Raw genomic sequence first — 72,089 nt, 5'->3', positions numbered from 1 at the left:
AAAGGGAATGAACAGATGCACAAGTATCAGTTGCTTCGTCCTTTACGCCTTAAACATAGGACTGAAGATACAACAATGCGCTTTGAACCTTACCGTTGTATTTAAAGTGGAAGACGTAGTAGGTCGCCATTAATCTATTAACAGCATTTGCATTTGTGTGGAATCTCACAAATGGATTACTCTCCAAAATGAGGTGGATTGTCAATCCAATGTATAGGATGAACAGTGATCCTCTTGTTTCTTGCTCGATGCAGCTTGCTAGGTTAGCGGATTCCTAATAATTAAACAATAGTCAGATAAAATTTTATCGGTCTCTTTTGTTGCTTCCATAGCAGTCTGAAAATCTACGTGATTAAATTTTCTTTCATCAGACAGACAGAGGAGATATAAAGTAAAGTCACTATAAACAAAATTAATATTTTTTAAGTTCATGGATATGGAAAACAAAATAAATTCTACTTACTAGCTATAGGCTTCTGAAGCACTTGTTCTTTTGTTGAAAAGATAGACGCTGCAGCTTCAATATTTCGTTCAAAGAATGTTGGGTGGTGAGACTGGAAATGTTTTCCTAGTCCATCTTCGTTTGGATATCTTCTTTCACAACCTGCCAACCAATGTGCATCAAATGTACGTGTAACTGTCCTATAATGTGACAGCATTTCTATTTTTGTCCGTGTACGAACAGTGCAATTCACGACTACACATTGGATTCCTAACGCCGAAGAGCAGCGAATATACATACTGTAATACTAATCGGAGGCAAACAGTGCTACACATTTAAATTCACGTATTAATATAGCATACCTGTATTTTCTACTTGAATTTTAATGAGGCAGCAAATCTGGAACTCACAAGAGTTAAAAGTCAGAGCACAACAGACGAACTACCCAGACAACACGCCTGGTTTTTTCCGGGATTAAAAGCGTCTTTTTGAAAACTTAATATCGGTCCGGAAAAAGACAGCTTTTATCTGGCCCAAACTGGTTTTTCTTTGCAAAAACGTGCGGTCCGAAACGCAAGAAACAAAAACGGTTTATGTTGGGCCCAAACTAGGCATATTTGACGATCTTGCGCGGTTCGAAATGCTGTAAAAAAGACGGCTTTTATTGGGCCGAAATGAATCTTTTTAAGCAAAATTCACATGGTATGAAACTGGTCTTTAAATGGTTTTCCCCCCTTTTTTTGCATGTTCGAACTCGACTCCACTTTATGGAAAAATAGTTTACTAATACACTAATAGTCGAAACCAGTAAATGCAACGTTGTTACCAATATTCTAACAGTCATTGCACGGCAGTTGCTTGATAAAGGCTGCTTTTTTGCGTTAGTGTTAGTGACATTTTGTTAGTGTGAGTGTAGAAACATTTTGTTTAGTGCTTTCAAGTGAAGTGAAATGGCGTCTAATAGTGCAAGTGACGTCGGCCCTAGGCAAAAAAGAAGAAGAGTGCAAGCCGTTCTTCATAATATAGCGTTAGCTATGTCATCGCATTCTGAAACAAGTGAATTTGCGACATCCGAAAAAGAAATGCGCGTGAATCGGGACACAACCGCAGCAGTGCATCCATGTGTTAGTGAAACTCATAATTATTCAGTATCCGAAGACATCGAACCCCAAACGGAAAGTGTACAGGTAATAGCAAATGATTACGAAAGCGACGCGATGCCGCTTGACAGTTCCTGTGATGAGTACGAAATGTCAAGTGATGATAATTCTACGCCTGAAGAACATGACTTGTTTTCTGGGGTTACGTTTGACAACGAGTGCGCGGCCGATGCAGCGACTCCGCATAAGTTTATGGAAAAACTCGCATCTTGGGCAGTGAGGTTTCGTGTTAAGCAGAATGCCATTGATAACCTTTTGACGGAAGTGCTACCTGCCATTACTGCATATGAGGAACTAAAACTACCAAAAACATGTAGGACTCTTCTTAGAACTCCAAAAAAAAACCAATGTTAAAGTAGTAGAACCCGGCAATTATTTTCATTTCGGGGTTGCTCTTGGCATAACATTTATGTTAAAAAATACGGTTCGCGTTCAAAAATCACCCTGAAAGTGTTCCGCTTTATTGTGAATGTAGACGGGCTTCCGGTGGCCAAGGCTTCCGGCAGCCAAGTTTGGCTCATTCAGTGTAGATTTTTTTATGGTGAAATGAAGAACTGGCCTCCGTTCGTACTTGGACTTTATCATGGTAACAATAAGCCAAAAACCGCAAACGATTACCTTGAAGATTTTGTGAATGAAGTCAATCAACTTCAGCGTACCGGCTTTGTTCATAATGACGAAATAATAAACATCTTGGTCTTTGAATTCTCCTGTGATGCTCCAGCAAATGCCCTGATAAAATTCATACAGCCTATGAAAGTTGCCCTAAGTGTGAAGTATACGGAAAGTGGGCGGGACGCGTTGTACTATTAGAAACATCGGCCCCACTTCGAACCCATGAAAATTTCATAAACAAGACTCAAGATGGACACCATAATGGCACGTCTATCCTAGAAAATTTAGGCACCAACATGATCACTTCGTTTGCCGTTGATTATATGCACTGTGTGTGCCTTGGTGTTGTGCGAAAGCTTTTGTGGGTTTGGATTCGTGGGCCTCTTTGTACTAGGATCGGCCGTCAAAACATTGATCGAATATCAGCCCTATTGATAGAGATTGCAAATTTTATTCCTTGTGATTTCGCGAGAAAGCCAAGATCCTTAAACGAATTACCTAGATGGAAAGCAACCGAGCTGCGTCAATTTCTGTTGTACACTGGGCCAGCCGTACTGAAAGAAATTTTTAAAGGGAAGCTTCTTAAAGGATTCTATGATAATTTTATGTTACTTCACGCTGGGGAAAAAATCCTGTCTTTGCCGCATTTGTGTCATGATCCAGCGTTTAACAACTACGCCAAGGAGTTGTTAATTGTGTTCGTTAAACAGTGCAAAATTATTTACGGCGAGTGGTTTATTTCATACAACGTACATTGCCTCATTCATTTGGCTGATGACGTTCTAAAATTTGGGCATTTAGACAATTTCAGCTCATTTCCATTCGAAAATAACATGAAAACAATAAAAGGCACGATTCGAAAAAATGAACAAGTTTTATCTCAGATCGTCCGACGCATCTCCGAAGAAGAAGCAAACGTCATTTCTTCCAGCGAAACAAGAAAAGGAAAAACAGTTTTAATAAACAAACACACAAATGGACAAATTCTGAGTGCAGGAACTGGAAGGCAATTTAAAGTTGTGCACTACAATTCAATGATTTTGAAATGTGATGATGTTGACTGCTATGTTATTCTTCAAGATGAAACGGTTTGAAAAATTTCGAATATCATTGAACGCAACAATGATATTACAATCATTGGTCAAAAATTTGACAATCGAAGAAAAAATGACTTATTTTCGAATCCACTGCAATCTTCAAAGCTTGGAATTTATTCAGTCAAATTCAACTTTATCCTGCCAAAATGCCTGGCCGATATCAGCAATTAAATGGAAAGCGGTTTGCTTTCCATATTCAACAAAAAAAGAAAAAGCAATATTTCCGCTAATGCGCGCAGAAAACTAATTGTTTTAATCTGGCAAGTGGTAAGAAAAATAAGAAGAGAAGTGGTTAAGAAATATTCACAAAATGTATCAGAAAAAAATGTAAATAGTTCATGTTCTCAAAGTTTACTTTTGTCCCATATTTGTGCATTGTTCCCAATATCAGTTGGTAAAAATTGTTTACCCATCGTATTCGGCATCTAATGTGCTTACTATACTGAAGCAATTTTGGTAAGGTATCGGGTTGAAACTTAATATCGGGTAATTTTTCCCATTTACATTAATTCCTTTTTATGACAGGTACACCGGGTTTCGAGTAATAATCTTCCTTGTTTAAGAAATATTAAAAACAGACTTAAATCGGTTCCATTACCCGGTTCCATAAACCGTAAAAATCCTGAAACCAGCGTTGCTCGCAAGAAAGGAGTATGTTTTTATAAATCTGGCAGCAGGCGAAAATTATATGAAAAAGGCAGACGAATAGGAAGAAACAGAAGTGACCACGCCGGAGTGTTGGTGAGTCTTTTTCAAAATTGTTTTGCATTGTGGCAATTTAATGTTTTTTAATTTGCAGGTGTTTGTGTTTGATAGTGAAGCTTTTCACCCTTATTCACGTTGCACATCACCAGACATTAGTATACTCTGCGACAATATGACTGGGAGAAAACGAAGCATACCAAATCACCCTGCACAGCATGTAAGTAGCTTTTTGTCTGTTTTTTTTTTCATTTTCTTAAGCTATTCCTTTATTACTTTTTAGTCATTTGCCATTGTCAAATTTCATTTACCTGGCAATGCGCATCAATATGATATTGCCCCTATTTACTGGATAAGAAAGTCAGGTAATAGGATGTTATTGGCCTGGTGAGGATGATGCCCGTAATGGAAAACAGTTGGTAAATCTAATCACCAAGAATGCCGTGATTGATAAAGAGACATGGTCGGTCTTCACCATTACCATCATTGCCATATTTGGTGATACTTCACAGCTCTTATATGTTAAAGGTAATGTGACTTAAACTGTTATGTTTTGATTTCGCAGACACATACTGTCACCGATTTGATCGGTAAAGGCAAAACCCCCTAGAGGGCTCCTGAACGTGTTCGACTTTCTTTTGTTTCCCCTTTTGTGTCTTCTTGGAGGCACATGTGGTTTGATCTCGTCAGTGTCTTTTTACAGTCTTTTGCAGTCTGTTCAGTCTGTTTTGAGGCTTCTTTTAGTCCCTTTTAGTCCCACGACTGTATCCGTCAACATCGTCAAGGCATTCGTCTCAGCAAAGGCCAATTGAGCATCTGGCGCACCGAACTCGTACGCCTGTTCGATAGTACCATGGAATTTCACTAGAAATACGTGGAGACAGTTACCAATCTACCAGGTAAACGCCGAGCCGAATGTGAACGCTGGGAAGTACAGTTCACGACAGACCACCAGAGTGTACTGTCAGAAATCGACCAACATCTAGCATCGCGGTCGACTGTATCATCACTTGCATCGTCAGTCACTATCAACTCAACAGTGACAAAAGCAAGTGTAAAAGAGAATTCGACTGTATCCGTAAAGATCCAACAGCTCGAAACCCAAGCTCGCCACACTCAAAACGTCCTAAACCGACATGGGGAGCTTTTGTCAGACATTGCAAATGACATCAAGAAGTCATCTGTGCAAGCCAGACGGCAGAGTGAATCGTTAAACGCGATCGAGAAAATTTTACAATCGATCCACGAGGTTAACGAAAAATCTTTAGCAACTGTCGATAAGAAGATGGATATTCGACTCAAGTCTGCGATGGAACAAATGGTGGAAGAGAACGAGTCCAGTTCAAAGAAAGTCGAAGAGAAACTAGAAGCTATTCCGAAAAATAGTGAGTCGCAGTCCAAAGAACTTGATAGGTTAAAATGCCTTGTACAACAGACGTGCACAAAAATGTCTAGACAGTGCCCCGAGGGCGAAAACGTATCATCCCAAGGTCGGCTGGACACGTCGATACAAGGCATGTTGTCTCAGCGCCGCGAAGCTTTAGGATGGCCGCAAGGCATTACCCCATCCTCACCACCACGGGCAGTCAACCTGTTGTAGCAATGCAGAAGATTCGGGACAACGGGCGAGCAAATAGCCAGCATAGGGGCAACTATCGATATGTCCAACGATCCATCGTTTAGCACCCAGCAACAGTCAAAGATCGACCCAAAATCTGATTCTAGTCTCATCTGCCAACTTGTCGATTCTTTGAAAATGTCAGCACTTCCACCTCTCACCATCACAAAGTTCGACGGGAACTCGTTGAACTACCAAATATTCAAGTCGAAGTTTATGACGCTGTACCACAACCGGTGCAGCGACAATGGAATTCCACTAGCGCATCTGCAGGAGTTGCTTGCTACGCATGTTCTCAACTCGGTAGCTGATTGTGTGCACGACCCAAGCAAGTACGAAGTGGTCTGTCATCGACTCGATCAAGAATATGGCCACACCACTATCATGGCTCAAACACATCTGAATAATCTCCTTCGACTTCCGTCTGTGCAGCCGAACGACAGCGCCAGATTGAAGACATTCTCCAACAAGCTTCATGGAGCAGTCTCCGCCCTGTCAAACACTGGACTTGCGAGCGAGCTGGAATCGCTGGGCAACCTCATGCATATCGTCACCAAACTGCCGAAGACCTTGAGGGAAAGATGGGGAGGAAAGGTGATGAAGATGCATCCCGCTGTACCTTCAATTGTCGATCTGGACGACTGGTTAACCCTCCAGTCGAAGGGTTCAGATTTCGCAAAATTAATGGCGGGGCCGTCAACATTTCCAACGATTCCACCAGTCGTGCCCAAGAAGAATGGGAAAGGGTATCCAACTCCCTATGTTTCGACCATCAATCACGTCACCACCTCAACGTCTGAAACAAACTTGCTGCAAACAAAAGGGGGAGGTTTGCGGGTAAACCCACCTAATACAACCTCGTTTAGCCAAACAAGAGGCAGCCCAACATGCTTTGTTTGCAAAGAGTCAATCCACAGAATTGGAGAGTGTAACACTTCACAGCAGGCAGGTTTCTCCGATGCCTTACGGGAAGACACATAAGTCGACTCTGCAGATTGAAATCGATTCGATTTACGGTCGAAGGATGCAAGTATCCGGGGCACTCGAAGTTACTTCATGGTTCCGAGTTTTCGACAAGAACCAATGCAAGCATCTCCAGTGACTACAAGACTACATCAGAATCGAAACCACCGCGTCGAGTAACTTTCGACAACAAAGTCGACGAAGCCTTCCTTGGAGCCGTATCACGCACTGGGTTAAACACACCACGCCAAGTGCTTTTGAAAATTGTTCCTGTTCGTCTACAATAGGGAGAGAAGGTCTTCGATACCTTTGGATTTTTAGACAGCGGAAGCGACTCCACCTTAATCCGAAGTGATGTGGCCAGAACTCAACTAGGTTTATCAGGGCCAACAACGAAGATCAACGTGACCTCTTACGACGGAGGGGTTACTCCAGTCAATGCTCACATCGTGAACTTCGTTGTTACCGAGTTGCTATGGCAACCCGGATCGGGCTTCGCGCGTCCGCAATTTTCCCGTCCTGTTCTCGAGTTGCCATGGCAACCAAGATCGGGCTTCGCGCGCCAACCCTTTACCCTTCCCTTTCTTTAATTTAGCGGCCTATTCTGTCGCAATTCATAATTCATTTGTTTTTCGGATACACGCTATAATTAATGACGTGTAAGGACGCTCAGTTCTTTTTCAACCGTGCTACTTGTCGGGTCGCCATTTTTCCCACGCTGTCTCATTTTTTGCTAAGTTTAATACAGTCATTTTTGTGACTAGTTCGCCATTCGTTTTCGTTTTCACTTTCGTCACTTCGTTTATACGATACAGACTTGTTTAGTTTGTAACAAAGTGGTGCCGAAACCCGGGAATAATCGACCCTGGTAACCTTTAGTAGCATTCGTTTCGTCGCTTTTTCGTTTTGTGCTCGCGTGTGCTTTTGTCTCTAGACATCCCGACTCTGAATCAACCGCCAGCCCAGGAGGGGTAACGGTCGGAGTTCCCGGATTTGAGAAAAGGTTTCATTGCGTGCAATCGTGTCCCCCGTTTTTCTTTTTTTGAAATCTTCGTCGAGTTTCTCGAAGCTTCCCACCACGTGTTGGAGACAACATGGCGACTAGAAAGGGCATTGATGGGGAAGCTGACCTCATTGCCGGCGTCCCAGAAGAGGCTGTTCGTGCTACCTCGCCGACTCGTTCGTGTGCCTCTAATTCTACCGGTCGTTTGGATCCCTCCGCTTTGGTCAACAAACGTTCCCATCATCGAAGAAACTTCACTCGCAACTTGAATCTGGTGAAGAAGGTGATTGGGGAGACTGGAGCCAGCAGTTACACCGCTGATCTCATCAAGAAGGCTGACACCCACTACGAACAGTCCATGTATTATCATCATCGCTACTGCGCCAAATTGGGTATCACTGACGATGCCTGGCTGGAAAATCTACGCCATGATTTTCTAGCTGCACATGAGGAGTTCGAAGTACTACGTCGTACTGGGCAACCTGATGGACCGTCATCGCATGCAGCAAAAACACGCTCGAGAGTCCATGTCCGCCGTGATATGACTGATCCGACACGTCCACCTCAATCTACTCCGATGGATGTCCCTTCCGGATCCTTGCTGAAGCCTCGTGAAGAAACTATTTCCCGGCCCGGGGAACTTTTCGTCCAAGAACATCCTACTCGCCGTCAAGTCGAGGGTAATCGATCGCCCTCGGTAAACTCAAGACCTTCCCTTGCTGGTAGCATTTCATCTTATTTGTCAGGGAATTCCCCTCTTTCGACCCTGACGCGAGAACGGCGTGCCGCCGAACTCGAGCTCGAGTTGATCCGGAAGAGGAGAGAAGAGGAGAAGGGCGAAGATCGACGCCTCAGCGAGCTGGCTCGCAAACTTCAGGAGGAGAAAGAGCTCGTCTCAGCCAGACGACAGGAACGAAAAATCGAGGAAGAAATTGCCCGGCTTCGTATGAGTGAGGAGTTGTCGAAAAGATCCATTCGTTCGTCTTCGCCGATCTGTTTGAGCTCCCTCAGCGAATCCGACGAGGAATTTTGCCCTATGCCGTCGTCGAAGCTAAAGACTCGCTCCAAGAACGTCCCTGAATCGCGGTCGGCCGTTTTAAAAGTGGACAGCTGGATCGATAACCTGGAGAAGGAACCAGCGGCTGTACCAGCAAACACCATTGTTCCATGGATGTTTGGAGGATCGGCTCCGTTTATGTGTAAAACCCCTTTCGACGGAGATCCGCGTGACTGGCTTCTCTTTTCCTCGCGCTTCCAGGCTCTCGTCCATGATGTCATTCCAAATGACGCCCAGCGCTTAGCCATTCTAACCGAGTGGGTAGGCCCTAATGTTCTGCGCCGCATCTCCCCGCTTTTGAGAGCGCCTCGAGGTTACCCGGCTGTTCTTTCCTACCTGAAGAAACACTACGGTTTGAGTGAGCAGATCTCCCGCTGCCAAATTCACGATCTTTTGAGCCTCCCTATCGTCAAACCAGGTGATCGTCAGGCGCTGGAGCTGTTTTCCGATCAGCTACATGGAGCAGTCGTAATATTGGAGCAGGGAGGGCTGAAGCATGATTTAAAGAGTGCTGCCAACTTAGAACAAGCAGTTCAAAAGCTGCCACCTCTTTTTCGCCATCGCTGGGCCCGCTATGTGCGAAAACGTTTGCCAAGAGTTGTAGATCTTGGCGATCTCGATCGGTTTCTGGAGGAGGTTGTCGAAGAAGAGAGGATCGCCTTTGCGTCTGTCGAACTAGCGCCCAGGATCGAGATCCGTGGAAAGCGTGCCAACTTTGACCATCCTAACCTCGAGAGATACCCTTCTCCCAAGCCTTCATTTCCAAAGCCACCACCAGTCCGTCCATCTCCGACCGTTTTGTCTACCCAGGCAACTAGAGAAACTGACATCGAGTGTCCGAGCTGCGGTGAGGCTCATCGCTTAAGCAGCTGTGCGGAATTTCGACGGAAGTCGCCGAACGATCGAGCGTTGTTGGCGAAGGAAAAAGGTGTATGTTTCAACTGCCTCGGAGGGAAACATCGAAGTACCGACTGTCGTTCGAAGCCGGCCTGTGAATCGTCCGGATGCCGTGCTCGCCATCACTCGTTGCTGCATGGTGCGGAAAGAGTTTTCCCTGAGAGGAGTGGACACCACCGTTTTCCACCTCCGAACGAAGATTCGAGCGTCGTTCCAGGTCCGCAGACTTTTGCCATTGCCCCCCGTTCAGCTTCAAACGTCCGTTTGGCCGTTGTTCCAGTCCGTCTTCGTGCTGGTGATAGAACCCTCGACGTCTTCGCTCTACTGGACACCGGTAGCCAAGCTACTTTATTGCGTGAAGACGCGGCTCAGGCACTCGGTCTAACGGGCCGGCCGCGCAAAATTCGTTTTGGGACTTTCCACGGGAAAGATCCAATCGTCGACACTCGTTTAGTGGATTTTACAGTCTCATCGCTGGATGGAGAAGAAAGCTGTCCGGTTTCCGACGCCTTCGTGGTACCCCATCTTAACGTTGGGCATCGAAGAATGGAAAACGCGGCTGCTTCGTTCGAGTATCTCCAAGGCCTTGCTTTTCCCGCTCATGATGCCACAGAAGTTAAAGTCCTGATTGGCATGGACGTCCAGGACGCCCACCGGAATATCGAAGTCCGTCGCCCGCCAGCTGGAGTCCAAGGACCTAATGCAGTTCGCACCCCGTTCGGTTGGTGCATCGTAGGTAAAACCTTTTCGGCGCCCGCTGCTGAAGCAGCGAGCGTAAATTACGTCAAATTGGATTCGATCGAGCTGTTGGAGGAGTCCGTTGAGCGATTTAGAAGGACCCAATCGCTGCCCGTTCGTGAGGACCCCGAAACCTTTATGTCCGCGCTTGACCACTGCGCCATAGACCAACTGGAATCGACCACTCGCCATACTGGAGTTCGTTACGAAGTCGGTTTACCCGTTCGCCCCGACTGCCCTAAGCTGCCAGACAACAAGGAGTTTGCCCGACGGAAGTTTTTCGCTTCGGAGAGAAGACTGCGTTCGAACAGCGATCTGCGCCAGGCAGTCTTAGAACAAATACAGGAAGTCTTCCGCAACGGCCACGCTACAAAAGTTATCTCCACCGGTCCCGATTCCAAGATTTGGTACCTCCCGTTTCCCCCGGTTCAGCATCCCAGTAAGCCCAACAAGGTCCGACTTATCGACGACGCCGCTGCCCGCCTTAAAGGAATGATTATACTTCGCTGGATCCACGCCAATCATCGCCGCTACAACATTTTTGTCGCCTGGATTGGGAGATTTATCGCCAACAGGTGTATCCTCGTTAATCGAAGACAGGCCGAGCGAGAGATAAATCCAGACGGCAGCCGTGCAGACCCTCCATCCAAACCGATCGGGCAGCTGAAAACGGGCCGGCAGCAAAGTCCGGACGAATTTAAGTCCGATCGTCTCTTGTTGAGCCGCATCTCGCAACGCGTTCCCTTTTCCGAAGGCTTACATCGGCTGAAGAAGGGGAAAACGACCCATCTTGAATCCCGATTACCGAAGCTTGCCGTTTACCAGGACAGTGGCGGAATTATTCGTGTCAGTGGCCGCCTCAAACATGTCCCGATCAGCGCTGAAGTTATTCCTTATCATCTTATTACTTATTTTCTTATCATCTGAAGTTCGGCAAAACCTACATTCGCCCGGTCACGATGCTGTGCCGCGTCGAAGCCTTCAATGCTGCTTAAGATTTGCCGCAGCAGGGCCGGCTGTGTTACCGAGTTGCTATGGCAACCCGGATCGGGCTTCGCGCGTCCGCAATTTTCCCGTCCTGTTCTCGAGTTGCCATGGCAACCAAGATCGGGCTTCGCGCGCCAACCCTTTACCCTTCCCTTTCTTTAATTTAGCGGCCTATTGTGTCGCAATTCATAATTCATTTGTTTTTCGGATGCACGCTATAATTAATGACGTGTAAGGACGCTCAGTTCTTTTTCGACCGTGCTACTTGTCGGGTCGCCATTTTTCCCACGCTGTCTCATTTTTTGCTAAGTTTAATACAGTCATTTTTGTGACTAGTTCGCCATTCGTTTTCGTTTTCACTTTCGTCACTTCGTTTATACGATACAGACTTGTTTAGTTTGTAACATTCGTCATCAGTTCGCGAGACGGGTCGACGTCGTTCCAAGCAAGAAGGGCGTATGCAGTAGATAATCTACAAGTTGCTCAAAATCCAATCTTCTCGAGCGTACAAGCTAAGGCGTTCCCACACCTGCACGGCCTGAAGCTCCCGGAAGTTCAATCCGACCAAGTAACGGTTCTAATTGGTTTCGATGTAGCAGACGCTCAAGACCATAGTGAATCGCGTAAACCAATGGATGGGTCGACTGGACCGGTGGCTTTCAACACGCCGTTTGGATGGTGCCTGGGAGGCAAAGTGGGTCCGCAAAGCGAACATGAGCGAACAAGCCATTATGTAGCTCACATCGCATCGAGGGAAGAGGAAAGGAGCCTTTCCGAACTTGTCGAGCGTTTTTGGAGGCTGGAGGCGAAGGATGCTGTACAGCCTACCCCACTCATGTCAGCAGACGACCGCCGGGGAGAGGAGATTCTGAAGAGGACCACCAGATACATCAGGAATCATCATCAAGTCGGTCTGATGTGGAAGGTCGAAAATCCAGAGTTACCAGACAACCGCAGTATGGCGCTAAGCCGCCTGTTTCAAATCGAACGGTTTCAGGAGAGACCCCAGTTACGCCAAACAATACGACGGCGTCATTCAAGAATACATCAACCTTGGTCATGCTCGTCTCTTGTTCACTGAAGAAGCCAAAAGGAGAACATCAAAGACAAACTACATGCCTCATTATGGTGTTCGAAGTTCGACGAGTTCGACGACAAAGACAAGAGTGGTCTTCGACTGTTCAGCAGAATGTGAAGGTACTTCCCTGAACAAAAATCTTCGCGGTCCGAACTACCTCCTAAATCTACTTGGAATAATCTTGCGCTTCCGCAAGCACCAAAGTCCCATCAGTAGCGACATCGAGAAGATGTATCATCAGGTTTTGGTTCCAGAGGAGGATCAAGATGCCTTTCGTTTTTTTTACCGGTCGCCGAACAGCACGACATCCCCGCTCACCTACAGGATGACAGTCCATGTCTTTGGAGCCGTCTCGTCGCCATCAACTTGTTTGTTTGCCTTAAACAAAACAGCCGAAGACAACAGCACGAAATTTCCAGACGCAGCAGCCAGCGTAAGAACAAGCTTCTACGTCGACAACTATCTGGATTCGTTCAGGTCGGAAGAAGAGGCAATCAAACGGGCCCGCCAGCTAAAGGAACTGTTGCAGCTGGGGGGTTTTAACCTCACCAAGTGTTCGTCATCGTCAAGAAGGGTCCTAGCTGCGCTCAAACCACTAGGCTTGGCCAATCCAAAACTGGATCTTGACCTAGACAAATTGCCTATGGATCGCGCCCTAGGTATTCTTTGGGACAGTGAAATCGACGCGTTCACTTTCACGGTGGGAGAAAAAGTTCAGTCACACGCCACACCTACCAAAAGGAATCTCGTGAGTGTGGTGGCCACTGTATACGATCCGCTTGGATTTGTTGCTCCAGTTGTGTTCGCCATGAAGATGTTGACCCAAGAAGAATGGCGAGCCAAGGTGGATTGGGACGAAGAGCTACCCGAACCTTTGAACTGTCGATTCCAAAAGTGGTGTCAAAGTTTGTCAAACCTAGCACGCATCACAGTTCCGCGATGCTTAGTAAAAGAAGAACGCCCAACAACCGAGCAAGTGCACATCTTTGCTGACGCCAGTCAACTAGGGTTTGGAGCAGTCGCATACGTACGAACAACTTACGCTAGTGAAAGGGTCGACGTATCTTTCATCATGGCCAAAACGCACGTCGCGCCGTTAAAACAGTTTTCGATCCCTCGGCTCGAACTTCAAGGAGCTGTCGAAGCTTTACACCTGGCCATACTAATTTGTCGTGAGATGAACCTGGATCTGAGCCAAATCACGTTTCACGTCGATTCCCAGACAGTTCTTAGATTGATCCATTCCGCCAACGTCAAATACGAAGTGTTTGTGGGCAATAGAATTGGAAAGATTCTAATGAACACCAACTGTCGACAATGGCGTCACGTTCCAGGAGTCATGAATCCAGCAGACGTCTGCAGTAGAGGATGGGATCCCGACAACCTCAAGGAATTGCAGCAGTTCCATCAAACACCAGTCTTTCTGTTGTTGGAACCTCCATTATGGCCAAAGTGGGATCAGATTGAACAAAACGACCATCAGGATCCCGAAGCCATTCATGACTACGCAACGAAAACGGAGCCCAATGATAACGTGATTGACCAGTGCGTAGAATATTATTCAAACAAAGTGCGCCTGGAGCGAGTGCTTGCGTGGTGTTTGCGTTTCGTTGCAAACTGTTGTGCCAAAGTGAAGAACGTGAAGGTAACTCCAGGAGAACTGATGCCAGTCGAAACTGAAGCAGCTCTGGCAATGTGCATTCAACGTGCACAAGAAGTGGCATACCCCGAAGATGCGTTATTCTTAAAAAGGGGAAAGGAACTGCCAAACCGGTTGAAACTCAAGCAGTTTCGACCATTCATCGGTGAACAACATTTAATTCGAGTGGGCGGTCGAATTGGTCAAGCACCTGTCGACTATGTGACAAGACATCCAGTGATTTTACCTCCAGAGGAACGTATCACAAATCTAATAGTCTGGGATGCTCACATTCGAAATTACCACAATAAAGCCGACCGCTTATTGTGCGAACTTCGAACAATGTACTGGATAACCTCTGGACGAAGGATAATCAAATCTATACTCAACAAGTGCATTCCCTGCTAGCGAAGAAACGTACAACAAGTCGCGCCGCTTATGGCACAGCTCCCAGTTCATCGTATAACGCCTTTCTTGCCTCCATTCGCCCATACAGGAGTCGACTACTTTGGACCTCTAACTGTCAAAGTAGGAGGAAGAGGGCGAAGGCACGAGAAAAGATGGATTTGTCTTTTTACGTGTCTCACAACTCGAGCAGTCCATCTAGAAGTGACTGCCAGCCACATTGCCGAGGCATTTTTATTGGCCTTTTCTCGATTCTCCAGCATAAGGGGAAAGCCAGTCGTTGTGTATAGTGACAACGGCACAAATTTTGTAGCTGGAGAAAAGGAGCTGAACGAGGCAGTCGAAGAATTACACAATAGCAAAGACTACCTGGAAGCACAATTCACTTGCCGACACATCGAGTGGCGTTTTTCTCCGCCAAGTGGACCTCACTTCGGGGGAGTTTGGGAGAGGCTCGTGCAATCGTGCAAAAGAGCCATGAAAGTGACCCTCGGAAACAGTGTCGTAAGTGACCAAGTCTTAAATACTGTTGTGGCTGAGATCGGGGCATTACTTAATGCTCGACCGGTAACTTATCTCAGCGTAAACTCTGAAGATCCCGACCTTCTCACTCCAAACCATTTTTTACACGCAAGACCAATGCCGTACATCCCGCTGGCATTCGTCGATCTTGGTAACATGAGCATCTCAAAAAACCAGTTCATGCAAAGTCAGCTCATTGTCAATCACTATTGGAAAAGATGGATCACCGAATGTCTGCCGTACCTCATCGAAAGGAAAAAATGGGCCAAGAGCCACAAAAACATCGAAGTGAACGACATTGTACTCGTTGTCGTGTCCATTAACTCCTCGGGGGCAGTGGCCATTGGGAAAGGTAGTCGAAATTTTACCTAGCATGTCTGATAATGTCGTACGCGTAGCTAAAGTGAAAATTTCAGTCAGCAGTGCTAGTCGCCCTCTCAAGTGTCTCAACTCTTCTTAGTGTTTCAAACTGTGTCAACTTGTGTCGAACTAAGTGCCAGTGACCATCATCCATCAAAAACAACAATGAAAATAGTGGGCATTACAGAGATCGACGATCGCCAAAGGAAGCTATTGTCCCAGCTTAAAGACGTGATTCAAAGCTTCGAATGCGAAGAAAAAAGGGCCATAACATTGTTGACTTATAATCCCTTAGACGCCAGTGCTGTGCAGCAAACTATATGTACAATAATTTCCAGTCGAAATTCCAGGATCAAGCTGCTCTGCGAAGAACTTATGACGATCGTCCCACCACGCTATTCCCCGAGGCAAGATTGTCCACACTCCACTCCCACGCTTCCACTACCCGCTGTAGCCGCTCCACGTTTTACCCCGTCGGTACCGTGCTTCGTGGACCACGTAGAATTGGTGCCTCCACACAACGTCGACCAGTGCGAGGTCTTCATCGGGAAAATGACGGCCACTGAACGGACACAATTGATCGCCCGGCGCTCTTTATGTTTCCGCTGCTGGGAGAGGGGAGATTTCATCGGGGAAAAGAAGCATGTCGGAGCCAGCTGCAATCACGTCCGACATTGCTTCTGCTGCAACAGCTTCCCTCATCATCAATTGCCTTGTCGAGCAAACTTTGTCACTCGTCAGAGCGAGCAATAACGCGATTTGTGGTCGACCCCCCGCATTTAGAATCTAGAAGTTCTTCTTTGTTCTCCATGCTATGTTTTGTTTCCGCAACTAAATGTTGTTTGTCGAAGTGACAAACAAGGGCCCGCTGTCACCGATTTGATTGGAAAAGGGAAAACCCCCTAGAGGGCTCCTGTACTTGTTCGACTTTCTTTTGTTTCCCCTTTTGTGTCTTCTTGGAGGCACATGTGGTTCGATCTCGTCAGTGTCTTTTGCAGTCTATTCAGTCTGTTTTGAGGCTTCTTTTAGTCCCTTTTGATCGACACAGAGCTGTCGGAAAACCCCCTCTTGTCCAACGAAGTGTCCCTTATTTCTGTTTAATGAAGCATTTAAACCTTCGTCAGTTTTTTCATTTGACAAGACAGGGAACTAGGGGCTTTAAGACTGCCAGTCTTTAAGCTATTGCCATTCTCTCTCGAGATACGCAACACATACAAAGGGGCACAGGATAAACTTAAAAACGTACTTGCTGGTGAGACAGTTGTCAGCACCGACTTAGAGAGAAAAAGGAAAAGAGGAAAGGGTGGCAGAAGCGAAGCCAAAAAACGCAAATCGGCTGCTGCAACATCCAGCTGAATTTCTGTTGGTGCTAATGCATCATCGACCCCTGTTCCCGGTCCTTCCACCGGTGCTATTGTATCTGTGACCGGTGATGGTACTGCTGCTACTGTTACCGCATTTACCACTGAACGTATTTTACCGCCGTCCCCGAGCCCTGCCGCAGAAGAAGCTATGAATGACGACTGGCTCAATGGCGCATCGTCAGATGCCAGTTTTACGGGGCTCCCAGAATTACTTTCGTCTGAAGACGATCATGGTGGAACCAAAGAAAATGAGAATTCTGCGGACGCTCTCCCAAGTATTCCGCCAGCTCCTCCATTCCCACCTCTTCAGAGGGCCATTACTCATGACTTGCCGTACGCAAGAAATACTGCGCCACCAGGTAATAATTTAATACATTGCCATTTCTATAGTTAATTTAGTAGTTTCATTAAAATTCCAGCTGTGCCTGCGAACCCGATGGAGCTGTCTCAAACGGTTCCTTATCATTCAACAAAAATCGACGAGTTACTGCAAACCAATTTCCGAATACTCCGCAGCCAGGAGCAAATTAAGGCTGCTCAAGCGGACATGCAAAATACGCTTTCCGTTATTATGAATAATATAGTACCCCCTGATTCTGAACAACTAGGAATAAAAAATGACCTTAATTTGCCAGTGAAGTCCTTGATCGTCTGAATCTCACCATTCGAGAGAATAAAACTAAAAGATTGAAATTGGTAAGTAGTAAATAATTTATATTGATTTATTTAAATGTGTAGCATTGTAGCATTAAATGATTCATTGGAATTCATTTGTAGAAGTCGTACGTAATTGGGGTGGGAGGCACGGAGCACCGCATTGTTGGAAAAGTGCTCCACAAGCTTATGAATTATAGCGTGGCATCGCAGTTTTGTTTTAAAGGACAAAATGGAGAGAAAAGGGGTTTTTCCGCCACAGCCGTTGCAGCATTAGCTATTGGTATTAGCTCTAATATACATATGTTTTCATTTGAGTTACATAATACATTTATATTCTATTGTCATTTTTAGAAAGTATACGCGCAACTCGTAATATACGACTGACTGAACAACAAATTGCAGTTAAAATTGGGAGATGGCTCAAGACAGCTCCTCAAAAAATCGGCACCGACGACGACACTGATGGCGAAGATGATAATTCGTCTTTGGAAAACTAGATCCATCCCATATGTGATCATGTTGCTACATCGCGTTTATAGTTATTTATCGTAAATTCCACTGTCACTCTATCTATGCATGTTCTGTTATTGCCGTATTGTTATGTTGGTAACGTAAGCAACAATCCAGTAATTGTATCCAAATAAACAAGAATTTCGTTTTGTATTTCGATTGCTCATCTATTTTTTTATTGTGAAATCCGTCAAAAAATCAATCAAATAAGAAAAGGCCTATTTTTGTTCCATAAATAAACCCTGTTTGGGACCAGAAATACCGAAAAAAGACGTTTATTGCCCCAACCAAAAGACGTCTTTAGGACTACGTCACCGTATAAGAACACTACAAAAGCCCGTTTATAACCCAGGTTTGGCGGTCATAAATACCAGAATTGGTCGACTTTCGGCTCATTCTGGGACGTTTTCAATACGGTAGGCACCGTCCCGTTCACTAGGAAAAAAGACGTCTTAAAGACGGAACGGTGCTGTCTGGGATATTTTTATGATGTCTGGCCTTTTCAAGTTTCATGAAAACATAAACAATTAACAGCGCCACCTTTCGGGGTAACAACTTCGTTTTTTAGTTATTTAACACCATTTTCTGGTGCGTCAACCCCGTTATCTGGTGTGCAAAACCCACAATGTATTTTTCGGGTGAAAATTCACCATATTTTTTACGTTTTTAAATAAAATTACCGATTTTAGAGGAGGTAAATTTCCGAAAAAAGTACGTATTTTTAACAGTGTTCAGATGGAGAAAGTAAGTTTGACGAGATTGTCCACTGCAGTACTATAAGAGGGCGTTCCGTTTTCATAAATCTCTAACATCTTGGTTACTTTTTTAACCGTAAGATATGTCATCGCTGTTATCTAAAACCAATTCGCACAAATTTTCCTATTGTCATGTGAGGGTATTTGGTAGGACCGGAATTATTTCATTTAACATAATGGCCCACATCATGTTTAGCTTATACCTCACTGATGCGAGTTTCTGTCCGCCTTCTTTCCACGATCCTTTTCAATTTATAAATCGAGTTTCTCTACATAAAAAAAAAGATGCTTAATGAGACAATACAATTATACACTGGAATACTTACGTGTTTTGCTTCAACAGTTGAAAGTGTAGATGAATGTAGACAGTTCACCAAGCTTTGTGCCACGATGTTATTCATTTCAAACCCTGACGGCTTGGGACTGTAAAGTTGAATAGAATTGGCCGCTTCACGAAGTAAAGCTAATGTTCTTTGGCCATTAACACTGCTTTTAGATCACCCAACTTCTGTTGGATGTCTAGACTAAAGCGCTCTAGTAATGTTTAGGGAGGCAGGCAGGCAGTGGCACGGAAGATGGTATTCCTTTTTTTTTTAACACAGGTTTTACACATTTTTTCTTTGCTGGTGGCTGATATGATTGCGAAAACCGCTTTATCTTAAGGTTGTTCGCACACATGAGTTTTCCTTCAGACAGGTTGAACATTCGTCTGCTAAATTCACTGAAACTAAACTAGCTATTGGTTGACGCGATACAAGTAAAGTCAGTAACTAAACGAAACAAAAAGTCAAGGGTTCAAAAGTAAAGTGCAGTTTTCTATTGAGAATATTACTTGAAAATTATCTAGCTTGAAATTCGATTTCTACTTTCACTGGCTTGACTAAGGTCGATTTAAGTCAAGTTTTGTACTTGACTTATGGTTTTTCGTACTTTTCTTTAAAAGTACAATTCTGAAAATACAATTTGGAAGTCAAGTTCATTCTACAGCTGACTTTTGAGTTTTTTGTACTTGAATTTTGCCATTTGTCAAGCCAACAAATTGTTGGATTTAAGACCCAAAGTCGTATTTAAATAATGCTAATTTTGCGTGATTGCACCGTTAAGCAAAAAAATTGCAGACGAATTTACAATAAACATGCAAAGTAGTACATATAGTGAATCACCATTAGGCTATGATCCGGACTGGTTGGATGAATTGATGATTGATTTGAGAAATATTGACAATAGTGAAACAACAAGTGAGGATAGTGATTACCGATGACAAATTAATAATAATAAATAAATAAACAAATAAATAATAAGCTTATTCTATTTTAGGCGAAAAACTGCGTTAAATTTTCCGATTTCACCGTGATTCAATTAACTTCATAACAAGTGTATATATTTTTTGCATAGTATACCTTGTTGCAAATGTTTAATGGTTTGACCTAAGGTAAGTAATACCTTTTGAAGAAAAAAAACAAAAAAAGGCGTATTTGACATTAATCGATCAAGTTTTAATAGCTCCTACCAATTATAATTAATTTATTATTTATTAATTTAATTATATCCGATCAGTTGTAATCTCCGACCAAAGTTCCCTTGGGCTTTTGATCTCATTTTGTCGCGCCATATTACCAAATTAAAGGGAATTTCACAAATACGAAGAAAAGGAAACCAATGATTTGATTTTTTTATAATGGAACACATGAGTTTCCTTCAGACAGCCAGAACATTCATCTGCTAAATTCACAGAAACGAAATTAGTTATTGGTTGACGCGAGGCACGCCCATGGTATGAGTAAAAACAATATCTAAACAAAACACAAAATCAAGCGTTCAAAAGCCAAATGCAGTTTTCTATTTAGAAAATAACTTGAAAATTATCTAACTAGAAATCTGATTTCTACTTTTACTGGCTTTCTTGAAAATGTTTTCATGAAACTTGAAACGGTCAGACATCATAAAAATAGTTCGTCTATTGTGCTCTGACTTTTAACTCTTGTGAGTTCCAGATTTGCTACATCATAGAAATTCAAGTAGAAAATACAGGTATGCCATATTAATACGTGAATTTAAATGTGTAGCACTGTTTGCCTCCGATTAGTACAGTAGGGGAGGGTGGGCGTGGTTGGAACACAAAACTTATTTTTGTTCCGTACGATTACAAAAATCGTCCAAGTAAAGTAAAAAATATATAAATTTGTAGCCAGTTATCTCAGCTACATAACAGTATTTTTTTTGGGTGGGTTCGGCAAAGTTTAATATGTGCTATGAGTAAAAAACCGGAGGTACCCCAAGTTGTTTCAATTGCCAATTCTACTCGGCAATTGAAACAGGGCGTCTGGGCAATTGAAACGTGGGTTTTCCATAAGAGAGCTCCCGCGTTTTACGAAAAAACTAAAATGACGATATCTCAGAATCAGGGATACTCATTCATTGGAACAAGGTGTTCCAATTGCTCCGACCATGGGTCTTCTCGGAGTTTTAATTTTTATAGGTGATAAAGTTAAGCTAGAAAAAAATTAATGTGATCAACTTATAGCTTAATGAATGACGAATGATTGGAGACCTTTTTTAATGATTTTTTCCATCGTTTTCAGTGTGAAAACGAAAAAATTGTCTGCAAAAAAACAACAAATGGACAGTCAAAAAACAATTTTCTGGGATAATTCGAAAACTTTTAAATTCTAAAGCCTCAAATTTTTTCTAAAAATGTAGAACCCTAATTCCCGTTAGTTCAAATTTTTTAAACAAAATCTCTTACATACTTTAAGTGGTAGAATTTTTGTTTCAATTGCCGCGTGTTCCAATTGCGCCCACCCTCCCCTATGTATATTCGCTGCCCTTCGCCGTTAGTAATCCAATGTGTAGTCGTGAATTGCACTGTTCGTACACGGACACAAATAGAAATGCTATCACATTATAGGACAGTTCATTGAGGTGATCGTACATTTGATGCACATTGATTGACTCGTTGTGAAAGAAGATATCCAACCAGAGATGGGCTAAGAAAACATTTGTAGTCACACAAGCCCACATTCTTTGAGCGAAATATTGAAACTGCAGCATCTGTCTTTTCAACAGAAGAACAAGTGCTTCAGAAGCCACAAAACTAGTAAGTAGAATTTATTTTGTTTGCCATTTCCATGGACTTAAAAAATATAAATATTGTATATAGGGACTTTACGTTGTATCTCCTCTGTCTGTCTGATGAAAGATAATTTAATCAAATAGATTTACAGACTGGTAAAGAGACCAATAAAATTTTATCTGACTATTGTTTTAATTGTTAGGAATCAGCTAACCTAGCAAGTTGCATCGAGCAAGAAACAAAAGGACCACGATTCATCCTATACATTGGATCGACAATCCACGTCATTTTGGAGAGTAATTCATTTGTGAGATTCCACACAACTGCAAAGGCTGTTAATAGATAAATGGCGACCTATCACGTCTTCCACTTTAAATACAACGGTAAGGTTCAAAGCGCATTGTTGTATCTTCAGTCCTATGTTTTAGGCGTAAAGGACAAAGCAACTGATACTTGTGCATCTGTTCATTCTCTTTCCGCATTGGTGGATAAAATGAAGACTTCTTCATTGTGTTTGTAATTGCATAGAGTTCGAAATCTATACTTTTCTGTCATCTTAATATGTTAACTAAGATACATTAACAATAAATAACATTTTCAGTTGGATTTACAGCTATGATTTCAAATATTCATATAAATAACGAGTACACGAACGGGTCATTTGATTTCATTTCCCGGTAAATATGTGGTTTAACCTAGGTGTCATTTTAACCACTTTTTGGAGGACTTTTACCAATTTTAGGGAGCCTCCCCCAAATTTTTTTTTATGTGATATTTTCACCTAACTGGCAGAGTCTGACTTAGGTGCAAATTTAACCGAAAATCGAGGCTTTTTTTTACAGTGTAATGTAGGGCCGGAAAAAGACAGCTTTTATCAGGCCCAGACTGGTTCTTCTTTGCCAAATCCTGCGGTCCGAAGCGCAATAAAAGAAACGGTTTTTATCGTGCCCAAACTAGGAATATTCCACGCCCTTACGCGGTTCGAAACGCTATGAAAAAGACGTCTTTTATTGGGCAGAAATCAGGCTTTTTAACCAAAATACACATAGTCTAAAACCCAGACAAAACGCCTGGTTTTTACCGGGATAAGAAACGTCCTAAAAACATTATATAGGACCGAAAAAAGACAGGTTTTGTCAGGCCCAAACTAGGTCTTCTTCACCAAAACGTGCAACCCAACGCGCACAAAAAGAAACCGTTTTTATCGGTCCCAAACTAGGCATATTTCACGACTTTGCGCGGTTCGAAACCCTGTGAAAAAGACGGATTTATGCCTTATCAAATAGCTTACGAGAATCAATCTATTGAAATAAGTGTAAGCTAGAAAAAAGGGAGTCAGGAAAATATTTACATTAATTTAGCATAAGAAATGCTCAAAACAAGCATTAGTTATGATAGGACTTAAATATAAAATAATTCATTTCCTTAAAAAATTAACAAATCATACACATCATACACAAGATATTTTATATTATTATATCATAATAAGTATTTTCCTATGTTTTTACTCGTACTGCTTGGAATACTACGTTTACCTTTTGTAGAATGGGCCAGTGGAAAGGGCATCTAACTGTAGTGTGGAAGACCCGAGTTCGATTCCAACCACAAAATTCTTTTTTTCACTGTGCCTCTAACGTTATTTACGAGCGGCCAAAAAACTTTTATTGACCCAATAAAACACGTCCTTAGGCCCGACCAAAAGACGTCTTTAGGCCCACGTCACCGTACAAAAAACCTACAAAAGCCCTTTTTATCCCTGGTTTGGCGGTCATAAATACCAGAATTGGTCGCCTTTCGGACCATTCTGGGGCGATTTTAATATGGTAGGCACAGTCCCGTTGACTAGGACAAACGTCGTCTTAAAGACGGAAGTGTGCTGTCTGGGTACAGTATCTATATTTGTTTTCAAATTTTATAAAAACCCTTTATTATACCTTAACGTTAAAGTGGCAGCCCCCCCCAAAAAAAAATTTTCTGGTTTCTAGAAAGTATTGTAGGCTAATTGCCGAAAAATTTTCCATTCCATGTAATACCATTGGCGAAATTTCTATGCGTAGTTTACCACGGATTACTCTTAGTTCCATCAAAGTGTAATTCCACCAAAAAAAGAAACACTTTTTGCTGTGCAAAATAGTTTCTCGACCAAGTGGTGAATTTGGCATTATTAAAGCTATTTACGGGCACTTGGAAGTTGGAACAATATGTATTGCTGGTAGAAATGTATCACACTGTAAATTTTAATAATAATTTGCAATCTTTCAAGGTTTTCCAACGACGGGGCAACTATCACCAACTTTTAGATTTCAGTGAGCTTCTAGATTAAACTAAAGGAAACGAGGATTTAGATGATAATTTTGAAATTGGGTTTTTTTATGAGAATGAAACATTTTTTTACCTTGGTTTGATAACAACAAAATTGATGACCAAGAGCAGAGATAAGGAGATGGGACACGGAATAGGAAAAGCCGCCATGGCAAATTTCGGCGCACCATCTAACGGCTTATTTCCTCCTTTCATCGTTAGCAGACGAATTCCCTCTCTACTTCAATACCAGACAACTTTGTTTTTTTTATGCCACTTTGGTTACTGCAGGCTTCTGTGTGTTTTGTGGTTTGGGTTAAAAGTTAAAATAACATCTTCTAAAATAAACTGAGCCTCCAATTAAATTTTTTACAGATTTTTGTATAATATGAACTTAGTTAAGTGATTATATTTCGAAGTTTCTTCAGACATTTTGATTGAACTATTTAACAAATCTGTTTTTTAAGAATCTGTAAGCAACAGCTTCTATGTTTTAAAAACATCACAATTTTGAGGTCAAAGAGTAGGAAACCTTTGGTTAATATTAATTTTCTTAAGGACTTTCTGGATTAACATGGTAGTTTAACATCTTTTTAATAGTGACAACTGATAACTTAATTTAAACTTTTTGCTAGTATCGTTCCGGACTAAACATCCTTCATGTCTACCTGATGTCACGAGCTTATGGAAAGACAAAAATTGTGGATCCCAGGCTTCCGTTAGAAATGAAAAAGGGAAAAAAGTTATACGAAGGAAACTCGAAGAACACAAAATGAATTCTAGTTCTTATAAATTTAAACAAATACGAACACAATGACAATTTGATGAGACAATTTTGGTAAGTTTTGCCTGTTCAACTTACTTGTGATTGTGAACTTGTCATGTTGTTAACTGAATTAGCCATTGTACTCATTGAGCAGACAAATTTTTGGCAGGAGAATTCCACAGTTAACGTGATTTCTTTATTGTTATTCAGAATCATGTAATAGTGGATCTGATATTGATATAGTTGAGAGCATTAGTAAGCACAGTAAACACAATGCAGGTTACTTGTTTCTTTTTCCTAGACAGCCCAGTTGTGGTTCCCACAACCATGTCAGTTGTTTCTACGTCTGTTATTTCACATGGTGTAGATGGCTTTTTGGAAATTAGTTTACGTTTGTAATGAAACGAAAACCGCTTTTGTTACACTTGGCGGCAGCTTACGCTAGCCTAGAAGTGGGTGTGACGTGTAGTGCATGTACCACGCCAGACACACTAAACGGGAGCCGCTCTAAGTGCGCTAGCGCTACGCCTCCAACAGGCGGAACTAAGAAAGGTGCGTCATGTACGACCACGGCTCGAGGCCCCTATCACACTTCCGCCGGCTGAGCATGTTTCCTGTTATTGCCATGGCGTGCGCCGCTGTAGCTTTGGATATTTCAAACGGCATTTAACTTTTGAAAATGAGTTAATGGTACCAAGTTTTCTGAAAATTAGTTTAGAAAATCAATGTAATTTCACTAATAATATTTTGGTAGCTTCCTTAGACGAAAACTTAATTTTTTACAATTCTGATGAAACCAGTACTGACATACTTGGCAGTAGCTGTGATGACAATGCTCAAAATATTAAAAGTGTGGCGAAAGACATGAAGAAGAAAAAGCTGCTTCGCAATTACAGCCGATCCCCCAGCAAAGGAAAAATGTGTAAAACCTGTGTTTAAAAAAAGGAATACTATCTTGATGCCACTGCCAGCCACCTATAAATTAGCAAATCGCTTTAGGTCAGACATCCAAAGGAAGTTGGTTGATCCATGATCCCAATCTCGTCAAACTTTCTGTCTCTTTCAGAAGAGGTCGTGTTATGAAATGGATTCCTGAATTAAGCAGAATTGACAAAGTCATAGGCAGCCACTGCCCCTTTCTTTAACATCAAACTTTTGTAAGTATCAAAATAAATTCAATGCATTTGTTAAAATGCAAAATATTTAGTGATTGACAACAGAAATTCTTTGATTATAGCTGTTCTTCGAGTTTGAATTAAACATGAAGAAATAACGTGAGGTTTTTCGAGAAATATGGATTCACTCGAACCAAATTCATCGGTAAGGCAGCAAAAACTGCAAACAAAAAAAAATGACGTCTCATTTATCGCCAAAACTTTTTCAGAAAACTGAACCTGGTAATATAATACACTAAACAATCGCAAACGTGCTAATAACTTACTGTTTATTTTTTATTTTGCCCAAGAAATGTTTTCCATAGCTACCGTTGAATTATAATTCTATATTCTTGAATCATAATTATGAATCTTGGTTCCTGGAAAAGGAAAAGGAGATAAAGCAGCTCGACGTTTGGTCGATTCTAGAATGGTAAGATGAATTACCTCTTACCAATAAAATGTTATCTAACTATTTTTTAAGTTAATAGGAATCAGCTAACCTTGCAAGTTGCATCGCGCAGGAAACAAGAGAATCGCCGTTCACCCTATTGCAAGAAACGACCAGCCGCAGGCTTTTCCCAATGTCGACCTTGGTTCCCACGGAGAGCCTACGTGTTACATTTGCACAGCAAAATCCCTTCTTCCCCTAAAGTGCTAACCAACTTGACCTTCCGTTTTTTTATAAAATGATCCCCAAGGAATCTTTAGTAGTTAGTTAGTTTTCTGAATTGAAGTAGACTGAACTGAAGAATTATTGAAAAGGGACTGACTGAGATGACACCTGAAACTGGGCTGACTGACTGACTGGGAAAAGGTAACATTTATACGAAGAAGCAATGTCATTAAGGGTTAGGTGTCCCAAAGGAAATTGATATTCTGCGTGTAAATGTAACACCTATGTAAAGAATTGACAGGTGTGAAGGCCAAGTAGAAGGAAGGTTGAAGGCCAGAGCCAACGGTATATGACCTGATGTCGGAAGAAGAGAAAAGGGTTGCAAACGTGGGAAACGAGGGGAGAATGTCAAGAGTTTGGCTAGCCGTTCCTTACACTTAAGATTAGATCGACAATCCACCTCATTTTGGAAAGTAGGGCAGGTAGGCCGTAATTGGAGCGCTAGGCAATTGAAACAAAAATTATACCACTCGAAGTATGATAGGGATTTTGTTAAAAAATTTGAGGTAATAGGAATTAGGATTGTTATTTTCAGAAAAAATTAGAAGCTTTAGACTATAAAAGTTTTCGAGTTATCCCAAACAAATTTTTTTTACGGCCCATTTTTAGTTTTTTGCCTAGACAACTTTTTTATTTTAACCCCTTAAACGATAGAAGAAATTATAAAAAAAGGTCTTAAATCATTCCTAATTCATTTTCTATAAACTAATTACACTTTTTTTTTCCTAGCTCGTTTCTATATCCTCTAACATTAAAACTCCGTGAAGACCCATGCAATTGGAACACCTTTTTCCAATTGCGACCTTTCCGTATGCACGGCCCCCTTACTGTAGTCTGGCAACGGTGTTATAGCCCTAGTAAGCGGATTAACAGAACTCTTTTAGAATCTTGTTTTTGAATTCTGTTGTGTATTTCATGTGGTGAGGAAAAGCGATGTCCAAAAATAGAGTGTCAGATAGGGGACGAACACCTATCTCTGTCATGGAAGAAGCCGCAGATCCGAAAATGGATGATACTTTGACATACAGGGAAGCTGCAAGAACTTTTGGTGAATCAGTGCGGACGTTATATAGGTTCCTTGTGAGAAAAAGAAACGGTGAACCACCTAGAATAGGTTATCATCCAGCTAATAAAATTTTCAGTGCTCAACAAGAAAAATCACTTGAAAAGTATGTAGTAGACGCTCAAAAAAGGTACTATGGGTTAAGTACCATTGATCTTCGGAAAATAGCATACCATTTTGCTACAAAATTAAAACTGAAATGCCCTGAATATTGGGAGCGAGGTAGTTTATATTCATTTGTTAATGCTAGTTTTTAAAACATCACCAAACATTGCATAGATGGGTTTCTTCGTCTTTCAGTAAGACCTGTCCAGGCCACCAGTTATGCACGAGTAACTGCCTTTGACAAATACACGGTTTCAATGTTTTTCGACAACCTTTACGGTGTTCTACAGAAGTACAAGTTTATCCCAAGAGAAATATATAACTTCGACGAAACAGGTATATTTTAGGAAAATAAAACTACCATTATTTAAACTATCATATGAACATATCATATGATATGAGAATAGGACTGACGGCTTGCCACAAACCTGGTAAAGTGATTAAAAGGTAAAAGTAGTAAAAGGTAAAGTGTGTAAAGACAGTTGGATCAATGACGTCAGGTGAACGGGGCACACTTGTCACGCTAGGGCTATCAGTTAGTGCAACGGGAAATGTCATCCAGCCCGCATTTCTGTATCCACGAAAAAGGGGCAATCCCGTTAACCTTCATAGAGGACCTACCGGATGCATTGGCAGATGTAATGGAAGTGGTTGGATGTCCCAACCAGAATTTTTATTTTATATGCAACATTTTGTGGCGTGTTGCAGACCTACCCCGCAACGCAAGGTTTTATTCATACTGGATAACCACCACTCACACTTGAGCGCGGAGGTTATTGATTTTTGTAGGGAAAATGGAGTAGTATTAAAACACTGCCTCCTCACTGCACCCACAAACTCCAGCCCTTAGACCGTTCTGTGTTTGAACTCTTGAAGAAATACTTTAGCTCTGCTTGTTCCGCATGGATGGTGAATAATCCAGACCGGACAATGAAAATAGAGCATATTGCCAGTATAGTTGGTATTGCATTACCAAAAGCAACTAGACAAGAAAATGTAGTTAACGGATTCAAGGTTTGCGGAATTTGTCCGTTTGATCGTGACATTTTCACTGAGGATGATTTCTCACCTTATAATGTCAGCGACCGATGTTTAGAATGAACACAACCTACCGTATCCACAGAAGGTAATCCTTAAAACGTGAGTCAGACAAACGTTTGGCCGAATAATACTCTATATATTTTTTTAGTTAATGAGGTTGCCTCCGACGAAGCGCATGTCTTAGAGCCTAACGCCCGTAGCGCCGTCCCATTCGAAAGTCAACAGATAACTAGTTTCCCAATAGAAGATATGGAGGCCACCGTCAGATTTAATCCAGCTATGATTTTGCCACTGCCAGTAACTCTACCAAGAAAAACGATACACCGAGGTCAGAAGCGTGGAACATCCATTCTGACAGATACACCAGAAAGGAATGCGTTAAACGCAGCTGAAATGAAAAGGAAGAAACAAATGACTCGAAAAAAGCTTGCGTTTACTGATAGCATCTCAGTTGATCAGAGACGGTTGAGATCAGTGACGTTGTCCTGAAGGTAATTCAGGAAACTACCGATATTCATTAAATAATATTTAGTTACTACAAAAAGTTATAAAATATCTCAAAAAATAAAGATTAAAATTGTTTGTATTACTGTAAAAGTTTCATCAAAATACGTATCCCAGATGCTGAGATATTGTCATTTTGGTTTCTTCATAAAAATGGGAGCTTCCGTATGGGAAAACCCACGTTTAAATTGTCCAGACGCCCTGTTTCAATTGCCCAGAAGGATTGGCAATTGAAACATCTTGGGGTACCTCCAGTTTTTCACCCATAACAGATGTTCACCTGTACCGAACCCCCCCCAAAAAAATTATTTTAGGTAGCTAAAATAATTGGCTACAAATCTAAATATTTTTTTAGCTTAGTTTGACGATTTTTGTAATCGTGAGGAACAAAAAATGAGTTTTCTGTTCCAACCACGCGCTACCATCCCTGATCCTTTTATGAGATCTCACACAACTGCGGATGCTGTTATTGGATTACGTCTTTGACTTTAAATACGCCGACAAGGTTCAAAACGCATTGTTGTTTCTTCAGTCCTACGTTTTAGGCGTAAAGTACGGAGCAACTGATACTTGTGCACCTGTTCATTCCTTTTCCGCACTGGTAGGCAAAATGAAGACTTCTTCATTGTGTTTGTAATTGCACAGTTTGAAATCTATACTTTTGTGCTTATCCTAATCTGTTAACTAAGATACATTAACAAAAGGGATCATTTTAAGCTGGATTTACTGCTATTATTTCAATTATTCATGTAAATAACTTTTACACGAACGGGCCATTTGGTTTCATTTTTCGCTAAATATGTGTCTTAACTTAGGTGTCACTTTAACCACTTCGGGGGAACCTCCCCTAAATTTTTTTATGTAATATTTTCCCCTAGCTGGCAGAGTCCGATTTAAGTACAAATTTCGCCAAAATTCAAGACTTTTTAAAAAACAGTGCTTATGATTGAAAACCATGCAAATGAGTTCCACTCTAAAAAATATCCTATTGAGTTCAGTACCTGAAGTGGGAGAAAGATAAGCTATTTTTAACGGACAAAAGCACCGTCTTCACTTCAAAAATTTCCTTTCCTAACATAGTTTATTTTAAGTGATATAACACTATAAGGACATACGGGCTAATGAATATCCTATTGAATAATGTTATTACGTGGTCTAGAAAACATTTCCTTGTATGTTAAGAAAATTTCTAAAAAATGAGGTAGTGCCATCAGTTATCCCATAAGCTAAACGCGGTGTTCGGATATTTTATGACTAGCATGCTAGTCAACAAATTTTATAGTTAGAAAATAAATTAACAGAAGAAAACTCTTTTGTCGTCATTTTTACTGTCCCTTTTTTTTATGTACGCTAAGCACCTACCGCCACAAGACGCCATGTAAAATAGCCCCAAAACCCCTAAGTGTTCGGTCACTAAGGGCTGGTACTGTATAAGATACGTGCGAAGATTGTTCAAGGGAGAATAACGCTTTTTAATTTTTTCCTAAATGTTTTAACTATTACTGGGATAATTTCATAACATCTGCCTTTGAATGTAAAGTTTGTCAAAGTCTTGTTGAAACAGCATTCTGCTTCGCTGATTTTGTTCTGTTAAACCTCTTACGACTTCCAAGTACGACACCATGTTAACTAAGAAAAGGAAAATTTCAAATCAGACTATGAATGTATTTTTACCAAGTTTCAGTGTCAGGCGCAATAGGATGTTCCGCAATTGCAAGATCGAGAACTCTTGTCACAGACAGTTGTAAAGCATTATCTTCGTAGTGTAAATGACTTTATGGAATTTCGACAATAAAATAATAATAATAACGAACTCGAGAGGCGTTTTACCTACAATGATGAATGTATTTTCTTAGGCTAATGAATAGGCAGAAAGTAATTTTGGTAAACTAACATAATATATATTGGTAAAGAACGACCATGTTTCTTTATCCACCACTGCATTCTTGGTGATTAGATTTACCAACTCTTTTCCATTTTGGGCTTTATCCTCACCAGGCCAGTAACACGTACTTCTATTGCTTGATTTCCTTATCCAGTCTAGAGGGGCAATATCAAATTGATACGCATTGCCAGGTAGATGAAACTTCATAATGGCGAATAACCAAAAAGTAATAAACGAAAAAACTGAAAACCTGCACATTCAACGAAAAAAATCAGACAAAACGCTACTTACGTGCTGTGCAGGTTGAATTGGTATACCTCACTTTCTCCCAGTCATATTGCCGAAATGTATACTAATATCTGCTGATGTCCAACGCAAATGACGGCGGAAAACCTCACTATGAAACAGAAAAACCGTCAAATAGAAAGACATTTAATTTCCACAATGTAAAACAATTTGAACAAGAATCACAACACACCGAAGTGGTCTCTTCTATTTCGTTTTCATCATCTGCTGTTGTCATAATTTTCATCCGTTGCCAGACGTATAAAAATATACTACTGGCTTGCGTGCAACGCTGATTTCCGGGTAGTGGAATCGATAGAAATCTGTTATTACTGTTTCTTTAACAAGGAAGGTTATTACCTCAAAGATAGTGTACCTGTCTGAAAAAGAGAAAAATGTCAATGAAAAAAAATGTAACCTACACTCTCAGTTTTTGCCTTCTACCATCTTCCTACTTTTCGACTATCATACGTGGTAGAACTGAAAAGGTAGAGGAATGGTAGAAAAAATTGTCTGCTTTCAGAAAGTAGGAGATTGGTAAGGTATCTACCAGTCCTCTGCTATTTGGTATAGCACTAGGTGTCTACCACAAGGAAAGAATTGGTAGGCATGAAATGTGAAACGACCTCGCTAAAATGGACGACGGCCGAGGTAGCCGGTGAAATAGGACTGAAAAGAAATAGGACTGAATATTTCCAGTCCTATTTCTACCGGAGAAATAGGACTGGAAGAAATAGCACTGATTTTTTAAAACTTTTAGGACAGTCCTATTTCTCCACGTCATCAGTCCTATTTCTCCTTAGAAATAGTTCTGTTTCATTTACCTTGTTCCAAGCGGAACGATGAGCCTCCAATCCGGTAGGCAATGTATTACGTAAGAGCGGCGGGTTATATCCGTTTCCCTTTTAAAAAAACCGATGGTGTTAACTCATTAGATAAATGGTTCACAAAACTTTTTTTTCTTATCCTATTTTAATTTAAATTACAGGAGAACATGAACTATATTGTATTTAATAGAGTTCATTTAACAAACTACTATTAGACATACTACAGAAATATTTATTACTTATATCGCACATTATGTGGTCATAACCAACTTTTCCAATTGAACTAATGTTTTACTATTTCATACATCTTTCGTTATATACAGCTCTTACATATTCTGATTTTGCTCTAATAATATTTTATTCAATGAACTCCATTAGATTCAAAATAATTCATGTCCCCCAGCAATAAAAATAAAAATAGGATAAGAGATAAAACATTTGTGAACCATTTAAATAATGAGTAAACGCCATCGGTTTTTGAAAAAGAGAAATGGATATAAGCCGGCGCTCTTGTACAATACATTGCCTACTGGATTGGAGGCTCATCGTTCCCCTTGGAACAAGGTAAGTGAAGTAGTACTATTTCTAAGGAGAAATAGGAATGATGCCGAGGAGAAATAGGACTGATGCCATGGAGAAATAGGACTGTCCTAAAAGTTTTTAAAAGTCAGTCCTATTTCTCCCAGTCCTATTTCTCCGGTAGAAATAGGACTGGAAATTTTCAGTCCTATTTCGTTTCAGTCCTATTTCACCGCCAATCACGGCCGAACATTATATATCGGGGAGTAACTTGACGACAATGGTCGTGAGATGTACGCTTTGGTGATGTGGGAAAATTACAGCGATGTTGAAGAAAAGTACTGTTGTGTTGGCGTTGGCGAAGACATTTGTGTAGGCTACATCATCGCGTCCAACAAAGTTGTATCAATTATTTTTCTGCTGAAATACATTTTCAGATGTGGTAAATTTTCTTTCAGTTTAAGGGACTCATAATTTAGTTAATCATAGTACTTATTCAAATGTACACACAATTAGATCGTTGAAGTGTGTTTGAAAAGCTGTTCGCAAAAATAAAACCACAAGTTTGGTATAAGAGACCTGTGGATACAATATTCCCATTGATTTTGATGTACTATATGCTGTATACAAAAATAATATTTGGCAACAAGTGTATTCAGTTAACCATACCTTTGTAAACCACCAATACTAAATATAATGCAAAATAAAATAAGTAGTTGTGGGACTCGTGAACTTTTTTGTCTTTCACTGCTTTTATTTACTCCTAGGTTAACAAAGAATGTAGTTAGGTAACAAATTTATCTATCTTTCACAGTTTCTTAACGTAGTTAAATAGTAAGTAAAATACAATAAGTAAATAATACCTGGAATGACAAATCGAAATCTGGGAATAACATAAAACCCTAGTATGACTATTGTCCGCCACCAAAGCAAATTTATCAAGAATGAGATTTCGTTTGGGTTTTGAAAAATTCATGCAACATATCCAAACACTTACCAAAAAAGGCTATACAATGTTCCGAAAAAAGAAAAATATTAAAATTGAACGCAGTAAACTTAAAATTTTTTTCTGTGAAGCTGCTGCTTTGACACGCGTTACCATGGAAACCCTGACAGCTACGAGCTTGTACCAGTTCAACAATTGTAACTCCACTTAATTTAAAAAGTAATACACAAAATTGTTTTCCCAGTTATGTTCAGCGATCTATTACTTATATCAAATTGTTCTTGGCTTAAGTTACTTTAAAATATTACAATGTTATTATTATGTAAAATATTATGAAGATTTACATTGTGTGTTTAGGGACGTACAACTAGAAGATGTGTGTGGTCACCCTGATTACTGTTTTTTTTCATGAGGTTTTCATTAGTCTTTAAAGTTTTTCGAAGGAGCTAGTGTCGCTCGTGACTCATTATTTGTAATAGTCATTGTTTGATGTGTTCTGCATTTTGCGTTACAGCTTGTGCGTTTTTTTATTAGCAGTGTTATTGATAGTGGTATCGATTGTGGGTTTTTTCGTACCGTGATTATTAATAGTGATTTACAATTTAGTGACGTACAACCTACTGTTTTTGGGGGGTCGTGCAAGTTCACGTTTCTTTGTGAGGGAAACGGATTTTTTCTACTATTCAAAGGTATATACATTTTTTTATTTTACGGAGATATTTTATGTGATGTGATTTACCATTTATTGACCAATAACCTTCTGTTTATTGGGTGTGGTTCGTGCAAGTTCACGTTTTTTGGTGAGGGAAACGAAATTTTTCAAGGTACATATATTTTTCTATGTTATTGAGATATTTTAGCAAATTCACATTGATGGTCTAATTTCTTTCTTTATTTTAATTAACTTTGGTTCTTTTGTCCGTTGTAGGGGCGTTTTCTCCTTCTCCGCATGGCGTCTAATTATCCAACTTGTGCTCCGTGCCTTATTGATGTTTCGGAACTTAATGCAATCGATTTAGAATCATTTTTGCTAACCATCAACTTCGATTCAAGTATTGCGGCAAAACTTAAAGGTATACTATAAGTCTCCAACTTTTTTTTTCTGCTAAAAACATCAGTTTTTCCAACTATGGCTTTTAATTCTGCGGTGTCGGACATTGAGGGGTTTTCTTGTTTTCAGTGCATTTCAAAAAATTTCACCCGTACTTTTATCGAAGGTGAATTTAAAAATTTTACTTCTCACCTACGAGCTATGCATGCCATGCATACTTCCGGTGATGCAAGAGGAACTCTACTGGTATGCGCTCAGAACGGGTGTCCGGAGACTTTTAATTCTTTTTCTAATTTCAGAAATAATTAATGCGGTGTAGTAAAACTCGGCGTAAAATTAGTCCAGAGGTTAAACAAAATATCAGCTTTCCAAATACCGACGAAGATGTCCATGTTATTGATGTAACAACCATGGAAAATGACATTGCAATGTCAAATGCAACTATTGTTGTTACTGAAGATAATAAAGCATCAAAACAAGTTGTAAGGGATTTCGCAAAGTTTATGTTAAATTAAAGATCGGAACATTTAGTTTCAAACACCGCGTTAGATTACATTGCAAATAATTTGGGCGCCATTTTTGAACTAGATGATGAACAGCGTGAAAAAACCGGATCTCTTACGTCGATTCTAAGAAACTTCAATTCTCAAAAAAAGCGATTAAACTATTTCAAAGCACATTTCGCTTATGTTGAGCCAAGGACGGTGTTTCTATCAAACGAAAGTAATCCTCCTGTTCGAATTAATTCTAAGGGGAATCATTTCCAAAAAGAACAAAAAAAACTTTCCAATATATTTCTTTACGAGAAACTTTGAGCATATTATTTTCAGACAACAACTTCCGCTCGAAATATTTTAGAGAAGTAACAAGCGAGGATGGTTTCATTAGAAGCCATAGGGACAGCAACAATTTTAAAATAGTTCTTTTTTGAAACGTTTTCCCTTTGCAGTTCGCTTCCAAATTTTTTTTGATGAAACTGAAGTCACAAATCCGCTTGGCAGCAAGACGAAAAAACATGAGTTGGGTATGTTTTGCTTTCGAATAGAAAATTTGGCTCCATTAGAAAATTCGCGTCTTGCAAACATTCATCCTTTTGCGGTTTGCTTTAGTAAAGATTTGAAAAACAGCGAATTCAAATTTTTCATTGATGAATTACTAAAAGAAATGGAAATTCTAGAATCTGACCAAGGGATGTTATTAGATGTTTCTGATTTACCAGGATTTCGTATCCACGGTACCATTTCTTCTGTTTGCGGCGATACAAAGGACATTCATGAATTGTTTGAATTTTCATCACCATCTGCTACGAAATTTTGTCGACTTTGCCTTTTGAGCAGAGACCAAATAAAACGTAACTCAAATACGCATGGTTTAGAAATGCGAACTAAAGAGAATTATGACGTTGCTGCAAGAGAGGCAAAGTTGACAAACGGTCAATCCACTCCACTTACTGGAATTAAATTTAACTGCCACTTGAACAAAAGTGGTTATTTTCACGTAACCAACAATTTAATTCTTGATTGTATGCATGATTTTTTGGAAGGAATAGTTCCATTTATTATTATGCTTGTGTTTCGTGAGTTTTCGAAAAATACTGAAAACTTTTTCGTAGCAGAGGAATTGAATAATCGTTTAAAGCGCTTTATTTACAGCTATTATGATAAGAAGAACAAGCCTTCGCCAAAATTTACAGATGTTTTAATTCGAAAAAGGGGAAATTATAGTACAAAACAGCGCGCGCCACAAAATTGGTGCTTGATCCGAATGCTTCCATTGATCATTGGAGATTTAATTGAAACTGGTGATCCCTACTTTGAGCTTATTTTAATGTTAAACAGAATAATGGATATTGTTTTTGCCCAAGTATCGCATTGGAACACACTGTGATACTAGAGGACTTGATTAATCAAATATTTTTCTGTTTTAACAAACTATTTAAGGACATCAACCCTATTAATAAATTTCATCATTTAGTTCATTATCCAACCGTCATAAGGGAGAATGGTCCACCGGTGCGATATTGGTGTATGCGTTTTGAAGCGTATCACAACATATGCAAACGTGTGTCGCATTCTAGGGTAAAAGAGCGAATTGGGACAGCGTTTGGGCTAACAGCCTTTCTTATGGGGGAATGCGTGTAAAGCCGATCTGCTAATTTCGGACAAAAACCCTAATTCATTGGACATTTCTACTAATTCTGGACAGTCTTATTTTTAAAAACTAATTTATTCATTCGATTCAGTTTTTAATTCTGAATCGAATAGCTTAAGACACCGAAGGGGGTGCAATAGAAAAATATTGCGAAATTTATGTTTTCAACAACCAAAACAATGAGCTGTCAAAACGAGACTTCATTTTTCAGGCCTGGTAACTTACGATTGAAATTCACCCCAAAAACATAAAATATAGATTTTTAAAATTGTATTAAACACTTCGCTCTTTAAGTAGCCAATAGGTTATAGGTTCCGCGGTAAAAACGAAAAAATAAATGTGATTGAAATTTTCGAGAATAAAGCATAAGCACTTCCCGTAAACATGCCGAAATGTCCGAAATTTTAAACCAAAAAAATTGTTTTTAACTTGCCCTATCCTACCAAATATCGCCGTAAGAATGTTCGTCGACTGTTTCGTAACACTGCGTTTAGATTTGTTACTAACGTAGACATATACTATTTATTTAATTGCTGACTGATTTTAGTTTATTTTCCCATAAGCTCCCATGACGCTAAATCTGGACAGCAGACTATATTGATTTGTATAAGTTGTATACCAAGAATTACAAAACGCTCATAGCACAGTCATAAGGATTTGGCGTGCAAGTTTGGAAATCGGTGGTTCAACCCTACATAGTGGCTGCTTGTATTTCATTGCTTATACATTTCAGCTCACTTTTTTTAACCATACGATTTTTTTTTTATTCAAGAGAGATTGTTAATTCATTTTAATCATCCAAAGCTAACATTTTTCCAATTACTATTACTTCCCTGGGTTCGCCTAAATTCCGGTTATAAATCAGAAACTTCGTCACCTTATCCAGCTTACAATATTCATCTAACCTGTGATGGCAATTTTCATATTTTTTACATAAGCTCCCATGGCACTAATTTGGGACATCAGACTATAAACTAAATAACGTTGGTAGGTTGTGTTGCTATTATCAAAGGACAGTGGCATAGTCGTACGGTGTTGGAACACCAACTCGAAGGTTGGTGGTTCAATACCAATTGAGGCTCATGTGCAAATATTTATCTATTACTTGTAATTTTTAATCTTCTTTTGTGAGATTTTATACAATCGCCAAAGACACTTTAAACAAACGCAATATCAACAAATCTTGGTATTAATAGATTAGTTTAAATGTTCTTCATAGGGCTGTTAAATATTTTATGAAAATCATATGACAATATTCATCTAACCAATGATTTAAATTCTTATATTTTTTACATAAGCCCCCGTGACGCTAATTTGGGACAGCAGACTACATACAAGTGGACATGTTTTGCTTTTCAATAGTTTTACACTCACTATGGCATAATCGTAAGATGTTGAGTTGTCAACCAAAAGGCTAATGGTTCTGTACCGTATGGAAACTACACAACTACTTGTATTTCCTTAATTTTTAAATTTTTTCGTATTTGATGAGATATTTTAAAATCAATAAGAACATCTTAAACTAAAGCAATATCATCAATACTGGTATAAATAGATTCGTTTAAGTTTCCTCTACATGGCTGTTAAATATTTTATGAAAATCATATGAAAATATTTATATAATGGGTGATTGTAATTCTTATATTTTTTACGTAAGCTCCCGTGACGCTAATTTGGGACAGCAGACTACATAAAAAAACACATGTTATGCATTTTAGTTATTTTCTGTGAACCATGGCAGAGTCGTAAGACGTTCGATTGCCACCGTAAAGGTTAGTGGTTCTATACTGTCAACGCACTATTTGGAAGTTTCGTTTTCCTCATTTCCTCATTTTTCCCTTTTTTGTGAGATATTTTGAAATCATTAAAAATACCTCAACCTACTACAATATCAATAATATTAGGAACAATAGATACGTTTAAGTTTTCTCTACATGGCTGTTGAATATTTTATGAAAATCATGTGAATATATGCATATAATCGGTATTTGCAATTTTTATGTTTTTCACATAAGGCCCCATGACGCTAATTTGGGACAGCAGACTACAAACAAAACGACATGTTATGCTTTTTAACTATATTTTGTTAACCATGGCATAGTCGTAAGGCGTTCGATTGCTACCCTCAAGGATAATGGTTCTATACTGTACACAAACTATTTTTAAGTTTCATTTTCCTCATTTTTCCCTTTTTTGTGAGATATTTTAAAAGTAAAGGTATCACATTTAATTTTCCTTATTCTCATTTTTGAAATTTTCCTATTTGCTGAGATATTTTTGAAATCATTAAGAACACCTTAAACTAAAGATATATCAACAATGTTGGTGCCAATTGATTTGTTTAAGTTTTCTCTGCATGGCTGTTGAATATTTTGTGAAAATCATGTCACAATATTTATCTAATCAGTGATCGCAATTCTTATGTTTTTTACATAAGCTCCCATGACACTAATTTGGGACAGCAGACTACATACTACGTGACATATTTTGTGATTCAAATATTTTTTATTAACCATGGCCTAATGGTAAGACGTTGGATTGCTAACACCAAATGGTATGGTTCTATACCGACAGTTCACAACATGTAAAGTTCAGTTAACTCGATTTGCAATTTTTCCCTATTTGTGAGATATTTTGAAATCACTAAAGACATCTTCAACTAACGCAATATCAACAAATATTGCGATTAATAGATTCATATAAATTTTCCCTACATGGCTGTTGTTGTTTTACATCATTCTTGATTTTTTCACATTTCATGCGATATTTTTGAATCGCAGTTTGTAAGAGAAACTGCAGAAAAAAGAAAACTCATTGAAGATTTTTTACTTCGTCACTATATGTTTACTGCTGTATGGTAGTTTCCTAGAGTTTTGTAAAGTAACTATTTAGTTTAACTTCTATCTGGGATTGAACTGCAGTCCTTACTATCATGAGGCTAATGCTTTACCTCTGAGCTACCAAACTTCTGGTAACAAAATTTCTTTTTTTAAATACTATTTAAATGTTACCCCAAAATGCCGACAAAAATGTTACTTATTCGGGATTTTATTAGACATGATAGGCAGACATCGTCTATCGTACCTAATACATCGAATGTATTAATTAAACACAAGATTATATATGAGCTGCTGAGAATTGAACCTCAGACCTCCGTCTCACCATCCAGGCATTCATCCACTGTGCCAACTCGTAACATAAAATATGAAAATGACCGCCAGCCCATGCCCTTCGAAAACAGTGTCCAGAATTAGCGCATTCGTTAAAGCACAATCAAATGGGGCTATGTCGAGAACAACAAAACCGTTTTTCTTTATTTTTACTTAAAACCAATGACTTATTAACAAATGTCTTCTACGACAAGTAAAAGGAACATGTAAAGCGTGAAAAACCACTGAAATTTCTGAAAAAAACTACAAATAAACTTGTGTCCCAATAAGGGACAACAGTTTCCGAAAAATTTCTCGTTTAGTAACTGGTAAAATGAAATAAAAAATACGAAATTACCTTTAAAAATATAAAAAGTTTATTGGCTTTGAAGTTACGAAAAAAAAGTGGAGGGATGTAAATTAATTTTTTTTTAAAGTTGCGTGGATGAACCCAGACTAGATTCTAAGTCCCTAAAGTATTTTTGCGTTATTTCTATGAAAATGATGCAAAAAACGGATAAATATCCTACATCAATCGATTTATTTTTGGATTCTGCGTCGATTGATGTAAAAATATTGAAAAAAGGGTTTTTTTGTTTTTTTCGAAAATATCTGTGTCCTAAATTAGCGTCGGCTGTCCCAAATTAGCAAGAATGGAGGTTTTTTCTGTTTGTAATATTGGAATAATACTAGCATTTGATGGGACAGACTTGTACTTAATCTGTAGAACTTAACTTGCTCTGCTGTTTGATATAATTATTTAATGGGTTTCTTCAATTTTATCTTACAAATTTCCTGTGCCGTCCAGATGTCAGCTAACAAATCGTACGCTGTTTAGGTTTTTCGACCGCAAGCAAAACGCATAAATTTCAATTACCGTTTTCTCGGATATTGTTATGTTTTAAATTTTGCCCTTTTGATAAATTGCGTAACCCCCCTTTTAGTTTATAATTCACCTCTAAGATGTCCCAATAGAACCCCTATCAGTAAACCATTCGTGAAGCGACGAAATGTATGTTTTTGGTCCCAAATTAGCAGGAACCCGGACTGTGTCCCAATTCGCGCTTTTACCCTAATTGCAATTTTGTCAACATTATTCTAAAAAGCGTTGCCGACCATCCCCAGACCGTGTCTTGTGCTGCAATTTTGAATAGTAACATTTTTCATTCTGAGGACTTTGTTTTGGGTCCTTGTGATAAAAGTAGTGGAGCAAAAGTAGTTTTTCTAAACTTAAACCCTGAAAAATTTCATGCGATTTTAAAGTTCCCAAATGGGTTAAATCTAAAGGGAGGGAGTATCGCACAGGGTCCGTTATTTTGCTTCACCCTAGTTACAAAACTGACAACGGGTATCCTGAATTTGGTATTGTCCATAAAATGGCCGTCAAAAACAGCGTATTATATTTTGCTGTAATACCATGCAAAACAGTCTATTTTGACGATCATTTCCATTCATTTAGAGTTGAAAAATTATCACATCTTGAAGGCCTTGCTATAGTAGAATTTGAAACCCTGCCTGATTGCGAGCCACTATGGATACTCCAAAATTTCAAAAAATGCGATGCAACAAATTTTATTTCACCAAGGCACTGGGTTTGAATTTTGCTTTAGTTCAATTAAATTTAAAAACAAAGAATTGCAAAATTTTTTCGTCTTCCTCTATTTTGTTATTTTAAACTGTCACTGCACTAATTGTACTAACTGGAGCCAAAACTCTGTTTGTTTCTAGATTTTCTAATGATATTTTTTTTTTCAGGGGAAGATATTGATGGAGAATGCCTTCTTTCATTGACTGAAAAACAAATCGATGGCTTAAGTTTGTCCCTCGGGCACAAAATCAAATTGCAAAAACTTGTGAAAAATCTTGTCGCCGAAAATGCTTCTGCCTCAATGAGAAACAATGAAATCATTCCTGAATTATGTGCCAATGGCACGGTAATCGAACTTCAAGGAATTGACGACGTAACTCACGTAAATGAAAGCATTACCGACGCACATGCAGATCCTATCAGCAAGTCTGGTGTATACATAGTCAAACATATTTATTAGCAAGCATAAGAAGTAATAAATTTTTTTCTTGTTTGGTTTCAGGATACATTTCCAGTTATTTCAATTTTGAAGGAGTCGTCAGAAGGTAGAAAAATTGTTAAATCATTTATGGATCGCAACGAAGTGTATTTAGAAGTATATGAACGGAAAACGTTGGTACGAATACTTGTGAGCCATATGTGCATGCTTTCTGGGAAAGAAGATTTATATCCACCGAGCAGCCTCAAAGAAGAACTTGCAAAGGCAATTGTTAAAGCTTTTCCATGTTTGGCTGTCCCTTGTTCTGACGGTTCTAGCCTGACGAACTATACTCACTATTTTAATCCAAAATTAACTAACGGTTTCATCGATACTCGTCTGAAAACTATGCGGTCGAAGTCCGAAGTGTCAAGGAAAAAAAAAGTCTGGAAACCAAAGACTGCTGCTGTCCGGCTAAAAGGACAAAGTCCAATCGCAGGCCTGACAACGAGCTTAATGGTGATAGAGACCCCGCTTTCAACGAAGATTAAGATAAATTCAAGGTAATTGGTTTGTTAATACATTCAAGATTTCATTCATCATTCAAAATTATCTGATTTTCTTTTTTAGATTGAATGGATGAAGACACATTTACCTGAACAGGGTTCTAATGAAAACACAATTCAAGAGCATATGGCGTCTACATATAACTACAGACAACATCAAATTTCTGTAGGTCAATCGACAACTACGCAAATACTTGCGGAGTATCCTCGCTTCCGTGATTGCCAAAATTTGGTATACATAGACTTATGCATTTATGCCTTTTCTAATACGCTTCTTAATACATCCATAACATCCTAGATTTTCCGTGATTTCCTACTGGCATTCCCGAAGGCAGGACACTTTGAGGAGACTTTTATTTTGGCGCGAGGACCATTGGTAATAAAATATGCCTTGAGATCAAATGTTCCCATTCCAGACACGGAAGATGGTAATGTTTTTTTTAAATTTCAATGAAGGCCAAACATTTAATGAAATTTAATTTAGAATGCCTTAAACTATTGGTTCTAGTAATGCGACTTATTCCATCTTTAAAGAAGATTCGCGTTGTTAGCCAGGATTCAATCACTGAACGAGTGGTTTATTTCATCAAGGTATCCACCTAATATTTTTGTTATTGCTTCATAATTTCATTTATTGTTTTCAAATATAGGCTAATGAAGACATTTTATCAATTATCGAGAAAAAACCCCATCTCAAGGAGTCACCTTTTATGTGTTGTGTAGGTTCGCTGAGAAACCCAATCTGTTTTAGCATTGTCTGTGAAGTGGAATTAATATCAAGCGGTACCAGCTCAATTAAGGCGTTCAAGAACCTCTTCGCGTCGTTTCATATGTTTCGTAATAAATACCCTACACTCCTAAGCACATTTTATTATTTTTTTGATTCTTACGTTTTCAATGTCCACCCTGGTAAAGTTCGTCCTTCAGTCGCAGATTTTTTTACACAGTTAAATGCATAGAAAGTGGGCATACAGAAATTGAAATAGCCTACACTGGATCTCGTTATATGATCAGTTTTCTGAAAAAGCATGTTTCCCTATATGTTAAATGTTTTGAATTAATCTAGATATGTTTATGTAACTAACTTTCAAAGCGCATTTATGTAAATTCTGAACTATATGTTTGGTATTCTAAGTACCAAGAAGTTTCTCTATTTTACATGGTTCCCAGAGCAACCCGGAAATTTCTGTTGTTTTTTGTATTTTGCAATAAAGACTATTTTTCAAATCAAACCTTTTTCGCGCGTATACTAAAAATTGAAAAAAGTGGTAAAATAGTAGGAGAAAAAGTTGGAGAAAAGTAGAAAAATAGAAGGAATATGGTAGTGTATGTTCCCTGGTAGTATGATCTACCAATGCGGAATTTTTTAATGGTAGACGCATTGGTAAAGGATCTACTTTTCTCCACTTTTTCTCTACTATATAAAAAACGACGACTTTTCTACCAAATGGTAGCAAGTACTACCATTTGGTAGCATGTTTCGTTTCGCTACCAAATGGTAGCCAAAAGCAGCGAAAAAGTAGAAACCAAAAACTGAGAGTGTATCATCATTGCCAATTTTGGTGACACATAACCGCTCTTATAGATTAAAGCTGATATAACTAAAACCAGAATTTTTTTATTTCGCAGACACATTTAAGATTCCTCGTTGAAACGTGGCGAAAAGAAATGGTCGTAACAAGAAAATCTGACATCAGAAGAGATACAATCGATGAAGATTGAGGCAACATCCAAGAAAAGAATACAAAGTCTTGTAGTTAGCAGTACGCAGGATTGGTTTGCTGCATTGGCATCAAGAGCAAGCAGTTATCTGCGAGTTCTACGAATAATCGCCTGGATGTTTAGGCGTTTTAGAAAAAGTCCCCCGATAAAGCAAGCGAAACGATCATAGGAAAAAAAGTACAATTTCTGTAATGTATCCCCACCCGAAAATTAAGTAGCTTAGTGGCCTACTGAATTATTCAGTAGGCGGGGAGGTATAGTTAAAACTTAAGTATGCTATTTCAATTAAGTACGGTAATAAAATCTAGTACGCTGGCCTTTTTTAAGTATTAAAAAATAAGTATTCAGTCGCCGCTGTTTCATACCATATTAGTTGAAAATGAAGCTATCGGAAATTCACTGCCCCTCACTTATGGGTCTGGCGATGCGCAATGATGCGAAGTGTTATGTGAGCAAAGGCTGCTGACCGAAAGATAATCTGGTGGTACATCATAGCCACCCGACTCCAAGAAAAATGATCCGTGGCGAGTTTATCGAATGGAATAGGCAAACAGGCGAACACGTTTTGACATGGTGAGACTATAGCAAGACTTGTACTTGTTCGATCTTAAGCAATTTTACTGTCGCAAGGGCAAAGGGACAAGAACTCCAGGTATTGGCGAAATTGTTTTGCTGAATAAACCAAACATCCAGCGAGTTTCATGGCCGAAAGCCATTGTTACGGAATTGATCCCTGGTAAACGACGGCTTAGTGAGAGCGGTTATACTACGACTACGATCGGGTAAAAGAATACCCTGCGGCATCCAAACTGTCTACCCATTGGAAATGCAAGCCGGTTTAGTCACACCCATCTACGACGCTGAAGCCGGCACAACGGAGAACAATAAGTATTATAAGTTCGGTGTAAAATCTTAGGAATTTTTCTAGTCCACGATAGGGGACATAACTATTCGTATCTAAATTTTCATCTATGTGACGCCCACCGTTAAAGACGTTGACGATTTGACGTATTGTTGGCGGTTGAAAGCGGTTCAAATGTATCTTGCGATTAAAAGTGGAATCAATGGAAGCCGTTTGCGGAAAATGGAAACTTCTTTTAATTTTTCAAAAATGGCGACTCCGCCGATCTAACTGGCACTATTGCCTCAGCGGCTGCAAAGTGGGTAGTTGGCTAAGACTTTGGGAACTCACAGAAGGAACCTATGCTGTGGCCGTTATTGACGTGGGAAATTTTTCAAGCCAACGTACGCGAAAATGAGGATGTCTTTAAAAAAATTTCTTTTCATGTAATCAAAATTGCATGTCAAGAAAAAACCTAGCATATTTTTAGAAACAATGTTTCATTTGAGTTATATTTTTTATTTTTTACTGTTTTGTAAGCCTCAAGTTGCAAAAATTACAAAAAACTAGGCAGCACGATTTTAAACCGAAAACTTCTTGTATTTTTCAATCACGTATTATTGAAAATTTGAACTGATTGTTCGTTGAAACGATGCGGAAATATGACGTTCATAACTAAAATTGTTTGTAGAACTGCAATTTCATTGGTATTCCTGAACAACAAAATTTGCCAACTTGCCACGGGCCAACTATTTTCATCCCCCCCCCTGTGGTTACATTATATTCTTATTAATTAAATGTTTCTTATACACAACAATTTCTATCTTTTTTACGTTCACGTTTAGTTCAAATATTTAAAAATAACAAAAAAATCTGCGATACAAGAAATAAGTAATAATTAAATACATAAAATTTAAAAAACAAACAATTGGAACCAACGATGTAAAACCAAAATATAAGTTACAAATTTAATGGAGGAAATAAAATTTGTCGAAAGAAATATGTCTTTAACCCTTGTTTAGTTTGTTTTTTGTCAACAAATAGTGCAATGTTTACTGGTAAGCACCACAGTAATCAACACGTGGGTTTCCGTTTAATTATTCCTACTTTATGGCAGACATACATTAGTTACCATATGGTATGGCATCTCCTATTCCTCTGCTAGGTAAAAGAAACCAAAATTTCTACGATTTTTCTGCTTTTTTGGTTCTATCACGTATGGAAAGGGAAAAGCAGAAAAAATAAAATGGAACTGAGAGTGTAATAGAAAATTCCCCTGACTGGCGAAATCAAAGGGCATTATTACCCCTAATGGTTACTTTTTAATTAAAGTCAGCCCACGAAGAAAATAAAGAGCTAATTTCAAATCGAACGACCAGCCAGACCTAGCGGATTCCTTCACTCATGATAAATAAGAATCAGTGAAACCTTCCAGATCATTGTAATTTTCGTTGTGGTAACAAATACAATTAAAAATTAAATGACTTCCCATCGATAAAACTTGGTGTCCAGGATGAATAAAGTCATCACACAGTTTATATCCATCAACATCGTACTGGTAAAATTGCATAAGGAAGCAACTGCGAATGTACTCTTCGATGGCAGGGAGCAGCAAATCCCAAACAGCAACTCGTGTACCCCTGTAAAATTATGGCTATTAAGCGTTGTTCGAAAAAATTTTATGAAGCCAGCAATTTCTGTGAATGAAAATTCTAAGTAAAATGCATTTTTGTAAATCCGTCGACGTATTTTTTTTAAATCTTTGTTTATGTGCGTTTCGTTTATGTCGGGGAGAGTACTAAAAATTGGCACACCCTTTATTTTATTTCAGCTCCCATGTTTTTATTATAATACCTACTAGTAACTTTGGGCCCGTCCATGGCCGGGGGATAGGTGCCGCTAACGCATTTTAACGCAATTTCTTAGAAACTCGATACACGCTATTCTTTCGCCCGTCTACTCTTAATGCTGTTTGTAAAGTTCCCCGTGCCCGCCGATCCACTAACTGTTTCTGCCCGTACGTCCCCTCACTTTCTCTTCCCGCCAAGAAACCAGTTGAAGGTGCCGTCAAACCACCCTCTGCTCGTCAACCCACTCTCTGTCCGTCAACCCACACTCTACCCATGAACCCACTCTCTACCCGCAAAAATGCCTGCTGTAGGTACACATCTATCTGTTTTTGCATTTGCCCGTCCTTTTGTCACATTCTCCGCCCGTCAAGACGCTTGCTATAGTTGCCCGTCCACCCACTTTTTGCTTCTGCCCGGCAAGAAACTTCTGTTGTTGCCCGTCGACCCCCTCTCTGCCCGTCGGCCCACTCTCTGCCCGCCAAAACGCCTGCTTTAGCTGGCGTCTCTGCCTGGCCCATTGGCCTTTTCATTGCTTTTACCCGTTTTTCCCTCACAATCTCAGCCCATCAAAACGGCCGCTGTAGTTGCCCAGCGACCCACTCTTTTCCTCTGCCCGTCCCTCCCCCATAGAGTCTCTGTCCGTCAACCGACTTTGCCCGTCAAGAAATCCGGTGTAGTTGTCCGTCGACACCGTTTCTGCCCGTCGGCCCACTCTCTGCCCACCAAACCGCATGCTGTATGGCCTATCGACCTTTTCGTTGCATTTGCCCGTCCTTCCCTTCCAATCCCAGCCCGTCAAAAAACCCTACTGTAGTTGGCCAACCACCCACTTTTTGCCTCTGCCCGTCGACCCACTTACTGCCTGCAAAACTGTCGATAGTAGTTGGTCGTCGACCCATTCGTTGCATATCTTCGTCCTCCACTCCAGAGATTTTGCCCCTAACGCCAATTTCTAATTGCTATGTAACACACCCGCTATCCATATCCGTCAACGTACAGTATCCTGCACAAAAAGAACACCCGATTTAATTTTTAAAAGCCATCTATGGGCAAAATATATTAATTATTGACCTTTTTTAAATAGGGTTAGGGCGGGTTTGGCGCAAAAACGCTATAAGTTGGGAAGGGTAGTTTAAGTCCAGACACCTTTAGTAATGCCTCAGGTGTTACGAAAAATGTCTGGAAAAAGTAGAGTCTAGTCTTTTTTTGTTAGACCCCCACCAGACATTTTTCGTAACACCTGAGGCATTAGCAAAAGGTGTCTGGACTTAACTACCCTTCCCAACTTATAGCGTGTTTGCGCCAAACCCTAGGGCGGGTTTGGCTATTGACCCTATTTAAAAAAGGTCAATAATTAATATATTTTGCCCATAGATGGCTTTTAAAAATTAAATCGGGTGTTCTTCTTTTTGTGCAGGATACTGTACCTCTTTTTTCTGGAGGATACTGTACTTCAATTTTGATACCCAGCACCCCTGGTGGGAGAAACTCAAGTCACGGTGTTTTTCTAAGCAATCCGAGCGTACTAACTTTGAGTTATAGGGAATGATGTTTTTAATTGGCCAAATTATAAAACACACATTTTATCAGAATAGGTTTAAAAATGGCACATCGTTTTACAATTTTAAAAAATGTTAACTTGTTTTAAAGTTTTTTATTTATATTTTCAAAAATGCCGATTTTTAACATGGCACTTATGGGGGGAAACGGGGTATAGCTAATCAAGTGAACGATATTTTACCGCCATGGGTGTAACTTCTACGATTTTTCTATGCATGCAAAATGTGAGAGTATCTTTCCTGGAAGTGGGTAGGAAAACGTAGCGCTAACCATTCAAAAGAAACTGAAGTTTCCCTGAGATCTGACCGGCCATAACATGCACTAAAAAAATGTGGGTGCCCCTAACTGTTTGGTGGGTACTGTAGCCTCAGCATTCCCTGAATCAATTCTAGTATATTAGGCTTTCCCTGCCTTCTGCGTAATAATGCATTGCCTAAGATCGCCAAAAAAGTTTTTAAACTAATTTTTGACTTACTTGAATATCTTCCGTATTATAGCATTGTAATGATGAATTTTTTTAATGTGAATAATATGATTGTTAGGTCCAGAAATGGGTCCCAACATATCTGTTGTTGGGCTTTGAATTACCCAAAATATTTGTTTCTTCGGATGAATTCTCAAAAAATTTTGAAGTTCTGGTAATAAATCTGTTTCAATTTTCTCCATGAATGTCGTTTTCCTGTTTTGTAATATATTGTGAACTGTTGAGCCTTCCAATAACAAAAAGAAACCTTGATTGGTTCATGTATCCGTTCTGATAAAATGGTTTAAAGGTTAAGCTGTTTACCCAAAAAAATAAAATCCGGTATTCCATCATCATTTACGGCAGAACTATTCCACATTCTGAAATCGGTTAGCAATTCGTCATTGACTAAAGCTCTCCATCGAAAAGAAACTAATAGGTTGTTTAAAAGTAGACTGTGCATGTTTCGATTTTCGTGAAAATGAGATTCGTATTCTTTTAGGTGGAACGGCAGGTTTCGATCGTAGTCTGGAATTAACTAGTTAAATGAAAGTTTGGGAAATATTAATTTTTTCGTTTTTTTATAACACAATATTTTTTCATTTAATGGGCAATTAAGACAATAAGAGTAGAATAAAAACAAAAGAAAAACCTAAAATCTTTCTATAAACAAGGATAAAAGCGTGAATGTTGACATCGAAGTTTGGGTTATAAACTCTCAGAAAAATAAAAATAAATTAATTGCCGCTTGCGGCAGGTCCTATGGCTTACTTATTTGTTAGCGTCTTCTTGGCCAGCTGAATTTGCTGAAGTTTTAGATATCTAGGTGAAACAGACAACAACGTAGGGCTGTTGATGCATCGTAGGGAACAAAAAAGAGTACGTTAAAAATTTTGATTTTGGCGAACAATAGCGCCACCTACTTTTGTCTTCATATATAAGGGGTTAATAACCACTTGTGATAGTTAAACAGTTATTTTTAAATAGTTGACACTGGTGGTGCTGGTATCCTTGTAACGGAAAACTGATAAATAAAGGAAACGTGGTAATCTATGAAATGTGACTGTGTAGCACCACATTTTTTTTTTCAGAAAACACGAAACGGCGGCTGTTTCTGTAAATAATAAACACAAATTTTCAGCTAATAATCAGTAGTAGGGAAGGTAGGGCGTGGTTGGAACACAAAACTTATTTTTGTTCCGTACGATTACAAAAATCGTCCACGTAAACTAAAAAATATATAGATTTGTAGCCAGTTATCTCAGCTACATAACAGTATTTTTTTTGGGTAGGTTCGGCAAAGTTGAAAATCTGCTTTGTGTAAAAAACTGGAGGTACCCCAAGTTGTTTCAATTGCCAATTCTACTCGGCAATTGAAACAGGGCGTCTGGGCAATTGAAACGTGGGTTTTCCCATAAGAGAGCTCCCGGTTTTATGAAGAAACTAAAATGATGATATCTCAGAATCTGGGATACGTATTTTGATGATTTTTTTACAGTAATATAAAGAATTTTAATCTTTATTTTTTAAGCTATTTTATAACTTTCTATAGTAACTAAATATTATTTAATGATTTTCGGTAGTTTTCTGAATTAGGTTCAGAACCCCGTTAGTAATCCAAAGAACGGTTAATAGTATGGAGATCAAATTTTTATAATCGAATATTGCATGTCCAGCTTTACATCATAATTGTTGTTAATGTCGGTAAGTTAAAATTTAATTTCTTTCATCAACGTTGTAAATACAAACACAAACATTGTGGCAGACGATATGTCAGCCACCCAGCAGACGAAATAAAACACAAAATAACAATATTCAAAAAAAAAATTGAAAAAAGAGCTCTGCTAATACGCTGCGTAGGGAACACCGTTGCCAGACTACAGTAAGGGAGACGCGCATACGGAAGGGTCGCAATTGGAACAACGTGTTCCAATTGCCCCTAGCATGGGTCTTCACGGAGTTTTAATGTTTATAGGGGATAAAATTTAGCTAGGAAAAAGTTAATGTTATTACTTTATTGCTTAATGAACGATGAATGATTCAAGACCTTTTTTTATGATTTCCTCCATCATTTTAGGTGTGAAAACGAAAAAGTTGTCTGGGCAAAAACTAGAAATGGACAGTCAAAAAACAACTTTCTGGGATAGCTCGAAAACTTTTAGAGTCTAAAGCCTCCAATTTTTTCTAAAAATGTAATACCCTAATTGCCGTTACCTCAAATTTTTTAAACTAAATCTCTTACATACTTGAAGTGGTAGAATTTTTGTTTCAATTGCCGCGTGTTCCAATTGCGCCCTACCTCCCCTACCATGAAACGGTAATTACTAGCTGTCCAGCGACAAAATATATAATGCCATTTAAAAGATGTAAGTAGAAAGTGACAGCAACTAAAAAGAAGAAGTGGAAATAAAGAGTCTGTTGATCCTCAAGGTAAACCAAAAGGAAAATTTAAAATCCTGATGACCGATCGACAATCTTTCGAAACACCAAGTATGTAAATTCAACATTTTTATACTATCTAAGAAGAGTTGTTTAAAAAAAAGTAGACAAAAAAGGAGACAATTATCTACTTTTTGTTTTAATTGGCAAAAACCCTCTGAAGATTCCTTATGTTTTGTCACTAAAAAATTTTTGTTTTTGTCCTTGTTATCAATTGCCATAATAAAGATGCTATTCCGGATGTAGGCTATTTATGTGCATATTGTACAAACCGAAGTAAAGCTCAAGAACTGATTCCGGATGAGAGAGTCGCCAAGGAATGCAATATGGATGGAATGCTTTTTACCCATGGACAAGGAATCAAGGCACAGCACGACATCCTCCATTTCATATCGACGGATTTTATGTAACACGGTATAACCTGTAAAGCTTTCTTTCATGGGTTTGAATGTCGAAGAATTCATGTTGCCATCGTTCTGTAAGGTTGAAGTCGTAGAAATAAGGGCCATGTTAATGAAGCCTATTGAATACCAAAATATGTACGTCAAAGCCACGATTTGCATCATGACAAGGGTGTGTTTCTGTAAAATGCAAAAGGTTAAAATTGTTTTAATAAAATTACTGTATTTATGAAAACGTTGGAGTAATATACCAGGTAATATCATAAAAAGTAAATTTCAGCAAAGCGTAGGGGACATTTAAAATTTTTTTTTATTTGTTGCAAGTTGTGTTTTATCCTTAGGGGAGGTTCGGGCCAATTGAAACATGCGGCAATTGAAACGAAACTTGTAGCTCTCGACGTATAACAGGTAGAACTTACAGTACAGTTTAAGTACAACAGATTTTTTTTCGAAATATCATCAACAGTTAAAAAAATTTTAAAAACCGCAGATTGTTACGTCGATGAAATTTCAAGTAACATTTAACTTAACAAGAATTTTTTTTTGGAGTTTATGTAAAAAACATAAGAATTGCAATCATAGGTTAGATCAATATTTTACGCTACCTGTGGTGACAAATGCTTCCGACTTATAAAGGGAATTTAGGCGAACCCAGCGATGTTTGTATTAGTTGGTTAACGAGCATTCTTAATTTTGAATTACGGCTTTCGTAAGGGGCAACTATCATCGACCGGAGTTTGCGATATTCACAAAGGTAATCTCTGGTTAACAGTGTTCGTTCGTAAAAAACGCTTGAAAATCGTCAGAATCGTCGAAAAACCGTTTTCGTTGTTTTTTTGCGTGGAAAAATTAGTTAATCATGATTTTAATTGTTTTTAAATGTAATGTTGCTTATAAAGCGTTCCGTTAGTGGTGCTCACTTAATAAAAATATCAACAACAATTAATTTTAGATGCAGAGGGACTAACCACTTGTAACTCTCGACTGACTGGTAGAAAGGTATACACAGCAGCGACTGGATACTTAATTAAGGGTCTTTCAGTAGGGAAAAGCTACAGAAAAAATTAAGTATCTTAAAATGACACTTAATTTTGAAAAAAAATACCTAAAATTCCCCCCCCCCCCTACTAAAACCAAATTTCTAACCTTTCCCTTCTTTTTAAAGTATGGAAATTTTTTTTACAGTACTACATACAGCTTTTTAAGGTTACAAAAATTGGTTTAAGTGCTTAAAATATTTTAGTATCTTGCAAAGCAGATAATAATACAACGACATCAGGAACAATATCATATTACGATATTATAACAGTTAACATGGCATTTCCTATAATTGCCATATGCTGTAAAGAATTTTATCTAAGATAAAGACGTACAAATACAAGATGAAAAAAGGAAAAAACTAATTCTTGTATTTTTGTCACGTGGCAACGCTTAAGAATTCTAGTGTTTGTGGAAAAATTTCATTACTGTTCAAAAAAGATGGAAAAATTTTGTCTATTCCGAAAATCAAGATGTAGTTAAAAGTGGTTGTCTATTTCAAAGACATCGCGATCAACAAAAAAAGTGCTCGATGGTAACCAACATACAACTATGTAGGTGTTAAAATCTTTATTTTTAAAAGTGATTTCTAATTAGATTTTGAATTTGGAATGTCAGGTTATAGAATACCTAACGGAAATCCCATAGCCAGGTTGAATAAGTTTTGACGCAGTAACACAGGGTAAAATAGACAAAGTATTCTCTGTTATTAAAGATTTAAACTAATAGACTAATAATTTATCTTTTCTAGGTTACTAAAGTAATGACGGAGACTATTCTTCCAACAACTTTAATGTTAATACCCTTTCCATCATTGGTAACATTAGTGGTATGTACACTGGTTAGTGTAATAATTTTTCTTCTAAAATTTTACAATAGGTTCAAGACTTCAAGCAAGTATATCAATAGCAATTCCATTCCTACTCTAGAACGATAATGCAGATACAAAAGAAACAGATCAAGGTCAGTTCTGTCAATGATCTTATTACGAATACCAATTCATATATTAGTGTCACCTAGCAGAATTCTCTGCTGTTACCGAAGACAACCATGACGTAGCTGATCTTGTTAAGTTTGGCGAAAATCATTTTGATAAATAATAATGTTGATTGTTTTATGGTTCTCAGTTTCAGGTCTCAGCCTACTACATCGTCAACATGGAACATCCTGGTACGTACACCAAGTGCTGTAAGTGTTATTGAGAAGTTTTGTTTGACATTTTTAGTTTTTGTTACCCATGTTCTAATTGTTATCACATTTCTGATTTGTCAATTAATACCAATTTCAAAGGAATATATTATTTTATTTATACTACTTATATATAATCCGGAAAGTGGATAACAATTTCAAGTATCCACCCGAAAATTAAGTAGCTTAGTGGCCTACTGAATTATTCAGTAGGCGGGGAGGTATAGTTAAAACTTAAGTATGCCATTTCAATTAAGTACGGTAATAAAATCTAGTACACTGGCCTTTTTTAAGTATTCAAAATTAAGTATTCAGTCGCCGCTGTGTAGAAGTTGACTGGAAAGGGGAAGTCTCTGGTTCGAGACTCGTCATATCAAACATATCAATTTTTCAAATATTGGTTACGTATATTTATATCCCACCGTTTTCGGCAAAGAAACTTACTAAAGTCGTCGGCAAAAGACGGCGATTTTCGCTGTCAAAAACGAATCGTCAGTTCTCGTCGGTAAAATCGTATACGTCCCATGTCCACTAATTTTAGACAATTTTTGGATACGGCTAACAAAAGTTAACAAGGCGTTAGGTTTGGATGATTAAGATGACTATTAATCTCTGTCGAAAAAGTAAAAAATCCGGATGGTTCAAAACAGTGAGCTGAGAATCATATACTGTATCTGTATGCTGTATTATGCCCGGTCACTAAGTATAGGTTAAAACTACTGATTTTCGAAGTTGCGGGCCAATGCCTTATGACTATGCGACTATGCCATTAATATACCAAATATGCAGTTTAAAACACAATTACGGTGGTATTAGATAGGATAAGGTAAACTGAAGACGATTTATTTGGGTTTATGATTTCGGACATTACGGCATATTTGCGGAAATTTCAATGCTATTTTCTCGAAAATTCCAATCTCACTTACCTTTCTCATTTGACCAGTAAAGTTATGGACAATTGGCTACTTAAAGGGAAAAGTGTATAATAAAATTTTAAAAATTTATGCTTTATGTTTTGTTTGATTTTCGATCGCAGGTTACCAGGCCGGAACAGACGATGTCTTGCTTTCACAAATCATTGGTTTGGTTTTTAAAACATAAATTTCGCAATATTTTTCTATTCCCTCCCTATGGTGTCTTAAGCTATTCCATTCAGAATTTAATACTAAATCGAATGAATGCATTAGTATTGAAGAATAAGACTGTTCATAATTAGCATAAATATCCAATGAATGAGGGTTTTTGTCCGAAATTAACAGATCGGCTTTACGCGCATTCATCTTAAGAAAGGCTGTTAGACCAAACGCTGTCCCATCTCTCTCTTTTACCGTAAATAGAGAAGCTTCTGAAAATATAAATTTAAATCATGAAATATTTTCAGAAAATGTTTTTTGTTAATATTAACACCAATAAGCACAGGTTTTTAAAGATAGGTAGTTTTATTCACCGAAATTTGTGAAAAACCCCCTATTTTAGGTAATATTGCATAAAACAGGCAAATGATACCAAAAACTATTTTTTTCTAAAATTTGAATTGCATGTTAACTAAAATAGGTAGCCATTTTTTACTGTGCAATAGAAGAACACCGTAAACAATCGGCTTTATACAAGAACGCGCACCAACAATTAAAAGCAAATTATTTAGACGTCACAGACAGGAAAAATTGCAGCACGCATAACTTTCCGTTTCAAGTAGGCCTAATGTCCTTGTTATAAAACCAAATAATGCATGCCAATAACGCATGTCAAGTGCACTAGACACATTTGACCCATTTCGTTAAGTCTAATGAAATTTTTGAAATCCTTTCAGTAGTTAATAACTGATCTTTCGGACTTCTAATTAGTTTCTTTTGTCCTATACGTCTACAAAATGTAGGAAAAGATGGCAACGCCATCGGCTGTTGATTTTTGAGTTGGGAAATCAATGAAAATCATTAAGATATTTTTGTGTTAATTGTTACCTGTAGACGATTGTAATTGGTTTTATCAAACGAAAAGCTTTCAAACTAGGTTACCCTAAAGCAATCCGTAAACTTCTTTTTCTCCATCTAACCAATGAAAACCTTAACCGCGGATCAACAGTGCATACCTTAGCATTAAGTCTGATTCATCACATTCAGTTTACAACAAAATTCATGAGCTGAAATATAATTAATTTAGATGTACTTACCTCAAATTAACAACTAAATTATGTCTCCATTCACGTTCGCTCCTTCACTCTGTTAGGTACAATATAAGATCTACGCTTTACTAGATAAGGCAGAAGCTCTTTCTTCACAAGAAAGAGGTTATGTGTGACTATAAACGAATTTGAGTTAAATATGATTGCACGATGGAAATCTTGGTGGCCACAAAGAAAGAAAATTTAATCAGTTGAAAACCTGGAAAAGGCATGGACTTCAAAAACCAGAAAAGAATGAAAATTAGAATGAGTTCTTTCGAATAAAAGGCACTTTGCACGGCAGTCCTTCTAACAAGCATTCTAGTTGCTTTTGAGTCCATTCTACGACTTAGTAGTGGAATCGAAGCTTTTTCGAACTGCAATTTCCCACAGTTTGTCAACTATACTTCATTACTTAATTCATTAATATTTTTACATATTAAGAACTTTTCCTACTTATTCCATAATGATTTGGTATTTTACAATGAATTAATTTTATACTTACTTTTAACTATTAAGTTGCTGCTGCTCTCGGTATGGCTTTATTAACTGTATACATTATTTGTACTTTCTTTGTAGAAAATGAAAAAGGGAAGGGAAACTTCAGCATTGTTTACATGACGTCAATTTCAATTGCCGAACCTATAGTAAGTTGTCATTTCTGTCTTCTTCCGAGCAGACTTATACATGTTGTGCATTATTGTAACAAAGCTTTGTTTTATACCGTCAATTTTTGGTTTCTACCCTTTCCCTACTTTTCGGCTACCATACGTAGTAGAACCAACAAGGTAAAAAATGGGAGGTGATTTACCGTATGGTATGGTAGACGAAAGCATGTATGCCAAAAAATAAGAATTAGCAGAGGAAAACACGAAATCGCAAAAATATGAAAGGGCGTTTTCAAGTAGAGGTAAATGGAACACTGGGCAATTGGAACAAAAATTCCACTCTCGAAGTATGAACGGATTTCATTTAAAAAATATGGGCTAGTATGAATTTTTAAAGATGGTTTAAAACCTTTTTTATTTTTAGAAAAACTTTGAGATTTTAGGCTCTAAAAATTTTCGAGTTATCTCAAATAGATTTTTTTGTACGGTCCATATTCAGTTTTGCCCAGACATCTTTTTCATTTTCATCCTTTGACATTATAAAAAAGGTCTTGTGTCATTCCTGTTTCATTTACCTATGAACTGATTACATTATTTTTTACCTAGCTCCTACTTTTAATGTTTATAATTTTTACAACCAACCTAAAATGACTAGTAAATGAACTATTAATTTTATACCCTATGAACAATAAAATTCCGTGAAGACCCTTACTAGGGGTAAATGGAACACCTTGTTTTCATTGTCACTTTCCGGATGCGCGTCGCTTTTCCTGCAATCTGGCAACGATGTTTTAGCCGTTGCAGCGAAACAGCCAAAAAATACTGCTTTTAAATTTTTCTGTTTTGATAAATACCGTATGCTGGCTGGCTTGTACAGCACAAATCGTAAATTAAACATTAAACATTGACCTCAGCTACGGAACTCCTCCCCTATCTCCACTAATATCATAAACTAGATTTATCTAAAAGAAATATCTTGGCATCACCATCCAAAGAAACGTGTTGATTTCTACCTCAGTAGACTTCAGTCTGGCTACTGCAATCTAAATGCATATAGGCATTTCATGGACCCAAAAATTCCAAGAAAAAAAAAAAGGATGCCCAACAAAAGAAAACGTAACACGCGTTATCATAGAGTGCCCAAAGTGCGGCTAGACACCACAAACCCTAAAAGTAATAAAAATTACTATAAACCATGCACATTCTCAAAGTAGAGGAGGGTGGGCGCAATTGGAACGCTTGGCAATTGAATCAAAAATTTTACCACTCGAAGTATGACAGGGATTTACTTCAAAAAATTTGAGATTACAGGAATTAGGGTTGTTTATTTTTCTAAAAAATTAGAGGCTTTAGACTCTAAAAGTTTTCGAGTTATCCCAAAAAGTTTTTTTTACGGTCCATTTCTAGTTTTTGCCCCAACAATTTTTTCATTTTAACCCCTTACACAATGGAGGAAATTATAAAAAACGTCTTGAATCCTTCCTAGTCCATTTTTCTGTAAGCTGATTACATTATTTTTTCCAACCTCTTTTTTATACCCTATAAACGATTAATTTCCATGAAGACCCATGCTAGGGGCCAATGGAACACCTTGTTTCAATTGCCAATTTCTGCATGCACGCCCTCTTTCCTGCAATTTGTCAACATTGTTCCAGCCATTGCAGATAAATTTACAAATGTAGCCTTTAAAATTTCTTATTTTGATAAATATCGTCTTCTGGTTGGCTTATACATATCGTCTGCATTTAAAAAAAAAATTACAACGTGGAAAACGTTACTTTGCTTCAACTAATTCATTAGTAAAATTTTAATAATTTCATTAATAACAATTAGGATGTATGTTTTCATATATAATGTATGGTATAATAGAAATTTAGTCTTCATATTAGCAACCGTTTTCCTATTTTAACGACTTACTATGAGCCTAATTTAGAAAACGACAAAAATTTATTAAATAATATTGAGTTGCTCCAGGAAGTTCTAGAATACCTTAAAAAATGTAGGATAAAGTTTCTTATATTCTAGTGAAAATTCATCGGTATACGTATCCCAGATTCTGAGATATCGTCATTTTAGTTTTTTCCTAAAACCGGGAGCTCTCTTATGGGAAAACCCACGTTTCAATTGCCCAGACGCCCTGTTTCAATTGCCGAGCAGAATTGGCAATTGAAACATCTTGAGGTACCAGGTAAAATTGGAGATAAAAAAATTCATCCCAATTTTCAATTTATTTACAATCGTTTACAAAAATTTGATTTAAGAATCGATTTAATCGCCGATTTCGAAATTGATTTGCAAATCGAAATACTTTTTATCTTATCTTTATCTTTAGCCTTTTTTGTGTTATTTCATCTTACTTTATCTTTCGAGATCAGTAAATTGTTTTACCTTTTCTAACTAATTGGGAAAAAAAGATGTAAAACATTTTCTGCCACGTCAACATACAGGGAAATCAAAAAAAAGTTGAATGATATCTAAATGTTTAAAAATTATCTTTGTGGGATTCAGTTGCGTTCACTGTTACACAGTTGCATAAAAAATCACAACCATTTTTTAATGGAAAACCCATAATATGTGTCCAATCAGAAAAGGGGTTAACTTCCGCGGCTGCAAATCGGTGCGAAGTTGCACAACAAATAAGAAAAAATTGGTGGTTTATACCCAAACCCAGAATGAAATTAAAAAAAAAACTGTCTGCGGCGGGGACGTGAACTTCATAAACTTGGATTGATGGTCAGTACCTCACTATTGTATCCTGTTAGATATAAATTACAACTTCAAACGTCCATTCAAATTAGGTTCAAGTACGTTGGGTGAAGAAGTTATGATAAATTTAGATTTCGAAAACATTTGATTTGACGTGTTAAAAATTTTCGAAAATGGACGATTCATGGTAATTGGTTTTGTGAAATTTTTGATTGAAATCGATATAATTAAAAAACAATTAAGGAAAACTAAAAAAATTAAATCGAACAGATGAATTTGAATTGATTTTATAATGTATCATGTATAAATTTGTACTATAAAATTTAATTTTTTTCTAAAACTTTGGGATCTAATGATTAAACAAAAACAATTGTCTTACACCTAGAATTTTTCAAAGTATTAATCCCGTAAAAAATCCTAAGCGTGGTTCTTACAACTTCTCAAATCCAACATTTTTTTATTCCAGTTAGCGTTCTAGAATTTATTCCGGTGTTTTAACCCTTAAAACACCGGTATGTTGTATACACCATTGTATGTACCGAATGATAAAATAGCAGAAACTGTCGTAAATACTCACTGTTAAAAACAAGTCTCAAATTTCGGTGAAATTTGCACTTAAGTAGGACTCTGCCAATTAAGTGGAAATTCTCTCCTAAAATAAAATTTCGGGGAGGTTCCCTGATATTGGTAAAAGTCCTCCGAAAAAAATGGTTAAAATAACACCTAAATTAAGACACATATTTAGCAAAAATTCAAACCGATTGACCCGTTCGTTTACTAGTTATTATATAAATAATTTAAATAATAGCAGTAAATCAATAGCAGTCCAACTGAAAATGATCTTTATTGTTAACGTATCTTAGTTAACAAATTAAGACTAGCACAAAAGTATAGATCAAGCTCTCTACAATTACCAACACAACGAAGAATACTTCATCTTATTCACCAATGCGGAAAAGAAATGAACAGATGCACAAGGATCAGTTGCTTCGACCTTTACGCCTAAGACGAAGGAATGAAGAAACAACAATGCGTTTTGAACCTTATCGTTGTATTTAAAGTGGAAGACGTAGTAGGTCGCCATTAATCCAATACCAGCATCCGCAGTTGCGTGAAATCTCACAATGAATTACTCTCAAAATGAGGTGGATTGCCGATCCAACGTATAGGATGAACGGCGATCCTCTTGTTTTTTGCCCGATGCAACTTGCGAGGTTAGCTGACTCCTAATGATTAAAACAATAGTCAAATAAAATTTTATTGGTAAGGGGCAATTCATCTTACTTTTACTTTTTTTAATTTTTAGTAAAACTGCTTGTGCTGGGTGTGTAGACCTTTAAATGGATCAGGTACAAAGCGGATGCAACTGCAAATGGACAGGGTAAAAAAAGAAAAAACGTTAAGGAAAAGCCTGATGGACAGTTCAGCAGGAAACAAAACTTCCAAAAGGAGCTACAGGAAATTCCAACACAAACGGAAGAACAGGGGGAACGACTAAAGTACCCGGAAAAAACATTTACAGCAAAAAATCGAAACGAGGTGTTTACAAAATATTTCCAATGAAGCTTGAAATTCAACCAAATAGAATCAACAAAAAGGAACTTAGCAACACGAAAGAAACGTTTTGGAAACTAAAACGAAAACCGAAAGAAAACTACAAATTCTTTGTTTTGAAACTCAGCGGCCTCGATGATAGAATGAAAGGTAAATAAGAGAAATCAAAAATTTACCTTTATCCAGAGACCAACTACTGGGTAAAGTTAAGAAAATGAGAGACAACACGGTAGATGGAGATTAGGATCCCAAAATAGGACGTGGAGAAATAGGACTTGGAAACTTAGAACTCCAAAATTGGACGTGGAGTAATATGACCCGGAGAAATAGGAGCACATATTTAAGCATTACTGAAGGGTCCTATTTCTCCATCATGAAGGTCCTTTTTTCTCGTAAAAGGGTTCCTATGGGCTCCTATAAGGGTTCCTCTTCACTACATTATAAATTTTTTGTTTGGATTTATAGTTGTAATTTTTTTTGCAGGATTACATGCTCTCTATTGCTTTGTACAGCTCATTTAGTATAAAAGTAATTTTTTTGCACAGTATTTCGTTTTAGCACTTTACATTGTGTTATCGGTGCTCGACGTTAGAAATCGTTCTGTGATACGGTACGGTGCACTTATCAACTGAGCTAGCCATCATTACCAATTAATAAATACACAGCGGAACATGTAATAAAACTACTCATTTCTTTTTCTCTCTTTCTAAGATTACGAAAAAAACATGCAATGACATACAGTGATATATGTTGTTAAGCCACCTATTGATTGTTAAAAATTAATACAAACGTTGCCGTCTAAATTTTTCTCCAAAAATTTTTTTAGTCGTCTTTTTGGCAACATAGCAATTTACGTGCCAAGTAGTTCGATGCCTTATTTTTGGTCTTAGTGCTTGTGAACGTTTGAACATCGTCTAACCTGGATTGTGTGTGCTCAAAAATAATGTGAAATGAAAAAGGCAATGAATTTGTAACATTGATGAAGTGTTTATTTATAATTTATTAGTGGCTCGAAGGCACGTGTTTTGTCCCTATTTTTTTTAGTTTAAAGAAAATTGAACCTTTTTGCTCTTCAAAGGTTATTGCTTTACAAAGAAAAAGATCAGCGGAAAACTATTTACTTGGCGCTGCAGTTCACACTCTGCTAAAGACCCTTGCAAAGCTACAGTGACCCATAAAATTTCCAGTGCCATAAATTTCTTTGATCACTATGACCAGCAAGACTCCAAAAACAGCCACACAACACCGCCGCAGTAAATCACAACCATCTACTATTCTATGAAAACCACAGAAGAGTAAGAATACATTTAAAATGAAAACTAAGACTGAATCTTCTGATTAAAAATCGATTGTATTGTACAAGATTAATGCGGATCAGAAGAAAGAAACCCACACGAAGAACTGGATCCTATCTACGCTCTGGTTTCGCTACGAAGCGAATGAGGTAATTAAACTTATTCACAGCAGAAGAATGCACAAATGGAACTATTTTCTCTTTTTCCAGTTTTCCAGCCATGAGCTACTTAGAGAAGTGCTTCATGAGCTCCGAAGTTCCTCCCCCACAGTTGTCCCTGACTATCTCCTTAAGATCAACCATGACAACATTGATGAATATGATATGTCCTTAAATAATAGTGTTGTGTATTAAAAGTACTTACCTTTTTTATTGTTTACAGTCAATATTTTTGTGCCATAATATCAATTGGAAAATAAACAAAGTATAATTTTAGTTCCTGTAAACAAACAAAAGGCAAGATCTTACTTGTTCTTCAACAGTGAATTGCTGATTGGGATAAGGATAGCTTCTTTCGAGTGGTAGTCGATTGCGATATCAGCTATATCAAATCAACTATGGCATTTTCTAGATACCAACGAAGGACAAAAATAAATGGATGAAAAATAAAACCCTTTAAAACGTGTCTAGGGGAGGTAGGGCGTCATTGGAACGCTAGGCAATTGAAGCAAAAATTCTACCACGTGAAGTATGTAATAGATTTATTTAAAAAAAATTGGAGCTAACGGGAATGAGGGTTGTACATTTTTATAAAAAAATTGGAGGCTTTAGACTCTAAAAGTTTTCGAGTTATCCCAGAAAGTTGATTTTTGACTGTCCATTTGTAGTTTTTGCTCAGACAATTTTTTCGTTTTCACACCTAAAACGATGGAGGAAATCATTATTAAAGGTCTTGAATCATTCATCGTTCATTAAGCTATAATTTGATAACATTAATTTTTTCCTAGCTAAATTTTATCCCCTATAAACATTAAAACTCCGTGAAGAACCATGCAATTCGAACACCTTGTTCTAATTGCGACCCTTCCGTGTGCGCGTCTCCCTTACTGTAGTCTGGCAACGGTGTTATAGCCCTACGCAGGGTATTAGCAAAACTCTTTTTTAAAATTTTTTAAAAATGTTGTTGTGTATTTTGTGTGGTGACGAAAAACAATGTCCAAAAATAGAGTGTCAGATAGGGGACGAACACCTATCTCTGTCATGGAAGAAGCCGTAAATTCGATAATTGATCATAACTGGACATATAGGGAAGCTGCAACAACTTTTGGTGTATCGGTGCCGACGTTATATAGGTTCGTTGTGAGAAAAAGAAATAGCGAACCACCTAGAATAGGCTACCATCCAGCTAGTAAAGTTTTCACTGCTGAACAAGAAGAATCACTTGAAAAGTATGCCGTAAACGCTCAAAAAAGGTACTATGGGTTTAGTAGAAGAGGTAGGCCACAATTGGAACGCTAGGCAATTGAAACAAAAATTATACCACTCGAAGTATGATAGGTATTTTGTTCAAAAAATTTGAGATAATAGGAATTAGTATTGTTAATTTTTAGAAAAAATTTGAAGCTTTAGACTCCAAAAGTTTTCGAGTTATCCCAAAAAAATGTTTTTTTACGGCACATTTCTAGTTTTGGCGTAGACAACTTTTTCATTTTAACCCCTTAAACGATAGACGAAATTATAAAAAAGGTCTTAAATCATTTCTAATTCATTTATCTATAAACTGATTACATGATTTATTTCCTAGCTCGTTTTTATATCCTATAAACATTAAAACTCCGTAAAGACCCATGCTAGGGGCAATTGGAACACCTTTTCCAATGCGATTTCTGTATGCGAGTCCCCCTTACTGTAGTCTGGCAACGGTGTTATAGCCCTATGTAGCGTATTAGCCGAAACTACCGAAATTCATTAAATAATCTTTAGTTACTACATAAAGTTATAAAATATCTAAAAAAATAAAGATTAAAATTGTTTGTATTACTGTAAAAATTTCATCAAAATACGTATCCCAGATGCTGAGATATCGTCATTTTGGTTTCTTCATAAAAATGGGAGCTTCCTTATGGGAAAACCCACATTAAAATTGCCCAGACGCCCTGTTTCAATTTCCTAGAAGGATTGGCAAATGAAACATCTTGGGGTACCTCCAGTTTTTTACCCATAACAGATGTTCAACTGAGCCGAACCACACCAAAAAAATTATTTTTATGTAGCTAAGATAATTGGCTACAAAACTATTGTCGCGTCCTCGACTAATGCTCAGAGTAAAGGAGTGTATTTAAGGTCTACACGCTACAACAGTGTCCAAAAGACTAACTAGAGTTGAGTCCGCCAGTCGCCCACAACACAGTCGATGGGCCGAGTCCAGCCGGATGGGATCCGGTGACCGTCCGGTCACACTGATCTCATGTAACGGCGACAAATCCCGGCGGATGTGGCGCAGTCGACTGGAATTGGAGCGCGTCCGGTTCGATGGTCGCGACAGATCCCCCTCTTCAAGCCCTACTTGTCCCGAGTAGGACCGTGAGTGGCCAACGCGACCAAGAACAGATAGGCTAACAGCTACAGATAACAAGTAAACGGTAACGGGATAGAAACATCCATGGCAAAAACAAAACCAAACAAAATAAAACCAAAACAACCACCAACAAAGAAAATAGCAAAAAAAAAAGAAAAAACGTAAAGAGCGTTAAGTACGATACGCTCATGAGGGAGCTCCACCAACTGCTCCTTCTACTGCCGGCGACTCGTCACGTTCGGCATCCTCCAAAGACTCGTGCTGGGCAAGACGGGCCTCCAGTTGTCGAACCCGAAGGTGTAGCAACCCGACCACCGCCAGCGTCGGAATGATCGTGATGATAAGGGACGCAATCCAGTCGTAATCGGAGAATCCTGATGCCGGAGTTTTGTCCATTTCCCGCAGCAAATCCTGGACATCCTTCAAGTTTCGCTGGGCCTCTTCACGCGTCTTGGGGTCTACGAACAGCTCGGTAGGGTTCCGTGTCGGTGGGGCGGGCGCTACCGTGATCTCCGTCTTCCGTGGTCGAGCTGTCGGCGAGTTTAGGGCGCATTTTGGCGTCAACCGTTAGTTCAACCTTTTTGGTTCAACTATTGTGAGTGGTTGACGTTAAAATGGCCTGAGGTTGAACTGCCCAGCTGAAATACTAGTTTACGGTAAAATGACAGTTAATGTCAATTGACATCCGCCAGGTGGCTGCCTGCTACATTCTCGTCTGCTTTGTTTTTGTTTACATTCTGTGTAAAATTGTACGATTTTATAATTGTCAAACTTAGAACTAATACAACCATTTTATTATATAAAAACTTCATCCTAAATATTTGTAAGTATTTTATTATTGATTGAAGTGACTATGTATAATAAAGTTTATATAAATTTAGGTAATATGGCAGATAAAAGAACATTATGTCTTCTTCTGTCGCAATATATTTTCAATGAAATCCAATCATCCAGTGAGGAAAGTGAATCTGACTCAGAGGATAATGAATTATTGACTTTAATGGGATCCACTGCAATGGAGTGTCATCCTCGTCAAGTGGGCTACCTAAATGTTGTAGCTGTATACTCAGATGCGGATTTCTTCAAACACTTTAGGGTAACGAGAACAACATTCCAGTACATATTGGCTTATTTACAAGAAAGCAACTTCCGTTCTGAAATAATATTTCATGGAGGATGTGAACCAATGTCTTTCGATGAAATATTGTATATAAACCTTCAGTACTTAGGAAATCAAGGTTCCCTTAGACTGTTGGCTGATAAGTTCAATAGAACGGACTCTTCAATTTGTAACGTGGTTGCCCAATTTTGTAAATTTCTCTTCCAAAGGCAGCGTGATTTTATAAAGTGGCCAAGCATACAGGAAATACCTGCAGTCTCGAGTGCGTTTCGCACAAAGGCTAATTTTCCTGGTGCGGTATCTGCTCTTGATGGTTGCCACATTCCCTTCCATCCAAAATCCCCAAATCAGGTACCATATCGAAACTACAAAAAATTTTGTAGTTTCAATCTTATGGCTGCTGCTTTACCTGACCGATCATTTTCATATGTCTTTTGTGGGTTCCCGGGAAGTGTCCATGATTCCACTGTATTCCAAAATAGTTCCTTATTCCATCAACTAGATAACGAATGTCACCGCTTTTTTAATCAAAACTCCCACCACATCATTGCGGATTCCGCGTTTCCCTTAAAAAAATGGTTAATAACTCCATATAAACAAATTAATGGTCGGCTACCTATGGCCAAAAAGATTTTCAATAAGAAACTTTCTTCTACCAGAATGGTTATTGAACTTGCGTTTGGGGATATAAAAAATAGATTTAAGCGATGTTTGGATATTAACACTAATATTGAAAAAGGTGTTGATATCGTTGTTACTTGTTGTATTTTGCATAATATTTGTATTCAACAAGGAGATCTTTTCTACGGGGGAAAGCTAGACGAGGACGACCTGCATTGTAATGTTAATAATTGTTACTCCCGTGGTATTGTTGATCGCATCGCTGAAATAAAACGCCAGCAAATCTGCGATTCCCTATAATTAAATAATAAAGGTTGATTGCTAATAAAAAAACTGAAAACTATTCATTGTTTGTCACTCAGTTGTTGATGACTATTATGTATTATTCGTATTTTTATACACACAAACACACACACACTCTGATATTGATTGGTTATGCACGTCTGGACAAAAGGAACCTCTTAAATAAAAATAAAACCTCTATAGCTTCTTTTTTTGGTCACCTTGTTATTTTTTTCTTCTTCTTTTTCTTTCAAATTACTTCTTTTCTCTATGTTTTTGTCATCCACTTACACACATACACAGAAAGAGAGAGAGAGAGACACGGCATCTTATGCCCTTTGTAGATAGTCCGGCTACTTGTCTTGACAATCTCGCCTTTCCATCTGGTTAGGTTGCTTCTCTTTCTTTCTTTTTCCATTATACCACCACTTGTTCTATTGATTTATCTATTTCAATCTTTGTTATCTCAATCGTCGCCCCATTGATTTCTGCATCTGCGTTGTTGGAAAGATTGGATGTCACATTGCAGATGAAACAAAACAGCGTTTAAAAAACAAAACAACTCACGATTCATAGTGTGCCTTGCTTTCTCGGCTTTTTCTCGGGATTGAAATGAATGAATGCGAAATCCCGCATCATTTTAAGTTTTTGCACATTATCATCCGGTGCCTGATTGAAAATGTCTCACAATACTTGTTCCGTTGTGGTCAGCGACAAGTACGTTCAGTCTTTCCATTTCACATTGCAGTTCTTCGCGAGATTTGTTCTTAGGTATACCACCGACAGAAAGCCGACCATTATCAATAGAGTTCACCACGCCAATATGGTGTCTTGGACGCAGTTCGTAATTTCGATTGCTCGATTAGCATCAAGTCGGTGAGCGTACTGGATAAACGTGAATGCACGGTTTGAACCGCTAAATCCTTCATTAAACGAAGCTCGTAAATGGGCCCGATAGTTGCAAAGAGTCTATATAGCTCATCTTCTCTTTCTTTCTAGAAATAAGAGGCTTCGTTCCACGCATCCAACGAGTTTTTCTTTTTTTTTGTTTGGTATTCATTTGTTTACGTTTCCCTTTATATTTCTCCGTGTGTTTGTGTGTGTGTCGTTCAGCTTCAACGCTTCGACTCTCCTTCGACGGTCGGCCTCGTATCTAACCACCAAAAAAAAAAAAAAAAAATCGACAACTCAAAAGAAATACAAACATAAAAACACTTGAGACACGCCGTCAGATTGGTGTCGTTTGCACCGGCATAAGTAGGAAATACTTGCCCTTAAAATCAAATGTAACACAGTCAACCATCTTCTTCTTTCTTCTTCTTTATCCGTAACACAAGAACTTCGCTCGCACTTTACATTTTAGTTGTAACATTTTAAGATAACACACTGAACCTCAAACTCAAACAACGTAATGAACTTCTTTCTTCCTAAAAAAGAAATACAAAACGAAAAAAAGAAAATTAAGTAAGTTAATCTAATTAAGTATAATATTTAACCTACCTTTTAACTTAACATGGCAGTTGATTCTGGGTTGAATTCCGGTTTCCCAACCAAATGTTCTTATTGCTATAAGAAAAAAAGGTCATTAATATTATAAAAAAATAAATAATAAAACGAATTAACCATTTATGACGATGACGAACTAAATTCATCAGATGAAGAAGCTGATGTTGAACTGGAACGCGACCGTTTTCGCTTCGAATTCAGGTTTTCATTGTTCAAAGACTTTTTGTTTCCATTCTTCTTCTTCTTTTTCTTTTTTCTTGCAGGAGGAACAAGACTTTTAAGGACATCGATGAGCTGTTGTGTCTTTTCCATTCGCTCATTATGCCTTTTCTGCTTTTCTTCTTTTTCTTCCAAATGGCGGCAGTGTCTTTCTTGCCGCATATCACGGAAGACTTCCAAAACCTTGTCAGTTTTGGAAGCTTTGCTTGGCCTTTTCTTTTTTGTTTTAGGTGTTCCGGTAGCTGATGCTTCATCCAGGCTATCCATGAATATTTCATCATCGGATATATACCCAGATGCACACGCTGACGTATTAGCCGTGTCATTTTCATGTGGTTTTACTTTGTCATCTGTAAAAAGAATAATGGTTATAACAAATACACTTATCATATAAATATAACTACCTTCTATAAGTTGTTGAAACTTGTGTGGGTTTTGGTTATCATTAAATGAATCACTCACATACGGAGGTCTGTAGGAATGATTGCTGGAGCCTAATAATAACAAAAAAAAAAATAGGTACATAAAAATAAGTATACGCTTAACATTAAATACATTCAGCCATTCACTTACCTAGGACTTTTTCTATTGAATCGAAGAACTTGGTTTTTTTTTTGGGTGTCGGCAACAGCACTTCCAGTTTGCTGGAATTTAGAAATGTAGCCTCTATATTCTTTGCGTAGGTTCTCCCATTTAGTCTTGCACGTTTGAATTTTATCACTTCCACGAATAGAAAATCCAGCTTCTTCTAGTTCAGTGGCTATGCAGTGCCAAACTTGCCGTTTGCCTGTCTTGGAATCGCTTAACATGACCCATTTATCTTTTAATAAACCTAAATGTAAATGGGTTGATGTTTTAAATTATAAATTTTAAATAAACTAAGTACAATATTATAACTTACCCAAAAAACTTTCGGTAGCCTCAACATCAATTGCTACTTGTGTGGCAGTTTTTTTCCCATTCCAACACTCTTTCTTTGGAATAACTTCTTCTGTTTCACTTACGTAAAAAGGACTTTCCATTTTGATTTAAACTGTAAATTCAAACAACTAAAAAAAAAGTAAACGAAAATCAAGTTTAAAAATACAAACAACGTCTGCAATAAATAATGTTGCAATACTTATTTTCTACAGAAAACGAAATGCGTAAAAAAATTAGCTCTACCACGGTTGACCTAGAGCTCAACGGTGGTTTGGACCACCGTTGAAGAAGTTCAACTTTTTCAGTTCAACTTACCCTTGCAGTTGGCGCCAAAACGGTCAACCGGTTCAACCATCTACCGGACAGTTGACGCAAAAACGCAAGTTCACTGAAAAAGTTGAACTAAAAGTACACGCCAAAATGCCCCCTTAGGTCGGGGGTGTCTACAGGCGTTGCTTCGAGTGTGGCTCCTCCCTCCGCACTCGCCGGGAAGATCCACTCGTCCGAGTGTGCGGTACAGGCTGGCGGCAGCTGGAAGACGTCTACGGGGCTCAGCTTCAGCGTTTGTCGAGGGGGTCCCGAAAACCCGGTTGGGCACTACACGACAATTTCTTGGCTTTTAGTAGCCGAAAGCATCCAACGTCGTCGTCCGAGGTACGCTGTGCGGGAGCCCTCCCAAGTTGTTAGCTGCCGATGGCACCAGCGCTCCACCTCCCGCGTGTCATCTCTCCAAAGTGCGAAAGCGCAAGAGGGTCTTGTAGTCTTCCGTAACAACCCAGTGTAAAAGCGGCATATAGGAACTTCGCCCCCGCAATGAGAGGTCTCTCCTGGGGTCAATTCCACAAAGACCTGCAGGTCGGGGGCTAGGGCGATAGTCTCTGGTAGCTCTAATTGTCTGCCGGCTCTGCCGTTTTCTATCGCTTCAGGTAAATTGACGATCCGATACAGGTGGAATAGGTGGTTCCGATCCACTAGGGGGAGGTCTATGAGGTTCCGGATGACACCCTCTGCTACTCTTAACCTCACTTTAGCGTCCCGGTACAAGGTCCAGGTATCCCCAAGACCGGAACCGGTCATGAGGTCCCAACCGGGAGGCAGTTGTCGATGAATTGACTCCAAAACTGTACTGACTTGCTTCGGTGGGAACAGTCTTGCGGGGAGGTGTCAATCCTGCCTCTACATCGGTGGCGAAGTCCTCCAACCATGTTAGGCCTTGTTCCACTGTTTCAAAGGCTCGATCGACCGCGAGCCATGTCACCCACCTCTCCTCATCCGCTTCCTGCGTGCGCAGAACTTGGGCCTGTAAATGTCGGAGAGAAGTTGACAGATTATTGTCGTCGGTCAGCAAGCCACGTAACATTTCCGCGTGTGACTGTAGTGGTCCTTCTCGGTGGCGGTGCCGAACATCCATTTTAATAGGTCGCCCCCTCCATCAATCACCCCTCGCACCCGACGGTAGGCGCGCGTCGGGGTTACCACCACAGGGGTGAGCCATTCCTTCGTCTTCAGTAGGCGGTCCGCGGCTCGCTGCTTCCGGGCCTTGCTGTATTCTTGGGTCATGACTTGGAATTTGTTGTCCCCGACGTAAGGCTTTAAGTCGCGCAGCCAGAAGTCGAGACGGTCCAGCATAGTTATAGCGGGTCTAGTCGCCAACTCGGTCACAATGGTCCATGTGGGCTCGCTGAAGGCCACTTGCCCCTTCTCGAGGAATGCAACGCTACCTCGGATTACTAGATCGGAAGCGGGTGGTTCACCGGTCACTGTTAACAGGAGGAACAATTGGGCCAACAGGGCCAGCCCGTAACGCAACGGAGGCCGCCTATTGCGTAGTGGGCGTTGATTTCTCCGGCCCTCATCGGCTTCGGGAGGTAGTGGGCTCTCGGCTCCCGCCATGTCTGTCGGTTCCGGTTCCTCTGGCACGGGCCGGGTAACGATTCTCGGTGGGCTCGGCACTTGCGACCCATCCAGGCCGCCCCGCGGAGATATCACTGTGGTATCTGGTATTTCGGAGATGGGTTCCTCTTGTTCTTCCCAACTATCATTTTGTTGGTGGAACGGTTGCATCCGGATGACATGGACTATGTCTGTCTTCCGCCTGTTGGGTAGCCGGACCTCGTAGTTCACCGGGGTGATCTGCCTCACAACGCGGTAGAGTCCCAACCAGCGGTGGAAAAGCTTTTCGGCGTGGCCAATCTTGCGTATCGGCTTATAGACTAAGACGAGGGTATCCGGTTGGAAACTAGCATCGCGGCGTTTGACATCGAATGCCGCCTTCTGTTTCCGATGCACTTCGTCGAGCCGCATTTGCACGGTGGCGTGTGCGTGCACTAAGCGCTCGCGGAGCTGCGTCACATATTCAACTGGGGAGTCAGCGTCACTCCCCTTAATAATAATGCCACCAATCCCTAGGTTGAGGTCCGTCGGGAAGCGGCGGCTCCCT

General features: G+C 38.8%; 2 protein-coding genes and 1 long non-coding RNA gene across 5 annotated transcripts; 2 read left to right on the top strand and 1 right to left on the bottom strand.

Moving 5' to 3' along the window:
- Positions 1–11,910: 11,910 nt before the first annotated feature.
- LOC130703063 (uncharacterized) lies at positions 11,911–14,404 on the top strand. Its single transcript, XM_057524683.1, has 2 exons — positions 11,911–12,218; positions 12,277–14,404. Exons 1-2 carry the CDS (start codon positions 11,911–11,913, stop codon positions 14,402–14,404), a joined length of 2,436 nt encoding a protein of 811 aa, XP_057380666.1.
- A 32,197-nt stretch (positions 14,405–46,601) lies between these two features.
- LOC130703062 (uncharacterized) lies at positions 46,602–56,510 on the bottom strand. Of its 3 annotated transcripts, XM_057524682.2 has the most exons (5): positions 56,310–56,510; positions 51,785–52,093; positions 49,398–49,611; positions 49,086–49,320; positions 46,602–46,840 (listed from the first exon to the last, which is right to left on the bottom strand). In XM_057524682.2, exons 2-5 carry the CDS (start codon positions 52,076–52,078, stop codon positions 46,603–46,605), a joined length of 981 nt encoding a protein of 326 aa, XP_057380665.1. In that variant the 5' UTR covers positions 52,079–52,093; positions 56,310–56,510; the 3' UTR covers position 46,602. The 3 variants fall into 3 exon arrangements, with proteins under 3 accessions (XP_057380665.1, XP_059351232.1, XP_059351233.1); XM_059495249.1 differs by lacking the exon at positions 56,310–56,510 and having other exon boundaries at positions 49,086–49,311; positions 51,785–52,049; XM_059495250.1 differs by lacking the exon at positions 56,310–56,510 and having other exon boundaries at positions 46,626–46,840; positions 49,199–49,320; positions 51,785–52,048.
- Positions 56,511–62,175: 5,665 nt separating this feature from the next.
- Positions 62,176–62,897, top strand: LOC130702754 (uncharacterized). The gene is made up of 3 exons (XR_009004408.2): positions 62,176–62,463; positions 62,532–62,612; positions 62,673–62,897. It is a non-coding gene; the product is annotated as an uncharacterized LOC130702754 (long non-coding RNA).
- Positions 62,898–72,089: the final 9,192 nt, after the last annotated feature.

The sequence above is a fragment of the Daphnia carinata genome, chromosome 5, assembly GCF_022539665.2.
Source record: "Daphnia carinata strain CSIRO-1 chromosome 5, CSIRO_AGI_Dcar_HiC_V3, whole genome shotgun sequence".
In the NCBI taxonomy this organism is placed as follows: domain Eukaryota; kingdom Metazoa; phylum Arthropoda; class Branchiopoda; order Diplostraca; family Daphniidae; genus Daphnia; species Daphnia carinata.
Note: the sequence above shows the minus strand (reverse complement) of the source record. Positions and strands in the feature narration are given on the sequence as shown.

Bases quoted from the DNA above. Each gene is read 5' to 3' on its own strand.
- LOC130703063 (XM_057524683.1), top strand. From the start codon at position 11,911: ATGGATGGGTCGACTGGACCGGTGGCTTTCAACACGCCGTTTGGATGG. The intron at 12,219-12,276 runs GTTACCAGACAA...GAACGGTTTCAG, and splicing joins TGGAAGGTCGAAAATCCAGA to GAGAGACCCCAGTTACGCCA.
- LOC130703062 (XM_057524682.2), bottom strand. From the start codon at position 52,078: ATGATGCAAATCGTGGCTTTGACGTACATATTTTGGTATTCAATAGGC. The intron at 49,612-51,784 runs GTTTGTACAATA...TCATTTAACTAG, and splicing joins AGTTCTTGAGCTTTACTTCG to TTAATTCCAGACTACGATCG. The intron at 46,841-49,085 runs GTAAGTCAAAAA...ATAATTTTACAG, and splicing joins ATAATACGGAAGATATTCAA to GGGTACACGAGTTGCTGTTT.